We start from the raw sequence: 54,204 nt of genomic DNA, 5'->3' as shown, positions 1-54,204 counted from the left end.
ATTTTTTCCGCTTGTATGTATCGTGGGTGCAAATCTATTTATAAAAAACAATACATCTTGGTAAAATACTTTCCACTTATAACTCTGATTTCTAATTCTTTTAAATAATGATGTCAAGTTTATTAATGATATATTAGTCCCTAATGTTAAGTCATGAAAAAAAGCTTTGGTGTTATAGTAAATTTAAAGTTAAATTATTTTAGAGGTCTCATTTTTGTAATGAAATGTCAAGTAGGTTCTCATATCTTTATTTGACTCGATTGAGTTTCTATTTTGAAAAATTCGTTGCAATCAGTTTCTTTCCGTTTATTGTACAGGTGTTAATTATGTGTCACGTGTCAGCACGTGATTTTTTTTATTTTTTTAGATTTTTTTAATTTTTAATTTTTTTTATAATTTTTAAAAAAATTAAATAAAATTGCTACGTGTCAATCTAACATTATATTTTTTTATGTCAATTTTATATATTTTTTAAAAAATTATAAAAAAATTAAAAAATAAAAAATAATTAAAAAAATGGAAAAAATCACGTATTGTCACATGGCACATAATTAACACGTTACTGTATAACTAACGGAAAGGAACTGATTGCAACGAATTTTCCAAAATAGAGACTCAATTGAGTCAAATAAAAATAGGAGAACCTACTTGAGATTTCGCTACAAAAATGGGAACCTTTGGAATGATTTAACCTAAATTTAACAAAAAATTCTTGAGAAAAGAGAGAATAGAGAATGCAAAGTTACACAAAAAATCGTTAGGGTGAAAGAGTAAGGTAAAATTAAAAAATGAATATAAAAAGAATATATGAAGAAAAAAAAGGTAAAAGACAATTATGCTCCCTTAGGTCTTCCTATATCATTATGATGTCATATTAAACGTTGACATTTATTATAATATGTGACACTTTAATATGAGTGCATTTGATATGCATTCATTCTCATGACGATACATTTAATGTGTCTGACTAATTCAACAATGACTCAAGAAAGATTTCAGTATTAAATAGGATCATAACATCATATGATCAATTGGAATTTGAAAAATCAATCATATTTAAATAAAATTAAGAATCGTTTTTATGTATGTTGTCCTTTACATTTGATCCTTTCACAACATATAATGACTTTACTGCGTTTGATGTCCTTGTTGTGTCTGACTCTCTAACATATAGATTTATACAAAATAAAATCTTCTACATTTGATAATCTTTATTGGTTTGTCCCTCTGAAGGCTATTTTGCCTTTGTTGTTGCCTTACATCTTGCAAGAGAGATTGTGCGCCCATCTTTTATGGCATGTTTAGTGTTGTGAAAAAAAATAAGATTAAAAACTTTACAACTCCCAAGAATTTTGAGAAATCACTTTCACAATTGTTCATGTGGAGAACAAATAAGAGAGATTAGAGAGCACAAATAATTCCTTACCTCAATCCTTGACCTCTCGAGTCGGCTCCTTCTTGGCTTGTACATGTAATCTCCTAAAGTAGGCAGTCCAGACCCTTAAGGGGTTATCTGCGGAGAGGGCTCCGACGATCAAGTCAACAAAGGGATCTTCAGAAGTCAAATCTCATATTAGGGAATTAATGAAAATGTACCTCTTAATTGTTGGGGTCCACGCGTATTTATAGAATTATTAATTATGTCTGCCATCCTTATGGGCTGGGCCATCCCAGTTGTGCTCGACCAACGTTCGGAGCCTAGATGGGCCTGGGCCAAGCCCAAGTCCTGTGTTAGGGTTATTGATACTAGGGGCCCTATTTGTGATATTCTAAGTTTGGAGTTAGCAACTTGTTATTATGTACTATCCTTTATAGTAGGCGGCTTGGGCCGCTATGTGATCCTTCTTAACTGGTTACTCATGTACTGATTTTATTTGTAGGGCTATACCTAGGCGATCTTGGCCGTGCAGTTACCTTGGTCTGTCTAGGTATAGTACACCAATGTTTTACTTTTAAGATATATTATCTTCTCTACATTTTGTAATGTGAGTTTATTCTAAGCATGACATTTTTTCATTGATAACTAATTATCCTTGAGCTTTTCATTTTCAAATGTTAAAACTTCAAATATTTGTTTTCATTTCAAATATTGTTCAAATCTCAAAGATTCGGTTATAACTTTCTAGAAGATCTTCATAAGAAAGATCTTTCTTATCGTTTAATCATATGATGAATATGATGAGTAAGATGAAGTTTCAAAAGAAAGATTAAGGTTCAAAGTTACTTCATTCTTTGTGCTTGCCATGAGTCTTCTGACATAGCCATTAAACTTCTCTTTTTGAATCTTGGATTTCTCTTGAGCTTGAGGCACTTTGTCTTCATGTGGCCTGGTTTCATGCATTCATAACATATGACCTCTTGATTACCTTTCTTTCTTTTTATTGGAAAATTTTTCATTGTCTTAATCTTTTTGTTTAAACATTTGCTTAAACTTTCTTAACATCCTAGATATTTCCTCACCATTTGAGAGTTTTAACTCAACCTTGAAAGTATGATTCACCTCCTCTAGAGCTTTCAAAGCTTTAGTTTCCCTCTTTTTGAGTTGGATTTTCTTTTAGGCAAATCTTACATGCACCTCATGCGCTCTGAAGCTCATCCCATATGAGTTTTTTCAAGTCCCATGCCTTCTAGATGAAAATGGTTTTAGGTTCCCAAACATTTTACATGTTATCTAACAACTTCATGTTCATAAAAGCTTTAGAGAAGTTTTGCCCTAAAGTTTTTAACCCTTTTAGAAGAATACACATTCTTCCAAATATAGCCATTTACAGACCCATCATCTTCATGGTGAAAGACTTATATTGGCATACGAGGGTGGTAGTTTTCCTTAACTAAACATCCTCGTTTCTTTCATAGTTAATTTTCAAGTAGTCTTAGATTTCATTTGATTATGATTGTCCATAATTGAGAATGTGTGGACTTGATGTACGTCTTTATCTCATCGTTCTAGTAAGGGTAGCCTTTCACTAAAATTGTTGGTGGCTTTCTGAGGGATGCTCCATTTACAATGAGATGCCTTTCTATACCATCCATGTGTTGGATCTTTCCTCCAGTCAATGCAAGACATTTAACCCTTTAACGATCGAGCTTTGATACCGATTGTCAGAACATATTAAATACAATAGAAGGAAGAATCAAGTTGTATATTTAAGAATTTTGAACAATTTCTCAAATCAAGGTATAATAATAATGATTAGGCAAAGTTTTAACTTGACAAACATATTTTAAATTTTTTTTTCATAAAAGTAGTGTTTGATAAAGATCGTTAGTGCAACTTTGAGTTAACAAACACATGGTAAAAAACACTTTTAAAAAATCATCAACAAAACTCACACTCTTTGGTTGATTGCAAATTAATAATGTGCAATTTAAATAGATAAGGATACATAGAGATTTACACTAGATATTTTTATATTGATTCGTTTGAAAACTCGAACTAAGTCTAGTTATTGATACAAATAATCAAGTTCTGCTGGTAGACTAATATTGCAAGATATAAGATGAGTACTCTTTGGATTTAGTCACTTTTGACTAAACATTGAGTATTATTTGGACTGCAACCACTATTGATTAAGTCTAGGTATTATTTGGAGCACAATCACTCATATCTAAATATTAAGTATTCTTTTAACGTGTGGTCGTTTCAAGCTAAAAGCTTTGTTTATAATGTGATTTAAATGGTTATAGGTTTGCTAACTTAAAAAGGGCAACATCATAAGACATATAAGATTAAAAATAATGTTTTATTTGCTAGCAAAGACAATAACATTCATACTCACAAACTAAAACTTAAGGATTACTAAAGATTACAAGAGCTTTGTTATCCTTCTTATCATCATGATTGTTGACAACCTTTCTTCTTCAAATAAATCTTTTATATATACGTGATGAGAAGAAAAGAATCGTTGCAAATCTTTTTTGGAGTTTTTGTGACTTAAAATCTTCTTCAACTATTGTTTGTCTATGTTCAAGTTTGGACATGCATTAAAAATTATGCATATAACACTAAATGCAAATCTTCAAGTAAAAATCTCGTACATGATATGATTTATTAGGCATAGGTTATACAATTTTTTCTTAAACAAAGTAAGAAAAAGAGCACACAAGATTGATAGTCTTTTTGGTTTTGACATTCTTACGAGTCAGAGGAGTTGTTGGCGTGGAACAACTTTAAACATGTTCTCTAAAAGACCTTTGACATATTGATCTATTTGCAGGATTTTCTTATAAAAATAAAGAAGCCAACATTATTTTCACATATAAAATAAACATTTAAAATGTTCAACATTTACTCTAAATACTAAAAAATACATATCTTTATCGATTATTCAAACATTTTACTTATGAAAAAGTGTTATACAAACATAAGATATTGGATGTTTGTTTAACATATGAAATACTTGTGTCTAACTTGATCAAATACTTATAAATACACATTTAATACTTTATTATAAGTACTTAATCAAAACAACTTGAAATTTATTGAACTTTGGTATGACAAATATCATTTCTAATATCCATGAAAAAAAATCTTCATTTATTCAAAAATTAAATCAAATAATCGATACAAAAATTCAACCTCAACTTCAAGAGATACATAATCCTATAAATATCCTCCAATATGCTTCTACCTATGTAAACTCAATCCATTCTCATCAATATATACTCTCATCAAAATATACTCATTTCTCAATAACATCATTATTATACTCAATTAACAAAATAAATGAATATTACATTCCTCTAATAACAATTGTCTATCTTTGATACTAATCTTATTGACAGGTCTTATGAAAAAAATCAACGATAATCTACACTGACCAATATTCATTTTTTTAGCTTAAATCACACAAGGGACATAAAAAAATAATAATCAACTCCTAGAAAACAAAGAAAAAAAAAAACTAAGATACGAGGAAAGGAGAAAAACTTAATCAAAACCAAATTTTGAATCCATTATATTGCTATAAATTTTATCATCTCTTACATTGTATACTCTAATTAGATAAAAAAACAATTATAACATCTAGAGAGATAAAATATTTAAAAAATAAAATAAAATAATCTTATTTATATATTTTATTTATCATTAAAATATTTTTCCATTAAATTTATAAAATAAGTCTTTATACTCTGTCTAATAAAAAGTGTTCACAATAAAAAATTCGCTTTACAAACAAAATATAAAGATTTATTTTTTTCATATTATCTTAACTTATAATCATGTAAGTGTAATAAACAACAACTATTAACAAATTCGAAAATAAAAATTCTACTCCAAAAACAAAAGTTATTACATAAAAAACGCACCAATAATTTTTATATTGTATATATTTATATCAAAAACACTTATACGGTACTGGCCTCCACACATGTACGATATGTGTGTACGCATTTTTTAGATATAAATAATAGTATATTAATAGGTGATAATAATGTAATATTATTAAGTTAATATATAAAATAAATTTATATTTATTAAAAATAAAGTAAAATGAATAGAGAAATTAATTGTTGATGAATAAAAAAAAGAAAAAAAGAAAAACAGTTTTATAGAAAATAAGTAAAAATAATTATTAATTTTAAAAAATTTAATAAATAATTATACTATAAAGGATAAAATTATACTGTGAAATGTAGATACAAAAGAACGAATCCTCTTTTTTATATTGTTAGAGATAAAAAAAACAACTATTAATTAATTAATTGATTTAAAAAATAACGTGTAGTCAGGCGAGATTAAATTAAAAAATATAAACAAATCTAAATAATATATTATAAAATTAATGAGGAGATTTTACAAGAGCATCTAACAACCACTTATATTTACATCAAATGCATAGAACTATTTTTAAAGATTACTTTAATAACTATGAATATAATGATTGTGTTAAAATATAAAACAAAAAGCAAAACCAAAACGTGGGCTAAGGCTAAGCAAATGACAACAATATAAAACACCCCCGTGGCAAGTTTGGGAGTGTAACAAACGACGTCGTCTCTTTCCTGTGGGGCCTTCTCCTGTCTCTGGCAGTTCTTTTCTGTCCCACCAACAATGAAGAAATCAGATGCAACTTCGTTGGTTGCAATAATAAACTATTTTTCAAAGAAGATTTATGACATGCCAATCTCATAATTCCCCATTTAATCATCTTCACCATTATCCTTGATTCCTTTCTGGGTCTTCTTTTCTTTAATTATTGTTATTTTAAAATTTTCCTTTTTAAATTCTTTCTCTGAAAGTACCACTTTTGATCCCTTGTTACTTTTTTGGTTACCGCGAAGGCACCAACCCGCTATGCATTTTCCTCAAAATTTAGGAAGAAAAATAACCAAAGGGTTGAACTGCAATTGGGTTTGGATTATTGGTTTCTCCAAATCATGATTTTGAGTTTCTTGTGTGCTTTTGCCTTTTTCTTCAAGTTGTTCTACCACCTGCTTTGATCCGAACCCTTTGATCAACACACCTTTGTCGTCTCATGGATGCTTTAAATCTGGAATTTTGGGATAAGGGTCGGTGAGAATTTTGGATTTTGCTTGGTGGGTATTGTGTGTTACGTGTGTTGTTTCTTGTGTTACATGTGATGGTCTTTCTGAGCACTTTAGAGGAAGATGGCTTCGCGGGAGACTCACTATTGGACGTTGGGAGGGCTTATTGGTGCTTTTATTGACCTTGCTTTAGCTTATTTCTTGTTGTGTTGTTCAGCTTTTGTTTTCTTTGCGTCCAAATGGTTTAGAATTTGTGGTCTTCTTTTGCCTTGTCCCTGCAAAGGGATTTTTGGGTATAGGAATAGCCGTTTCTGTGTGCATAAACTGCTTGTTGAATGGCCTTCAAGGAAGATATGTTCCATTCAAGTTATGGCGATTAAAAGGTTCCCTTTTGATTTGGTTTGGGTTCACGGTCATTCATGCTGTGCCAATGATAAAGTGGTTGCTGAGAGAACAAATAATCATAGGGTTGTTGAGTTGGATGGTGAGGCTTCTTGCAGTTCATGTTCCAGTCCGCGTTTTCTTCCCTTAGTTGATAGGGAAAATGCGTGTAATGCCAAGGGGAAGAAGACCATGAGTATGAAACGAAGGTCTGGAATTCGTAGCCGGAGGAGGGGTAGTTCTGATCCTGGGAATGTCTCTTCAGCTGTTCCTTTAGATAATCTGCAATCTGATGTTGTCCTCACTCATTTGTCGCCTTTTGATGACAGTGTAGTTAGAGGTAAAACCAATACAACCACGAGTCCTACTTCAGGGAAAGGAGTTAGTATAGTTGGTAAGTCTGATGTTTCAGGCATAACTATTGTCCATTTGACGGTTTGAGATAAATTAACATGTTGGTGTGAATTTGTAGTCTCTAATATATGTTATAACACTTTCCATATTTTAACATACTGATGATTCTTGCAAACTATCAAGGTTAGCATCTTGTGCTTATAATCACGAATGCTTGTCCTAGGGAAGGGAGGGAGAGATTCTGGGTTCAACTTCTCTCTCTAACATTTGGGAGATAAATGATGGGTTTGGTGAGTTTGGAAGAGAGTATGGGAGAGATTGTGGGTTCAACTTTCCCACTAATAAAATGCTAACAACAAACATTTGCCGATAAAAAAAAAAAAACGAATGCTTGTCCTAGGATTACTATGAAGTAACAAGTTGAATCTTATACTGTTGTTGAAGACCTATTTATTACACACACACACACACATATATATATATATATATATATATATATATATATATATATATATATATATATATATATATATATATATATATATATATATATATATATATTCTATGATTCTATACATACTTGATATTGGTTTTTGACTTGTTCTGTTTTGCCATCCTTCTATTTAGGAGTCGAAGATGATCAAACTTACCATGATTTGGATACTCATAGTTATGAATTTAATGGATCGATGGTTGATAGTCCAGGCCAGGACAAACGTTTATTAACATTGGAACACTACATGGATAATGTGTGTGGCAATGTCCAGATTGATGGTAATGATGAAGACCGTTTCAAGATGTTAGAAAATGCACTTGAGGAAGAGAAAGCGGCCTACACTGCTCTTTACCTTGAGTTAGAGAAGGAGAGAGCTTCATCTGCTACTGCTGCGGATGAAACCATGGCTATGATATTGCGCCTGCAGGAGCAGAAGGCATCAATGGAAATGGAAATGAGGCAAAACCAGAGGATGATAGAAGAAAGAGTTGCTTATGATGAAGAGGAGATGGAGATTCTGCAAGAGATCCTTATAAGAAGGGAGAGAGAGAATCACTTTTTGGAAGAGGAACTTGAAGCTTATAGGCAGATGGAGGCAAAAGGAAGTGATCAATCATATGGTAAGGCACTGGTGCAACGTGATCAAGGTGGACAAAGGCCTCCAATTTCAGTTGAAACGAATGAAGATCAAAGCAACATATCATGCGGCAAGGAAATGGTGCAACGTGATCAATGTGGACAAATGGCTCCAATTTCAGTTGAAACATATGAAGAGAGGAGCACCGTATCATTTTTCAAGAAAGATGAAATAACAGATATTTCCTCAAGTTATATGGTTGCACAGGCTTCCGTCAGTTCAGAAGATGGAGAAGAAGTGGAGAAAAGCACAGAACAGAGGGCTCAAATGAATGACAAACTGCGTAGGTTCTTTTATGATACTGATCCGGATGTTCTTGGTGTCAATGTCATTGAAGACAACGCGGAACAAAGGGAAGAGGAAAATGAAAAGTTAAGTACCTCCTCATTGTGTAGTGTTACAAGTGAAATCACAAATAGGTATCTTGAATATGGAAGTCTAAAAGTACGGAACAGTGATGCATTCCGAAGTCGTCGAAGGATAAATAAGATTGAAAATGGTAATAGTGTTGATGGCCCCTCCTCCTCCAGTCAGCTGTCATATTCAAGATGCAATTCAACTTACGATTATGGAAGTGATTCTTCAAGTGCAGTTGAAAATGAGAAGATAAGGATTGGCAATGAGATTGAAATTCTTGGAGAAAGGTTGAGGAGGATCAAACATGGAAAGAAAAAACTATCTTCCTTCCAAGAAAATGGAGAAAGTTTAAAAGGGCAGTTGAAGCTTTTGGAGGATATTGCAAACAATCTCAAGAAGATTAAACATATGAGAAGCCCTTCCCGTGGGGCTTCCTTGCCCCCTTCCTCATCTAAGGTATAACTTATATGGTTGTTGTGTTCATCATTCTTGCTTTCTAGCTTACAATGGTTCAATATGCTTCTTTGCTATGAGACAAATGATAAAAGATTTGCTTGAATTTAACATGACTCTGCAAATACAAATTCAATATATGGACACAACAATGTAGTGGTCTATCATTTGTTAAGGTAGATCTGCTCTTGATTGTAGAGCTTTTCAATTTCAAGCTCAAATTCTCATATTTGATGATAAAGGGAATGATTGTACAGTATGTTTGGGTCAGGCTTGGTAACTTAGACAATTTTATCTAAAAATAGTTGTGGTAATCAAAAGAACTTTGGTTTTACTTTGTGTATTGTTGATGTTGTGTTAAATTTATCTTAATGTAATGAGTTCGTAAGAGATGACTAGAAATTTGCTGATTTTGGTGTGTTCCCAATGCAGTTAGCTTTATGGCTTAAGTTCTTTCTTTAGTTTCTGTTATCAAGTGTATCTGTTATTTCTTACCGAACACCTTTCTTCCAGTTCTCCTTAATCATTCACTCCTCCACACCCAATAGGATAGTCATGAAGAAGGTCTAACTCAAAAGCTGTAGTTACTCCACATTGAGGAAATTTTGTTTGCAATGTTACTTTCTTGTATTTCAATTCATATCCAAAATAGATTTTGGTAGGAGATAATCTATAAAGATTGATTCTTTGATTTATTTCATCATGTCCTAATCCAATACTAATACTGTTAAATTATGTTAAGAAATAAACTTTAAGCCTAACTCAATCTTACAAAATTGACTTGTAAGGTGAGATTTGCACCCACTTTTATACTTTAAATTGGTAGATGCTTCACCTATGCTTAAAAAGGTTATGAAAATCCAAAAACAGCTATGTGAGTCATACAAGCATGTATTATGCAGATAGATAGATAGAAGCATTGTCTATTGGTAAATCAAAAATGGAAATTGTCCTCTTTTGGATGATTTCGAAAACAGAATGTAATTGACAGTGCTAGTTCTATCAATAGACAACAAGACGTAATCTATTATGATGCATAATCTGTCTATTTTCAAAATGTCCAAGAAGTATGATCTTAATTTGGATTTGCATAATTACACTCCTTTTTACAAATATCTAAGTATCTTAAAGTATATAATCCTTTATATTTTAAGAATATTCCTTTCACATTTCTTGCATTTGTGATTGATGTTTTGTGACTGTTCATAATGCAAGCACTAGATATTTTGTGTTGCTTTGTGACCAATGCTGATTACACCCTTCATTTTAGGCGAGCTTGAGGAAAAGACGCAGCCAAAGTGTGAGTTTGGAGGCAGCTGAAAACAGCTAAGTCATGAAGGTGCATTGTTACTGAAACATCTCTGGTAGCTACTAGAATTTTGCTGCACTTCTTTTACCTTATCATAGTTCTTTTAGTTATATGCTCTTTTAGCATGTAAATAAACCATTTCATAGTCCTCTAGGCTAAATAATGTAGTTAAAATAAAGTACATTTTTTTGGAATCTATTGCTCCTTGAGTTCTGTTTTCTGCCTTAAACTTGGCTCAAGTGTTGGAATGTGAACTGTATATAACATTTTCTTTCTTTGTTCTTGTGCTTGAGGTATTCTTCATGTGTATGGAGGATACAGGGAAGCTTATGAATGAATTATTGATTTCATTTTTTAATGCATTGATATTGATTGTGTGGTGGTAATGATTATGTGCTTGTGTGTGGTAGATTTTGCTTTTTTTTTTTCTTTTTTATGAAAGTGATGTTAGGAGTATTTAAATGAAAGAACATTGCCATAAAAACTTTGGAGATTTTATTTATATACAGATGAAAGAGCTGAGAATGGAAAATGTGATTTTTCTTGGAAAAATAATAAAATAGAAGGCTATAGTTAATGAATGAAGATTTTATTCAAAACAAAAAGATAATACTTATTTTTTTACTTATTCTGTAAATTTTGAAAGAAAAAAAAAAGGTAATTTTTTCTTAATTTATTTAATAATGAAATATTAATTTGATAGTATAATATTTATTATATACATGAGTTGTTACTACATCTTATACAACAAGTTTTTTGATTTGTAGATAATGTTTTAAAATTTATTTAATAATGAAATATTAGTTTGATAGTATAATATTGATTACACAATACATGAGTTTTTACTAAATCTTATACAAGTTTTTTTATTTTTAGATAATGTTTTAAATATAAGCATTTGAATAGGTAAATTTTATCTTCTTTTTAAATTCTTACAATTAACTAATTTAAATGTTTTCATTTTTTTTTTAAATATATGTTTATAAATTTTTTGTAAGAACGTAATGAAAGTTCAACTGTTATATATTTTTTTAATAATTAAGTTGGAACTTATTTATTATATTTTTTGTTAATTATGTCTTAATTATACTTATCAGTTTACATTATAGTTTTGATTTAATTGATAAATTTAAAATTTTTAAAAAACCAATGATAATCTTCTAAAAGCGTTTTTAATTTTTATAATTATAGTTATATTAAAATATATTTCTGTTTTGTTATATAAGGTTTTTTCTTTAAGTGTATATATTTTCTTTTCATTTTATCTTTTGAATAATAACTTTTTTAAATTAAAATAATTATTTTACTATTTTGTTTTAGATTTAACTATTTTTTATTTAACTATTTTTTAAATTAAAATAATTGTCTATTATAAAGAATTACTTACAGAATAAATAAAATTTATTTTCAGTAAAATTATAAAAATTATATATATTTATTTTTATAATTTGGGTTAAATATGTTTTTGGTCCCTCAAGTTTGAGCGAAATTTGGGTTTAGTCCCTCATCAAAACTTTTGACCAATTTAGTCCTTCATCTTCCAAAATGCATGAATTTAGTCCTTTTAACCAAATTTTGTTAAGTTTATCTAACATTTCAAGCGCATTTCATGATAGTATTTAAATTATTTATACTGTTTGACACATTTTTGCTTCAATGTTAACTTAAATACTATCATGAAATACGCTTCAAACGTCATATAAACTTAACAAAATTTGGTTAAAAGGACTAAATTCACGCATTTTGAAAGATAAAGGACTAAATTGGTCAAAAGTTTTGATGAGGGACTAATTCCAAATTTCGCTGAAACTTGAGGGACCAAAAACATATTTAACCCTTATAATTTTAATAACAATAATTTTATTATTTTATCATAAAAATGAATTTCCAGTAATAAATGAGAATATATATATATATATATATATATATATATATATATATATATATTATGAATATCTTATTTTAATTCTTCAATTATTGATCCTGCTCTGTTCTGACTAGGTTCATTAATTAACAAATTCTGATTAGGTTCACTAATTAACAATAGTTTGTTAGAAGTCGATTCCGTGACGTGACCCTAGTGGTCTCGCACTGGTCAACATAAGATAGATTCTAATTTTGTCGCATTTTAATATGCACTTTGGTTCATGTAAAGATTGACGCGTTTTCCTCGTTTGTTGCTTACTGCTAGAATATCTCAAATTGCAAAATGGTACCGTTTTTTTATGTTATTTTTTTTTTGGTTGGGGTGCAATAATAATTATATTAGGGAAATTATAGTACGGATCTTCTATATTATATATTATCGCTTCTATCATATTCTGTAATAAAATTTAGGTTAAAATATTTTTTTTTTCAATTTTTGTCAAGTTTTTTTAAATAATTTTCGTCAAGTTTTTTTTAAATAAGTCCTAATTTTGGTTTTGTGTTCAAATAAGTCCTAATTTTCGTCAATTTTGTTCAATTGGGTCTTTTTTTGCTAATACCATTTAAATCATTAATGGTTATGAACAGTGATTGCCACGTGTCACTTCGTGGTTTTTTTGAATTTTTTGAATTTTTTTTGAATTTTTTTAAATTTTTTTTAAATGTACATGTGTCAACACAGTACTGTGCCACGTGTCACTTCGTGATTTTTTTTAAAAAAAATTTTATAAATGTCCACGTGTCAACCCAGTAGTGTGCCACGTGTCAAAATCAATGTTTTATATTCAATTTGGTCCCTATATTTGTTATTTTTGTTCAATTTAGTCCCAATTTTTGTTTAAAATTGACCAATTTTGTCCCTATCAAAGATGTGATCAAATTTAATTTTTATATTAAAGTTATAATGATGTGAGTTTTAATATATTATATAAAAATATTTAATAAAAAATTTGAATTTTAATATAAAAATTAAATTTGGTTTTAATTTGGAGAGGGACCAAATTGGTTAATGTTAACAAAAATTGAAACATAATTGAACAAAAATGACAAATATTGAGACCAAATTGAATATAGAACATTGACTTTGATACGTGCCACACTACTGGGTTGACACGTGGACAATTATAAAAATTTTAAAAAAATTCAAAAAAAAATAAAAAAAATTCAAAAAAATCACGAAGCGACACGTGGCATGCTATTGTGTTGACACGTGTACATTTAAAAAAATTAAAAAATAAATAAATAATTCAAAAAAACCACAAAGTGACATGTGACAGTTACTGTTCATGGTCGTTAATGATTTAAACGGTGTTAGCAGAAAAGGACTAAATTGAACAAAATTGACGAAAATTAGGATCTATTTGAACACAAAACCAAAATTAGGATTTATTTAAAAAAAACTTGACGAAAATTAAGACCAAAAAATATTTTAACCTAAAATTTATGACACCTATCTAATGCACTTTGAAAGCTCTTAGTTGGTGGGTTTTTAAATCTTTTTTTCTTCTTGGACTCTTTTTGTAGAAACCTTTATACGTTTTTTTTCATTTTTTTACTTGAAGGTTGGAGTTATAAGAAAATTGTAAAGTTAAAGAGGAAGAGTTATTTTCTTTAATCATTTTTTTTTATAATTTATCTTTCAAATCATCATTTTTAATGTCAAAATTATTCTTAAACTTAATCAAGTGAGTTGAGAAAAATTTACCTATTTTGATTTTATAACGCATCAAGTGAATATAAAGACTTTTGATATTAATCATACAAAATGTTCTTGTTTTCGTTAAAAAAAATCTCAATTGGGTCCTTTAGATTTAAGTCATCCCAATTGGGTCTTATTTTTGAAAATTTGTTCCAATTTTGTCATTTCTGTTAGGATATCTCAAATTGCAAAATGGTACTGTTTTTTTATGTTATTTTTTTTTGGTTGGGGTGCAATAATAATTATATTATTTTTATTTTGTGGTCAATTAGGTTCATTTTCATCAAATTTTGGTTAATTTGGTCATTTTTACTAACAATGATTAAATAGTTAACATTTTTGAACACTAAATGTCACGTTTTTTGAATTTATTTTAATTTCAAAAAATTGTCCACGTGTCAAGTCGCAGTTGTGTCACGTCCCAATATTAGTGTCAATTGTTAGTTTGTAATTGTATTATTTTTTTGTTCAATTTAGTCATAATATTCGTTATTTTGTTTAATTCAGTCTTTATATTCGTTATTTTTGTTTAATTTAGTCTTAATTTTTGTTAAAATGAAACAATTTTTTCCCTTTCAAATTGAGACCAAATTTAATTTTTATTAATATTATATATTTAGTTTTAAAATTGACATTATTATTAATCACTTCTGAAATTCAATTATAAATTATTATATTTATTTATTAATTGAATATAATTCTTAGATTCAATTGTTAAATAGAATATAATTATTTAAAATATTATTAAAATGTAATTATTAAATGTTTTAAAATATATATTAATATTTGTAAAATTGACATTTAAATCTAAAATATTTAATATTTTTATTGCTTTTTAATATTAAGGTCTAAAATGTTAATTTTATAAATATTTATTTACTTTTCTAAAATATTTTTAATATTTGTAATATTTTTAAATATCAATTTTAAAAGTATCGGTATTTTAGAATTTAAATATTAGAAGGAAACATTTAATAATTATATTTTAATAATATTTTAAATAATTTTTTTCTATTTAACAATTAAATCTAAGAATTATAATATATTTATAACTAAATTTAATAATTTATAATTGAATTTCAAAAATAATTAATAAAAATGTCAATTTTAGAAAAAAATACTTAATAGCAAATATAAGAACTAAATTGAACAAAAATAACGAATATAGACACTAAATTGAAAAACAAAGTAACACAACTATAAACTGACACGTGGTACTGACACTGACACATGACACAATTATGACTTGACACGTGGACAATTTCTTTAAAATAAAAAAATAAAAAAAACAAGAGCTGACACTAGGGATGGCAACGGGGCGGGACGAGGACGGGTTTCACTATCCCATACCCATCCTCATAACAAAAATTCATCTCCATCCTCATACCCAAAATCAACAGGCATCAAAGTTTTATCCTATCCCCATCCCCACCGGGTAACAGGTATAATCTCGTACAGTGGCGGATCTTTAACTAATATTTTGGGGTGCCAAAATTTTAGTTGAATTACTTTTTTTTGTCAATTTTTTCGTCCAAAAATGTCAAGTTAGTCTTCTAATTTTTTCTATTCTCGATTTGATCTCGATTTTTTAAAAATTGATGCAATTTGATCATTTCGTTAAATTTCTTGAAGCGCAGAGCACATATTTTTTTTATCAAAATTGACATTATCAGTATGTCAATTACACCAATAAAACAAACCATCCTTATTTACAACTTCAATTTTGATGAAAAAACCTTAATTTGATTCAAGAAATTTAACAAAAAATTACTAAATTGCATCATTTTTTAAAAAATCAGTATCAAATTGAGACTAACAATAACTGAAGGACCAACTTACTATTTTTGAGCGAAAAAATGAATCAAAAGAATAATTTCAAAATTTTTATACAAACTAATGAAAACATTACATTTACTTTTTTGTGATAATAAAAAATAATAAAATTATAATTATTGTTATTGTTATTATTATAATTATAAAATTAAATAAAAATAATTTTATAATTTTACTATAATTTGAGTGATTAAATTTAAAAAAAAAGTTAAATAATAAAATAATTAAATTAAATAAAATATTAGTTAAAAGATAATATAAATAAAATAATTATTTTTTTTAAAAATATATTTAAAAGGTAAAATGAAAAACAAGAAAAAAAATATCTTTTCCTTTGTATAGATATAGATATATAAAAAGTATTAAAATATTAAAAATATTAAATTTAAAAAAAATATTTAAAATAACATAAAAATTATATAGATATAAAAAAATTGGGGTGGGGGGGGGGGGGGGGGGGGGTGGGCATGGCCCCCTTAGTCACTTCATAGGTCCGCTACTGATCTCGTACCCATACCCGTATCGTTTCCTTACTACTTCAATATAAATTTTAATTAATTTTTAAAAAATAATAAAAAATTACGGTAAAGGAAGCATAATATTATCAAATTTTTAATATTAGGAGATGGTTGTTTATTCGATATCAAATACTTTGAAATAAATTATAATTGTTTACAATTTAGATTGGAATACCAAATAAAATTTCATGAGAACTAAAACATTTATTAAATTTGCAAACTACAAACATTAATGAAACATAGTTGATAAAATTTAAAAATATTTTAAAAAAAATTTAAAGGACAACAAATATTAAAATTAAAAAATATTTTAATGTTTGTATACTTAAATTTTTTAAATTATAATGAATCTCTTTTTTTATACACTAATAAAAATGATAATACATCACTTAATCAAAATGACGCAAATAGCAAATAATAAACATAATAAAAGAATTTAACATGGATATTGTATCTTTTGAACTCCAATATATGTTGGATGGTGATAAAAAAATATTCATGACAATTACATTAAATTTTGATATTGTAGTAAATAAAAGTTATTTATACAATTATAGTGAAAAATTATAGTATGATTGATATAATGAGTTAGAAAATAAAAAATAGATAGATAAAATATACTGAAATAGTATTCTACATGATGAAAATAAACAACAAATAAAAATATTAAAAATTAACAAATGTATGTCTTAGAAACTATTGAAAGAAATCGCACAAAGAAAAACGAATGTATAATTAAGGGTATGATAAGATGAAAAATACCTTAGACATCTAAGAACACTTTTCAAATATCAACATATATATTTAACGTTTGAGAAATAATTGTTTTAGCGAAACAAAAGAGTTATTCAAATGAAGCAAAAATTAATAAAAATAAGTAATTTTTTTTTATATTAGCTAGTAAATGGAAGGTTTATGCTATTAAATACTTAAATTGAGAGTATTAAACATACTCATGTGAAAGGAAAATATACAATAAATAAAAATATTAAAAGATAATAGAAATATTCAAATATGAGACATAAAAAAAATTCTAATTGACATACATCATTTTAACATAATCACATAAATGTTATGATAAGATGAAAAATATATTGGAGATACGAATGCGTTTCATGACAAACCAAATAATTAGAAGAAATAAAAAATTGAAAAAAAAAAAATATATATATATATATAGGGTTACTTAATTATTGTAAATATTTTAATAATTTAAATGATGACGGAGATATGGCGGGGATATGTACATCCTCATACCCATACCCATACCCAATCAATGTGAGGATTCCTCGTCAAAATGGGGACGAGTTCGGGCAATACCCGCGGGGACGGGTTTATTTGCCATCTCTAGCTGACACGTGACATGTACTGATGAAAAACATTAACTATTTAAACACCCTCAGTCAAAAAGACCAAATTGACCAAAATTTGACGAAAACTATGATCTAATTGAAAACAAAAGGAAAATGAGGACACAATTGAACAAAAACAACAAAAATATGGACCAAATCTAATACTATATACAATTGGGAACTAACAAAAGGTAAGTTTTTCAATTGAATAATATATCTGACCTACTTCTAAATTCAAATTTTTATCTACAAAAGGTAAAAACGCTGATGTGTCAATCTCTCAGCATTTTGAAGTTAGAAAAAAAAATGGAAAAGAAATTCAAATCCGAAACTTTTAATTAAAATTTCTTTCTCTCTCTTCCTCGGTCTTCTCACCTTCCACTGTCTCAATTCTTTCTCTCTCTTTCTCATTCTCTCTGCGACTGCCTTCTTTCTTCTTTCTCTCTCTTTCTCATTCTCTCTGGCACCGCCTTCTCATCTTCTGTTCATCTTCTTCTTTTGATCCAGTTCATCTTCTTTTTTTCCGAGCTTTGTTCTGTTCATCATTTTTTTTGTTTACAGGCTTCAATTAACGCTTACAAAGACATGCATCTGAGATTTGCCGTTCATCTGTCCATTTTTTTGTGGATATCTTTTTTTTTTTTGCTTTCTCAAGCGAACTGTTATTGTTCTTTATGTTTTTTACCGAGATCTAATGGTTTCTTTGCTTGATCTTATGTTTACAGTGAAGAACACAAAAAAAGGTATGTGAAGTTCATATTTTATCCAGATTTCATTTTTTTTTCAGCTTTCTCAACCAAACAGTTCATCTTTTTACCCAGATCTCGGTTTTTTTCAGCTTTCTCAAGCAAACAGTTCATCTTTCTCAAGCAAACAGTTCATCTTCTTACCCAGATCTCGGTTTTGTTCAACTTTCTCGATGTTTTTCACTAACATCTTCACATCTCTACTTATTTTTGTTTTCATTTTTTTTTTTCAGATGAATGAAATGAGTAGAAGATGGATCACGACCAAGATTTGATTTATTTGGTTTCAGAATGAAAGTGGTATGTGAAGTTCATATTTTATCCAAATTTTTTTTTCAGCTTTCTCAACCAAACAGTTCATCTTTTTACCCAGATCTCGGTTTTTTTCAAATTTTTCAAGCAAACAGTTCATCTTCTTATTACCCTTTTACCTATATCTTGGTTTTTTTAAGCTTTCTCAAGCAAACCATTCATCTTCTTACTCAGATCTCAGTTTTGTTCAACTTTCTCGATGTTTTTCACTAACATTTCATATCTCGACTTATTTTTGTTTTATTTTTGTTTTCATTTTTTTTTCCAGATGAATGAAATGAGTAGAAGATCGGTCACGACCAAGATTTGATTTATTTGGTTTCAGAATGAAAGTGGTATGTAAAGTTCATATTTTATTCAAATTTCGTTTTTTTCAGCTTTCTCAACCAAACAGTTCATCTTTTTACCCAGATCTCGGTTTTTTTCAGCTTTCTCAAGCAAACAGTTCATCTTCTTACCCAGATCTCGGTTTTGTTAAGCCTTTTCGATGTTTTTCACTAACATTTTCACATCTCTACTTATTTTTGTTTTCATTTTTGTTTCAGATGAGTGAAATGAGTAGAAGATGGGTCATGACCAAGATTTGATTTATTTGGTTTCAGAATGAAAGTGGTATGTAAAGTTCATATTTTATCCAGATTTCAATTTTTTCAGCTTTCTCAACCAAACAATTTATCTTTTTACCCAGATCTCGGTTTTTTTCAGCTTTTTCGATGTTTTTTACTAACATCTTCACATCTCTACTTACTTTTATTTTATTTTTTTTCATTTTTTTTCAGATGAATGAAATGAGTAGAAGATGGGTCACGACCAAGATTTGATTTATTTGGTTTCAGAATGAAAGTGGTATGTGAAGTTCATCTTATTTTTACTCAGCTTTCGGTTATTTTCATCTTATGTTTCCATCTAATTCCATTATTCTTCAAACAGATTTTAGTACTTTTGTATGACTCTTTATTTTTGTGATCGATGAAAGTTTTCTTTCATATGAATGACATACAAGTTATTAGATAGATGAAGTGTTTGAAGAATACAACAAAGGTAGAAACTTTTGTTCTTCTGTCTGCCAGATCAAAGTTTTTTGTATTTTTTTCTTGGTATGTTGAATGAAGGTTTTATTTCAGATGAATCAACTATTTCAAGAATACAACAAAGGTTGGCTTTTTTTCTGTCATGAAGGAAGATTGATGATTTATTTCAAGAATACAACCAAGGTAGAAGCTTTTCTTCTTCTCTGGAATCTTTTCTTCTTCAAACAGATTTTAGTACTTATGTATGGCTTTTTTTTGTGATCAATGAAGGTTATCTTTCAGATGAATGATGTACAAGTTTCTAGATGGATGAAGTGTTTGAAGAATATAGCAAAGGTAGAAACTTTTGTTCTTTTGTCTATCAGATCAAAGTATTTTTGTATTTGTTTCTTGGTTTATTGAATGAAGGTTTTATTTTAGATGAATCAATTGTTTGAAGAATACAACAAATGTTGATTTTTTTTTTTCTGTCATGAAGGATGGTTTTGCTAAATCGATGATCTGTTTCAAGAATACAACCAAGATAGAAGTTTTTCTTCTTCTCTAGAGTATTTTCTTCTTCAAATAGATTTTAGTACTTATGTATGGCTTTTTTTGTGTGATCAATGTAGGTTTTCTTTCAGATGAATGATGTACAAGTTTCTAGATGGATGAAGTGTTTGAAGAATATAACAAAGGTAGAAACTTTTGTTCTTTTGTTTGCCGGATCAAAGTAAGAATTTTTGTATTTCTTTTTTGGTATGTTGAATGAAGGTTTTATTTTAGATGAATCAACTATTTGAAAAAAGACAAGAAAGTTATTCTCTGCAAGTTTTACCTCTTCTAAAACACAACATCACAATATGTATGTATTACGTTTGTTTGAAATGTTTCATTTAAAAAATGTTATATAATGATTGTATCTAAAGTTATTTTTTTCTATTCAAAAGGTTTCATTTGACAAAATTTATTTAATTTAATCATTTATTACGCAATCAATTTTAATAAATTGTGTGTAAGTGCAGGAATTCTCTTTAATTGCCAAAGATATGCAATCAATGTGAACCATCAGGTTGGTTGTACATTTGTGATTGTTGGAAAAGTCATAATGAGCATTTATATTTGAGTGTATTTATATGTGCGAGTCTATAACTTTTTATTAAAAATAATTTTTTTTAACATTTATTGATTTAACCATAATCGTTGTTATTAAATAACTCGTGTAACTGCACGATATGCAATAAAAAATGAGATATTTTCGCAACAGTGGACTTTCAACTATTATGCGCCATGGATCACTAGGCGAAGTCCAACGTAATTTGGTGATAACAACAACGTCTATGAAGATAGGTCGTGGCTAGAAAAAATGTTGTGTCTGTCATTCACTAAAGGAGAACAGTTCTGTTATTTTTAAAGTTGAGAGTGGAAAAGCAAGCATGCATGTAAAAGTTCTTTATAATCTACCATTGCATTGTTTTAATATATGTAGTTTATTATCTTCTCAAAAATATCAAGTAACCTGTCATTTTTTGTTATTTTATATTTTATATACTTTTGGAAAAGTCATTAATTAGTTAAGAACTTTAATAAAACTAATGGAAAAAAATAAATAATAAGAACTTTTTAAAATATTGTTCAACTTTTAAAGATATCATATAATATGAATTTTTTGTATCACATTATATTCTTTAATAATATGAACTAAAAATCTATGAATGAAATTAATGGGTAAAATTAATTATTATAAATTTAATTAATTAATTTAAATTGAATTGAATAAATATTACAAATTAAATAAATTAAATTAAATTAGATTAATATTAGAAATTAAATGTTTTATCGTCATTAATGTTTTTCATATTTCAAAATTACAATTACACTACAAAATTGATTCGTATTATGAAATCCTTTCCAATTCCAACTCATGAAATCTCTTTGTATTTAAAATTTGAAAAGTAATTACTTTTGAAATGGCACTTAATAATATTTTTAATTTCACTGATGCAGTTAATGACACATAAAACTGTCGTATCATTGACACTAGGTTTTTTTTGTAATTCAAAATTTTTTAAATATAATTTGGAAAATGATGAAGAAATTTAATTTGCAACAATGATAAACCTTTTTTGTATTCCAACATATATGATGGTTTACACACAAAAAATTTCTTTAGAATTTGTAATTTTGATAATAAATAATGAACTTTAAAATTTAAGTTTAGTTATTTTTATTATATAAAGTATTTATCACACAAAAAAAAAATCTATTACATAAAATACCAACCTAACATAAGATTTTTTTTTTTAAGTTTAAGGTAGCTTCTTTAAGAAGCTTTTTCTTCTTCCAAGAAAGTAATTAATATTAACAACAATCAAAATTAACTTTTCATTCTTCCAATGTTACTCCAGTTATCTATCATTACTTATTAAAGAAATAGTGTTTATTGGATTCCATGCATTGGCAACTCATGCTTCTCAAAATTTAAGAAAGTTTTCCCTCTTCTGATATGTCTTTCTCACTAATTATGGCATATTAAGAAAGTAAATATTTTATGTGTTTCAATGTGATACTCTCCATAATTAAATCCTTCTGACAGTAATCTTTTGTATTATCATTTATAATTTATAATTATAATTTTCTATCTTATAATTATAACTTATCAACATTCCTGCAAAAAGCATATTATGTTTTTATTTTGTAAAACTTTACGTAGCTTCTTGAAGAAGCTTTGTACAATGTTGAAAAGTTTTCACATTTTTCAAAGTTAATCTTCCAGGAAACAATCTCTTATTACTCTGAAATAAAGAAACTTGTGTTCCTCCAAGTTATTAATTATAAATAAAGCAATTACTTTTGGTGTCTCAATGCACTATCATATATAGTTGTGCATTACGTCATTTTTAACTTAGCTTCCTAAAGAAGTTTTTACAACTTGGAATACCTACTTTCAACACATTTTTGTTTTTTTTGATTCTGACAACATTAACTATGAATAACTTTTTACTTTGCATGTTCCCACAAAATGAATTGATGTTAGAAAGAATATCAAGAATTTCTCTAAATATGAATAATAGTTATACCAATAACCGCAAATAAAAAACTTCTCACTTTCTCAAGAATTAATTTACCTATTCCAAGACGTTGGCATTAATAATTATTACAACATTAAATATCAACACTAAGAATGATGGTTTGTGGCATTCAATGCACATCCAAACATTGCAATGTTATCTACATGTTCAAATTCAACACATCTACCAAATTCATCCAGATACACTGCACTTTAAATATTTTTACAACCTAATTGATTTAATGTATTATAACTTATAATTAATATTAATTTAATTTTTTTTAATTCAATCTCTTTGTGAACATTTCAAAATCTCTCAATTAGCCATACTTACTTCTCATCTTTCACCATCGCCTAATGTGCATTTAATTATTAAATTAGTAGTCTATATTGTCCATGGTTGGAATTTGAAGTTTAAATAACTGAATTTGAATTTGAAACTTACTGTTTTTATATTTTTTATGTACAATAGATGAGTAGATGAAAGCGTTATTATATATCATAATTTATTTTTCGGATATACGATATTTTTAATTCATGATTTTCTAATTTAAATTGGACTTTCTGAATTTAAATTGTTTAAAAAATTTAAAATTATTTGAAAATTTTATTTTTAATATTAGTATTAATATTAATATCGAATGACATGTAACCCTATATTTTATTAACTTCTCCGTACGTAATTATATATTGGAAATTCACTTCATTACATCTTGACCTAATAAATTATCCAAGAATATATATTTACTCAATAAGCTTTTTATACTTTTCATCTTCCAAAAATAAAAAAAATGTTAACAAGAATAAAAACAACTTTTCATCTTCTAGCATTTACATTGTCAAATGCCAATAACTTTTCATCTTCCAAGAATCTTGCAAATTTATCTCTTCCAACACGTCGTCTTATCTTCTCTATTATTTGTAAGATGCTCTGGTGTACAATAAGTACAACTCAAATGGCCTTTACCATCGTAATGATAATATATACCTTCATCTTTTTGTCAATATTTTCACATTTTTCTTTTCCTTTTTTTTTCACATTATTGTGCCACTTCTGGTGACAGAATGTGTCTTTGAAATTTTCTTTATAACCATGTCCATAATCAATATCATGATCATGATCAAGAAAATATAGATCAATGTTGCTGCATTCACTTCTGGGAATGGAGCAGAACCAATTTGGACAGGTTTCATGATTTTCTATCAAAAGCTCATTGCTTTGTTCAGCCATACAAAGGCATGAAATAAATTCATAATATTGATTGCTGCATTCACTTCTGGGAATGGAGCAAATTAGGCGGATCTCATGATTTTTCATCAAAGCTTTATTGCTTTGTCCAGCCAACCATACATAGGCATGAAATAAATTCATAATATTTGTGAATCCTTTTTCACAATATTTTTGTCGCATGAGCAAATTAATTGCTTAGATGCTTTATTTCTTTATTTAATGGTATCCCAATATCCATTGCGTCTAAATGTATTTCAACATTTAAAATCCAATATAAGGAATTCTTCTTTGCAATATCAAGGGTCACAAATCCAAATTTTGCAACGTTCCGCGTGTTTAGAACTATCACATAAAATAATAATATTAATAATAATAATAATAATCATCATCAAAATAATCATAATAATCACCTTCATAATAAAAATAAAAATAATAAGACGGAGATGAAGATTGATAAAGTTAAACAATTCTTATCGCAAAAGGAAGAATATAAGTTAAAATTATAATTTGAGAAAGGATTAGAAAGAGCCTGGATTGAGACACGCAGAGCACTGTCGTTATAGAGAAAAAGCTTCCACGAGTCCTCAATTGGTTGAAGCATCGTGCTGATAACGTGTTATGAAATAAAGCGAATAACATAGAGAATGAAGTCAAATAATAGAGAAGAGAAGAACAAGAGAGAATAGAGAATGAGAAAATAGGGAGCAACTCATCTGTGTATTATTATTGGAAGAGTCCTATTTATAGATACAATATGTAATCCATAAAGGAAACAAATCAACTCAGTTAATACAAATATTTACCATAAAGAGTAATGAATCATATGGGTAAATGTATCAAATCAATGGACAATCATTAATTCATAACAATAATTAGGATTTAAGACATTCCAAAAAGTATTATTTATCAATTTTAAGTATATATAAAATATAAATTTTTTATATCCTAATGTTTTTTTTAGATGTTATCGGTTGTTTCTTTATCATTAATCATTAATATTGGAAATCAAAATCTTCTTCCATTAATGTGTTTAGAAGATGATTGATCTAATATTACTTATTATGTTTATATTCTTAACTTTATACCAATTTATGATTAAATTCAAATATTAATTTAAAAATAAATCTATGTTTATGCAGAATTAATGTAATATTATCATTTTATATTTTTGTATAATATTACATTACATTAAATTTACATTGGAAACTTTTTTTTTTTTTTCATTTAATGTCTTTGAAAACCAAACTTTTCATCTTATAGTTGATTTTTTCAAACATCAAACAGTAGATAATATTAAGTAATATATTCCTCCCGTGTTTTTTAAAATAAATTTCAAACTAAATTTCAAAATTAATTGATTGGAAATCAAATCTTTATCTGATTTTAAATTGTGAAAAATTTCTCATAATATATAAATAAATTTTAGATTCAAATTTGAAATCGTGTGACAACAAAATTTAAATTTAAAATTTAAAATAAAAAATATATACATTTTTTTTAATAAATACTTTAATATTTCTGATAAAAAGATATAAATTCAAATATTCAAAAAATTTGATGACTCATAACTGTATAATAATATATTATATAATATAATAATATTTAATAACAATGTAAATTTAAAATATCTTAATAAAGTTTGAATTTGAAATTCAAATTCAAAAAAAAAGTGTAGGTTTTTTTCTGAATTTTTTTAATGTATCTAAATAATTTTCAGATATTTTTAATTTATAAGAAAAATTTAAGATATTATGAAATTCTAAAAATATAAATTGAAAAAAATTAACAAAAATACATTAGTAATTACAATTAACAACAATAAAATTAAAAATATGATATAAAAGAATAAATAAATAATATAATATTTAGGAATAAAAGTTTTGTGGTTCTTAATAATATAATAATATATTAACATATTAAAATATAGTAATAAAAGTAATAATAATTAAAATATGGTGTAAAACAATAAATAAATAAATAAATAATTGTAAAATCTAAAATTTGGTTACTGATATGTATGTTTCCAGATTTGTTTTTGGTTTTTCAAATATTTTTTTTAATTGGTTCAAATTTATTTTGTTTGCAATTTTTTTCGCTCATTTTTTCTTTTTCAGATATTTTTAACCGGGTTTAAGTTCATGTTTTCCATTTTTAAATTTTTGTGTTCATTAATTTCTAGATTTTTTTTTTCTCATTCCATTTTTGTTAGACATATTTGCTTTTCCAGATTTTTGTTTTCAATTGGTTCAAGTTTGTGTTATTCAATTTCAAATGGTTGTATCCAATTTGTACATTTTCTACATTTTTTCCTTTTCAGATTGTTTTTATATATATTTGCTTCCACATTAGTATAATTTCTATGATTTCATGATTTCTTTTGACTATCGCTATCTCTCTTTATATTCCTCTTCTTGGTTTCCATGATTGCAAATGGATATTCTAAATAAGATCAGAATGCATGTTGAAATCACTAATTTCTTGACTTTCAAGGTGTTGAGAATAGGCTTTGAAGGCTTTGAAATCACTAATTTATAATTTTAACAATAATATTAATATTAAAATTTTATTGTTGTAAATTTAATTTAAAATAGAAATGATTTAATATTAAAATTTTGAATATATTAATAATATGTGGTTCAATATTTGCACTTGAAATAAACTTATGTAAATATCACATAAAATATATTAATATCAATAATAATTTTTAAAATATAATTTGTACTTATTATATTAATATTCAAATTGGAGTTGACAGATACCTCTTTTTCAATTTTGAATAACTTCTCTCACACTTAAATCAATTCCAAAACAATTTCCCTTTTCTTATGTATTAATTGGACAAATACGCATTTTTTTTATTTCCCTACTATTATAGTTTTCTACATTTTTTACTCAATATTTCATTTAAAATTTAATTTAATTTCATAATTTTAATTAACTAATCTTAATATATTATTTAAAATAATTATATACAATACATTTTATTAAAAATATATATAAATATACACTTTTATTATAAAATTAAGTAAATAATTATTATTCAATTTTATAAAATAAAATATTCATATTAAATTTAATTATACTTTTATAATTTTAAATTAATTGAATAAATATACGTTCCGAAAATTCAGTACCCGTGCGTTGCACGGGCAGAAATACTAGTGTATATTAAAGTCTATAATAAAAATATCATTATAATATTTATATAAAAATTAAATTTGGTCTTAATTTGAAATGAATGAAATTACTCTAGATCACAAATAAATTATGACTAAATTGAGACAAAATAACAAATATAGCGACCAAATTGATATTTTTCACATCAACAATTGACATGTGGAAAAACCATAATTTGACACGTGACAATTTTAAAAAATTAAAAAAAAAACACAAGGTGACACATGGTAAAACCCTAATTTGACACATGTCAGTTTTTTTAAAGTAAAAAAAAATTAAAAATTTAAAAAAATCATGAGGTGACATGTGACACGTAATTAACGTTGTCAATGATACCCTGACGAAAAAGACCAAATTAGAACAAATTTTCAAAAGTAAAACCAATTGGGACGACTTAAAGCTGGAGGACTTAATTGAGATTTTTTAATGAAAACAGGAGACCTTTTGTGTGATTAAACTTAAAATTTAATGTTATTTGACATCTTAAACTTTTATTCGTAGATACTTAACAAAGTATTTTATCATCAACGAAATTGGAAACTCTATCAAGACATTTAATTATCCATGTTTCCAATATAACTAAGAATATATTAAGTTATAGTGAAAACATTCAAATCAAATCCTTATTCTTATAAAACTTCTATATTTTTTCCGTTTCATATTGCTCAATATAGAATTTTGATGAACACAACCCCACTTGAGCACAATACAACTCTTATCCTCACATAATTTCTAAATCTAAAGTTGTGAAAATTTCATCTTCATCATTTGCTTTTACCCAATCTCAAATCCTATACTATTCTTCTTCTTCCTTTTTCCTTGTGAACGTGAACTTTAAGTCTAATTCAATCCCACAAAACGGCGGGTAAAAGGTGAGATTTGCACCCATTGATAATGGGTGGAACAATACGTCCAAGAAACAACAAATCTCGTTAGGATAAGATTTAAACTATGACTCTAATGCTATATTAAGAAGTAGACTTTAAGCCTAACTTAACATCACAAGCCCAATTTGTAAGGTGAGATTTGCACCCACTTATATATTATAAATTTACCTTATCTCTAATTGACGTGTGACTTTCAACATAGTCTTTTATGTTTTATTTTACTTAGGATTCCTCTTAGATTGCATCTCACGAATTTTTAGAATTACACATAAGGATTATGCTCTGATAAATTTTTTCTTAATCTCATGTTTTAACAATAATGTTTAATTCTTTGATATGGTGATATGTTTTAATGCTCTAGTACGTTATTTTGTTACATAATGCATTTAAAATTATTAGACTTAGGGGAGTTCTAAGCATAAAAAAATATGAAAAGACTTTATTGATACTATACACAGGCGCAATAGCGCCTGTGTGTACACATTTTTTGAATATGTATGATATTATGATATTATATTAGTAGTTGATAACATTGTAATGTTATTAAGTTAATAAAAAAATAAAATTATATTTATCAAAAATAAATTTAAATGTATGGAGAAAATATGAGAAAATAATTGTTGATGAATAGGAGAAAAAAGAAGAAGGACATAAGTAAATAGTTTTATAAAAACTTGTAAAAGTAATCGTTAAATTTTAAAAATTTAACAAACAATTACATTGTAAAGAGTAAAGTTGGAATTATGAAATGTGGACACAAAATAGGGAATCCTCTTTATATATGGTTATAGATTTTCTAATCTATATGTTTTTATTATATGACTAAATTGTATCAACATTAATATACAATTTATCATTAAAAAGGGAAAAATTGTTGTTATTGCAGGAAAATTCAATACTATTTCACAACATATTTATATGGTACACTTTGATCACTCTTATGATTTTATTTTTAACTAAATGATAAATTATTCATACACTAATGATTTGATTTTTGAGTGAAATATACATGGATATTACTAATAGTTTGTATTCACACATCTACATTATTCATAAAATCATTCAATTCAAATAAGATATCACGTTTTATTCAATATCCAAGCTTTCTTAAACAAAAAGGGTCTAACATGGTTTTAAAAATCAATGTTAAAACAACATAGATTTTATTAACGAGTCTAGTATATATATGACTATGATTTATTTCATTAAATTTTGTTAACTCTTGTAAAAGGATATATATATATATATATATATATATATATATATATATATATATATATATATATATATATATATATATATATATATATATATATATATATATATATATATATATATATATATATATATTCTACATAGGCAGAATATATTGTTGTTATAAAAATTACTAAGGAGCTTTTATGGATGTATAAATTTCTACATAAGAGTTGAGATTATCACAAGAAAAAAAATATTTTATACTGTGATAGTCAAAGTACAGTCCATCACAGTAAGAACTCAACTTTTCATTCAAGGTCGAAGCATTTTGAAGTTCAATATTATTGGATACATGATGCATTAAAGATGAATCAATTATCATTGGAGAAAACCCATACTTATGAGAACGAGTCAGATATGATGACAAAGATCTTACCTGTAGGAGAATATGCAATCTGCAAGGAGAAAGCCAATTTGATTGACAATGGCTCTAATTAATTGGTCATGGGGGGATTTGTCATGTGGGTCACCAATTTATTGGGTCCACTAATTTAATCAAGAAAAATAAAAATGTGGTATTTTTTTTATGGGCTCCCAGTCCATTATGCAATTTAAAATATGCAACCTTTGTATCAGATTTGTCATCAGAGAAAATAGTGAATGGATAGAGAGACAAAAGTTGTGAGTGTCCATGGTGAGAAAAGAGAAGAACCATCAAAGAGAGGAGAGTGAAGAAGAAGAAAAGAGCAACCAATTTATCATATGCAAGTCTGTGTATAAAAGCTATCTTGCATATGCAAGTCTGTGTATAAAAGCTATCTTGCATAAAAGGTTTATTCCTTGTCTCATATATTGGGGTTCCTCTATTGTTTATTTAAAGTACTTATTGGAGTTTGTTATCCCACCTTGTTGGTAAAGAGAATAGTGTTCTTTTGATCCTTGGAATCTCTAAGAGGACTTTTGGTATACCCATTAATAATTATTAGTGGAAGATTTTTCTGAACTAGGTCATGTGGGTTTCTCCTCCATATTGAGATTTTTTCATGTTAAAAGTTTTGGTGTTTGGTTCCTCTCTTATTTGTTTTATGCATATTATTTATTTAAAGAAGATTTGATATGAGTTTTGTTTCTACTTGTTTATATGTTAATTTTTGAGATCTTTCCGGCAAGTACACATGTGATTTTGAAATTTCTTTTGTGATTTTTTATGTTTACATGAATTATGAAATGGTGATAAAATTCCTTAAAATAACTATGGTAAGATATTTTTATTGGTGAAATTTGAGTCAACGCGTCAATTCTAGAGATTATACCTTTAGTTTGAATTGATTTAGTTTTCTTAGGTCAGCTATGGTTACACTTAAATTTTGTTCCAACTTGATATATTTCATGTACTTAACTTAATTACCCAAGTAATTGTTTGAGGACAAACAAACTTTAAGTTGAGTTATTTGTGAGTTGACTTTTAGATCTTCTATACATGATGAAACATAAATAAGGATTGATGTCATTATAGGAGTTGTAAGAAAAAAAAGCTTTGTTTAGTGATTTAGAATGAAAGGTATTTTGATTGTAAGTTCTCTTTACATTGATTTGATGACTTTTGACTTTTGAAGGCTTATTAAAGTGATATAGAGTCATATGTGCTTGGAGGATGCGTTTTAATTGATTAAAATGTTTTTGGTTTGTTAGAAAAACTACAAGAAATATTTTAATATATTAAAGTATTAAATTAACCAATTAAAATCATTTAAAATTCAAAATTATCTTATCGCAGTGTTTTACTCAATTAAAATGAGTTTTTAATCAATTAAAATTACTTAAGTCACATGATTGTTTTGAATCATCTTATTTTAATATATTACAATTATAAATTAATTGTTTAAAATAATTTAATGTGTTAAAACTCTAAAAACTTCCTTCAAATTGTGCTCCATATCTTCCTAGGTAATTTGTTTTTGTAATTGTTTTATTTTACGGAAAGGATACATATTTATAAATGTCTCTTAGTTTCTTTTGTGAGAGGATATTACAAAAGGAAGTTAAAGAATAAGGTTGTGTTCTTTTGGAAGAAATGATTTAAGGAAGAGAGTGAATTGATTTGGATGGATTTAAGAGTTTGAATTTATGTTGTTCTTTTTAATTAAGAAATTTAGAGGTGATGATGGAATGAATTTGGGAGTAAAGTTTGTGAAAATTTTTAAAGTATTTGACTCACATAACTAATTAAAAATAAAATTTAATAGATGAAAAAGTAAGATTACCAAGTATTAAAAGTAATATAAAACAATTTTTTGATGAGTTGTAATTAATATTAAATTTTTTATGATGAAGAAAATTATTAAAAATAATTATTAATTGAAAAAAATAAAATTTATAATATATTTGATATAAAAAATTAAACATTTTAATTTTCAATATTAAAGCAAAAAAGAAGTAAAGATTTGTTATCACACAATTAATAAAGTCAACTTAAAATATCACATAATATCTAAACAAGTACGTACATGAGAACATACGATGTAATTTATGATCAATTAAAGTGAAGCCCCTCCATTTATATAATTTTGCAACGTATTCCAACGATATTTTGTCGGCACCCCTGTAATATGTCTAGTATGGGATGGGTGTGAACAAAGAAAGTCGTAACACTATCTGAATAAGTTGTCATTTGAAACGTTCATGCTTTTTAATAACTCAGAAATTTGCTCTCTTGTATCTGTCATTGAGGATGGCGTTGTGACGTTCAACAACTACAACTTGGCAGTTAATAATTGTATTCATTCGTCTTTGAAGAGCATTTGCATGATTCTGGTTATCAAAATACTGTATGGAAGAGGTGCTTCACTACTTTTTAGCATAATTTGCATGATATGATGTGGTCAGTCAATAGAAATGTTATTTTTCAAGGCTCATATCATAAAAATGTATTCTTTCATGACTTTTGCAAAATTAGTTAGACGAGGGGTCAACCAATGGACCACCACATAATGGAGGAGTCATTCATTTATGTCTAGTGACCCCACATTTTTTACACTTTCACCTTACAAATCTAGTCTAACATAGTAGCCAATGGCGTGTGATAGTCATAAGGGAGGTCTTCTGTATGTTTGGATATGATAATTTTCGACCTTGATACATGAGATGTGCGATATTAAACCAATAATCAGGTTTAAATTTAATTTTCGTCCTATTAACCTCACTTAATAAGTATCCATTGATATCTTCAGGTTTGAATAGAAGACTTTGATGAGATCAACATAGTATGGATAGTTCAAACAAACGAAGTTCGAGAGTCCTTGGAAACTAAGGTGGTGATGAAAATAAAGAACTAATGTTGCAAAAGATTGGAAATTCATAATTTTAGGTTCCACAATTAGGTTATTATTGATCGACGACCTAAACATAATAAAAAAAAACTAACCTTTGGGTATGACCAACGAATTATCTTTAACAAGAACATCTTTCAATATTCTTGAATTAGATGTTGTCCCCTCTTATCCAGCCAACACATAAGTGAATTTCATATCAAAATCACATGCAACAAAGACATTTTGAGTTGGTCAGTCCTTCTTACCTCGATACTTGGGAGCTTCAGATCTTGGAATCCTTGCTCGAACATGAGTTCCATTTATGGCCTTACATAATCCTATTTGAGCCAAATTAAAAGTGTAAATGAAGATCGTTTAATCTGTGTAAGTAGCTAAAAGAAAAAAAAAAGTATTATAGCCACTATTACCTTGAAGTACGAGTATAATCGGCTATGGTTGAGGGCATGATCTTGTACCTCTGTCCCTGACGGTTGAATTAAATTTCTTACTCCGAAGTTAAGATTGCATCCCATACATTATGAAAATGTATACTAACAGTCGAACTAGAACAATAGAATAAAAATAACACACTACGATTCTTGATATTATGCCTAATTATGTGTAGAAACTTAGCAACTTGTTCCTCCAATGTGCACCATACAACATCTTTCACTAATCTAGGTTCCCTTAACCGCTAACATAGGTTAATAAATGTCATCCCATCCAAATAATGTCACGACATCGATTTGTATGTACTAAGTAAGACATCAACTACTCTATGTGATAGTCTCTATCCGAGAAAAAAATCCCTAATACTATTTCTTGAACTAGAATACATATGCAATATATTCAACGAATGTGCAATAATGCATAACATTGTCAATACCTCCTTCAAGGATATCACCTACAACAACAAACACCCACAACAAGGATATCACCTAAAACACCAAACATCATCAACGTGGTATCACCAAAAACACCAAACAACAACAATGTTGGGTTTAAGCACATTCAAATCATAACAATATGATGTATTTTCCTAAATTAAAATATCAAGTTCATCACCTCCACGACGAGCTCATGGTACCAACTGGCCTCGCCTAACCACACACTAGCCATAACAATGAACCAATGCACCATGTCGACAACAACAACACCTATAGAACAACCAACAACCATAACACCTCCACCACCTCGTTCCAGGAAATCACCTACAACACCAAACACAACAACCTGGGTTTAAATGAGCTTGAGATCAAAAGCAATGTGAAGCGTTGCACCACCATAGACCACCCAAAAGAACAACCACTACATCACTTCACTAGTTCACTCCGAAGACACGAACAACCACAACCACCATCGTCCAGTAGAGGCAGACGCGTCCTCTATCAACCTTATATTGAAATCCTTCAACGAGCTCACCATTTCCTACCACACAAATGGACTTTCAAAAATTTGGAATAGGTTCCACGAAAAGGAACCGGTTAAAACCAAGCATGCATGAAGTTTTGAATCGGATCCAAACAAGAATGGAACCTGTTCCATTTAATTCTTCAAAGCGCATATTCGGTTCCAATAAACCAGATTCAATTCCGGCGCCATGGTCTTCATCTTCGTGAGCCTACATCTCCCTCGACGAACAACAATGGTGGAAATAAGAAGGAAGGATATGAAGGACATGGCCAAAATGAGAGTGGTAGGGAACATAAAGAAAGAAGGAACAATAATATGGTGGCACAACCATGGACATAAAATTCACCTGAGTTACACCTCAAACATACAAGAGTGTCTCTGGCCTAACCATGGACAAGCTTCCTTCTTCCTAGCTTAACTAATAAAATACACTAACTAACTACTTAATGACTCATTGAATGGTTCATTGAAGAGGCGCAACTATACATAGTCAAACAAGTAAGGAATATCTCCTGTTGATGCCTTAGGAATCTACAAACCTCGAACTATGAGAGTGAAATACTGTTGTATTGGTATATTGTAATAAAATAATGAGTATTTTAGTAAAATGGCTCAAATCACTTGCAAGTCTTATACTCGAAGTAAGATGACGTAATGAGACATCTCGCAAATCATCGCTTTGCCTCACTTTTCATTAAATAGAAAAAAATACGAAAAATGGTTCAAATCAACATTTCTTATTACTTATAAATAGTAATTAATTATAAAAGAACACTGTATAAAGACTTGAGATTCTGAATTGTTTTTTTTCTATGGGTTAGTTATGTTTTTCGTCCCTCTACTATTATCATTTTTTGGAATTGGTCCCTCTTCCAAACGTTAAACCATTTTGGTCCTCGTGATTTTGGAACTACTAATTTTAGTCCCTAATTTGTGAACGGCGTTAAGTCTGTGACTGCGTGGCAAACGGCGTTCCACCTAGGCTGGTCATCTAACGAAACGTGTTCATTCAAATGCAGACACGTGTTAAATGATTTTTTTTCTTTATTTATTTAATTCATTTAATTAATATTATGTAATATAGTTTTTAAATGAAATTTTAACACGTGCAATTTTCATTTTGAATTAGCACCAGCGACATCCTCGTTCCTAAGTTAGGGAGAAAGATTTTCTCCACAAAAGGTGCTTTTGGTCTGCTGGTGAAAGTGGAATACCAAACGTGTGTGAGTCGTTCTTGGCGAGCTTGTTTGAAGTTGTTGGTGTAGTGCGTGAGTGGCTTTCTCGACAAGGTTGCAAGAGCAGAGCAACATTGGCTGGAAATAGAGGTAAGTTTTTTCTTTCCTTTGTCATTCTGATTTAGGGTTTCAGTGCTTTTGATTTGGGGGGAAATTTATTGGGTGTTTCCAGTTCCAATTTCCAGTGGGTGTGTTAGTGTGGTTTTGACTTCTGGTTGGGTTTGATGGGTTTAGGGTTCTGTTTTGGTTGTTATATAGATGGTTTTTTCAATGGTGTTCCATCACATGGGGATGTTTGAAAGATTTAGGGGAAGGATGCTGCATTACGAAGGTGGAGAGGAGCATGTAGTGTGTGGACTAGATCCAGATATATGGTCCTACTTCGAAGCATTGGGTATTCTGAAGAAGGATTTTAAGTATGATGGAGAACTGTATATGTGGTGAAAGCCGAAGAAGGGGAGAATGGATAAAGATCTAAGGCCATTATGTGAAGATAGGCATGCTTTGGAGTTGGCCGATTATGCAGAAAATAAAAACGAGGAGGTTGAGATTTATGTGGATCATTTGGTTAGTTATGCTCAAGTCGTTGAACTTGTTGAAGGAGTGAATGGTGGTGGGGTAAATGAAGAAGATTCCAATGTTGGTGTAAATGATGTTGGTGTAAATGATGTTGGGGCAAATGAAGAGGCTGGTGCTGGGGCAAATGAAGAGGCTAGTGCTGCTATTAATGATGTTGGGGCAAATGAAGAAGAAGCAACTGTTGTTGTTAATGGTGATGTGATAAATGAAGAAGAGCCAAATGTGGCTGTTAATGGTGATGTGGTAAATGAAGAAGAGGCAAACGTGGATGTTAATGGTGGTGAGGTAAATGAAGAAGAGGCAAACCTGGTTGTTAATGATGGTGATGTAAATGAAGAAGAGGCAAACGCTGGTGCTAAATCTGGTGATGAATCTGGTGTTCTTTCAAGTGATGATAAACCTGATGAATTGGATGAGAGTGAGGATGAAAGACATAGAGATGATGATGATGATTGTTTTGGGATGCAAGATCCTCCACGCAAGAATGTTTCTCAAGTTTTAGACAGGTGGAAAAAATTCAAACAAGACTAGAAAAATAGGAAGAGGTCAAGAACAACTAGTATGGGTACTGCTGAGGGAAACCAAAGTGAAGGTCTGGGTACTTCTAGCACACAACAAAGTACTGATAATCATGAAATAGATGCCAACTACAGTACTAATGAGCTAGATAGTGATGTGGATATTGCTGATGGGGAGGGTGGGAGGAAATACCCAATATTCAGGGGCGAAGGCATGTGCAAGGAATTCAAATTCAAACTTGGGATGGAGTTTTCTTCCTTGAAACAGTTCAAGCAAGCTTTGATGGAGCATTCTGTGTTGAATGGCAGAGAGGTTAAATTTGTCAAGAATGATGATGTCCGAGTGAGGGCAATTTGTAAAAGGAAGTGTGGATTTTTAATTTTATGCAGCAAAGTTGGAGGAAGTCAAACTTTTAGGGTGAAGACCTTGATTGATACCAATAATTGTGGCAGAGTTTTTGTTAACAAGAATGCAAACAAGGAATGGGTTTCCAAAATTGTAGTTGATAAGTTTAGGAATGTTGGGAGAATGACAGCCAATAAAATTATTGATGATGTCCGAAGATCATACAATGTTGCAATAACCCCCTAGAGGGCTTGTTGAGCAAAAGAGATTGCAATGGACATTCTTGAAGGAGATGGGCAAAAGCAATACAGTTTGTTATATGATTATGCTGCAGAGCTAAGGAGAATGTCTATTGAAACAACAGTGAAGATTAAAATTAATCAACCTCAACCCACATTGCAGCCAAGGTTTGGGTCCTTCTATTTGTGTCTGGATGGGTGCAAGAAAGGGTTCGTCAATGGCTGTAGACCATTCATAGGTGTAGATGGATGTCATCTGAAGACTAGCTATGGAGGCCAACTATTAGTTGCTGTGGCAAGGGATCCAAATGACCAGTACTTTCCATTGGCATTCGTTGTTGTAGAGAATGAGTGCAAAGAGACTTGGAGGTGGTTCCTAACATTATTGTTAGAGGACATTGGAGATATTCAAAGCAATCGATGGGTATTTATTTCAGATCAGCAAAAGGTAAATTCAGATTCGTGTACTTAATTGTGAACAATTAAATTATATGTATTATTGAGTTATTGTATATGTACATTTTACAAGGCCTGATGCAAGTATTTGATGAACTATTGCATGGATTCGAGCACCGTTTTTGTCTAAGGCATTTGTATAACAACTACAAGAAGAGATTTGGTGGTGTATAGTCATTAGGAATCTCATGATGGCAGCTGCTAAAGCCACATACTACCAAGGTTGGGAGACAAATATGGAAGAGCTAAAGAAGGTCAATCAAGAAGCTGCTGAATGGTTACATGCAATTCCACGTAATTCTTGGTGTAAACATGCATTTAGTGAATATTCTAGGTGTGATGTCCTCATGAACAACTTATCAGAGTCATTTAATAGCACTATATTGTTAGCTAGGGATAAACCAATTATAACAATGATGGAGTGAATTAGGACTTACTTGATTAGTAGGTTTGCACATTTGCGAGAAAAATTAAGTGCATATACGGGTGTTGTAATGCCTAAACCAAACAAAAGGCTAGATAAGGAAATAGAGAAAAGTGGAAATTGGTTTGTTGTTTGGACTGGAGATGGTAAGTTTGAAGTTACACAAGGATTCATAATGGATAAATTCATAGTTGACCTCACAAACCACATTTGCACCTATTACTTTTGGGACTTAGTTGGCATACCATGTAGACATGTCGTGGCTGCAATCAATTATAGAGTAGAACAACCCTTTGATTATGTGCACGTATATTACAAAAGGGAGGCTTATGAAGCTTGTTATGGGTCACAAATTTCACCCATTAATGGCCAACAACTCTGGCCTAAAAGTAATGCACCAGAAATCCTACCCCCAATATTTAAGACTCCTCCTGGAAGGCCACAAAAATTAAGAAGGAGAGAACCTGATGAGGATGTCAGTCACTCTAGGTTGGGGAAGAAGCATCTTAGAATGAAGTGCAATAATTGTGAACAATTTGATCACAACATCAGAAGCTGCAAGCAGGGAAAAACCAACAAGGTAAATCTATTTATCATAATGAAATCATATCTGATATAATTAAGAAGTTGGAACTAATGAGTGTATGTTCTTTACAGGGAAAACAGAAAAAGAAGTCTGCAACAACTGCCACTGCCAATGCATCCGGGAGGAAGACCAACTTAAGATCTGCTACCACCACAAGAAGGACATCTAATAAGAAGGGAGGAAGGTCATCCAAGCCCCCAAGCGGAGCACCTACTTTAGGTTCACAAGCAAGTTCAAGCAACCCACCAAGTGGACAACCCATGTGAAAAATATTGAGAGTTGTGTTATGTAGTGGTGGTCATATGGATATTTTGATTTAAATGTATTTTTTGTTAGATGTGATGCAGAGTTCCAGTTGTTGTTGTTTTAGCTTTAGCAGACCACTTGGACCACTTGGATCACTGTTTTCAATATTATATGTCATTCTACTTATTTCATGCACTGTTAAGATGTATTTTTTGCTTCGTGATGCTTCATTACACTTGGGATGGAATACAACTTTATCATTCATGGGCAGGTTATAAATTGATGCTCCATTTTGTTTAACTACTGTAATTAGAATATCTAATTTGTGGCTATGATTCAAAGTATTACTACAAAATTTTGTTTAACCACTGTTATTAGAATATGTAACTTGTGCGTAAATGAATATCACAAATCAAGTGGGAGCAACCTCATATAAAACAACACCAAGCTATTTCTCTGTAAGACAGAACCATTTGATTTTCATGGTAACTGATTCAAAATATTAGTAATTACTTTTGTTCAAAATATGATACCAACCATTCATTTGATTATTGCTTTCGATATCAATCCAAATCAAGCAAATTCATTACTACCAATTCACAATGCCATCAATTATACTTACTTAAACTTCAACTTAAAAAGGGGGCAAGGAAGAAACTTAAACTTGCTTTAAGAAACTTAAATTCAACATTCCATTCTAGAATCTGCAGTTCATAGCATTGAAATGAAAAATTGCTAACAACCTTATTCCTTACAATTCGTCTTTAACAGAAACAGAACACAAAGTATGACAGTAAAACCCCAAGACAAAATGAAAAAAGAAACAGCTTTATTTCTCCCATTTTTCTCTCCGCCGATAACTTCTTCTTTAGTTTGGCATTCTTCTGCACCAACTGAAGTATCATTGTCTCACTGCCACTTAAATTTTCATTCTCTCCTTCTTCCATTTCAGGCTTTCGTTCCACTTCACCTTCCACTGCATCAACCCATCGGAAGTAGTTACAATGTGATTCAGTCTACAATACAAAGTAAGAAATTTTACAAAATTGAGACATCCCCACAAACAAATTAACGAATCCAAACACCATAACAAAATATACATACAGCCCAATTTCGACACCTGAAGAAAAATCTGTCATTATTCTTTATAGTAGTTGCTTTAAGAAGCAGTAATTGGTTGCCACAACCACAAACTTTTCTTCCAAATTGAGAAGATCCCACTTGCGCAGAAGAAGACGAAGACGATGGACCACCCTTCGACCCAACACTCCTCTTCATTTAGAAACCCTAAAACACAAAAATTTCCCAAATAATCAAATGAACCTACCTTATGTTGATGAACAAAATTTTAGCACTTCAATATTCTATGATGGCGTGGTAATGGCTTTCTATTTCCGTTCCTTCAAATTTCAACCTCCTGATCTCTCTTCCAAACTCTTTCTTTTTTATGGATTCACAAAGCTTCACAAACCTTCCGTCTCCACACTTTAAAACGAAAAGCACATGTTAAAATTGAGGCTCTTTTAAATATATTATATAATATTAATTAAACGAATTAAATAAATAAAGAAAAAAAATCATTTAACACGTGTCTGCATCTGAATGCACATGTGTTGTTAGATGACCAGCCTAGGTGGAACGCCGTTTGTCATGCAGTCACAAACTTAACACCGTTCACAAATTAGGGACTAAAATCAGTAGTTCCAAACTCACGAGGAGCAAAATGGTTTAACATTTGGGAGAGGGACCAATTTCAAAAAATGATAATAGTAGAAGAACGAAAAACATAATTAACTTTTTTTTATTATTTAATGAGTATCTTGAAGGACATATTACATAAACTTAATAGATTGTCTAATCAATTATATATAATTTTTGTCATAAAATGAACTAATATAAATATAAACTGCCATCGCTTTTTCTACATTTAAGATTGATATATTGTTTCTTGTCTTGAATTGTTTATTTTTATTTTTATATTTGAATATCTTTTACATATCATATTAATATCTTATAAGTCAAAGATTAAGTGAATAACATATTCCTTATGATTACTTAAAGTCAATCTCTCGAACTCAAGCCTATAATTATAATACTTCCTAATATTATCGTTCTTCTTCTCATTCTATTGGATAATCTACGTAGTTCATATGATACAATTTGTAGTCTCTCTTTACATACACTAGGAAATAATCTCCTATCAAAAAGTACTTTTTTAAGTGTACAAATTTTGATTAATAGTAGGATTACTGTCTAGTATACTTTGTAACCAAATCTCTCCCTAAGAAATATATGTGAGATGCAAAATCAGCCAAATTAATTAACATGAACTAAACACAGTTGTAAAATTTAAATCACACATATTAGTAAAATATTTAAATTTAAACCATAAAAAATGTAAGAGTAGGGTGTAGCAACTTATAGCACAGCAGCATGTGTGGATGGTGAAGAATATGATGGATGGTATGACTATCCACCGTGAGCACCCCACCACACCCTTCCACTCCAACCGCCGCCACCAAATGTCAACCAAACCCATCACCAACACCTTTTCGTACACCCACCACTCCAATTTCTCACACCCACTCCAATAATAATAACAACCTTTATAAACCAAAACACCCACCACACACACCTCACATACTTTCATAATGGCCACCCCAAACGACGCCGCTTCGCCCACCAAGAAGCCCCAACCCATCCCCTGGACCCACCAAGAAACTGTCCACCTCATCCGCGCCTACCAGGAGAAGTGGTACGCGCTCAAGCGCGGCCCGCTCCGCCACAACCAGTGGGAGGAGGTCGCCGTCGTCGTCGCCGCGCGCTGCGGCTACGACCTCGCGTACCCCGCCAAGTCCGCCCTCCAGTGCCGCCACAAGATGGAGAAGCTCCGCCAGCGCCACCGCGCCGAGAAGAAACACGTCGCCGCCACGCTCCGTCCCGCCGCCTGGCAGTACAACGCTCTTATGGAGGACCTCGAATGCGGCCCCCTCCCCATCTCCGCCCTCGCCCCGTTCCAAAACGACACCGATTCAGAACCCGACGACGAAGGCGCTTATCAGAACGGCAACGATGGCGATAGCTTTGTGAAGTCGAAGAGTATTAACTGTATTCTCGGCGAGAGGCCCGTGAGAATGAGAAGCGGTGAAAGAGGGTTTTTGAGGGAGCATGTTAGGGAAGAACGGGACGAGGTGGACGATGGCGATCGCGACGACGATGACGACGTTTTGGCGTTGCCGGCGGAGATTAGGGCTTTCGCTGAGAGGTTTGTTGGAATGGAGAGTTTGAAGATGGAGATGATGAAGGAAACTGAAAGGTGTAGGTTGGAGATGGAGAAGAAGCGGATCCAGATGATTCTGGACTCGCAGCGGAGGATCGTTGATTCCATTGGGAGGGCGTTTGGGTCAAACAAGAGGATCAAGATTACTCAACAAATCTGAAAAGGTTTCATTTCATTTCACTTTCCAATTTTAATTCAGTTTAATTTCTATGTTTGGATATTCATTAGTTCACACACTATTGCTTACTCATTTTAGTTTAAGGTTTAACATGCTTTTGGGGAAAATATTTACCTTTGGTCTTTTGTATATGAAAATGGAAATGTGTTGGGAGTCCAAGAGGAGAAAGTTGAGCACTGAATGAGGACAAACACCAATAAACTTATTCTCTTAAAAGTTTTGGTTTGAGTTTGAGCTGGTGTATGTAGTGTGGTTTCTATGACTAAGTGAGATGGAAGAAGAGATAAAAATATGGTTTTCATAGATATTAAAAAAATGAAAACGAGTTTAACAGGCATGTACTCTCAATTAAAAATGTACTTTGTTAATGAATCAGTGATCATTCTTTATGTAGAAGTGAGCAAACTCACAATTTATGGCAGTTTGGGATTGCTTGACATGTAAAGGACTATTACTCTATTCGTATATGTATTCTTTATTCTTCATTCCTAAAGTCATGTTTAACCTTTTTAATTGTATTTTCTTGTCTATTGATTTTGCTCACCTGGTTTATGGATTCATGGTTACGTGTTTGATCTGCCTGCAGATTGTGAAATATATAATGATCGAGATAAGCTCTGAATGGTTTCTACCATGGAAGAGTCTACAGAACTAGTTGCATAGCGTGCTGCTAGTTGTTTATTCTATTTATTGTTGCATTTGAAGTCTGTACTTCTCACATTAATGAGGGTAAGTTAATTTTTTGGCATCAGCTGATTATAATGCAATTGATATCTTTACAATAATTATTTCTTCTTTTTTTTTGCGTCATATGAAAAAGTTGTTTACTTATTATAGCTACTTATCTATGTTAACTGGAAAGTATTGTGATAGGTCAGAATAAAAAAAATGTTTTTCTTCCATTTCTGACCCAGTTTCTATCTGTTGCACCTGCATTTCTCTTGTTACATACTGATCTGCCTAATGTGCATGTCGGTTGTGTTTGTTTTTATACTATAACTTTGTTGTGAAAAAATCCATTCGGATGAATGTTAAACTAGAAAGAAACATACCAGAAAACTATCATTCTAAAGGAAGAGTTACATCGAATAACATTTTTATCTTCTCTGTCAAATATTATACGTCTTTATTTCTCCACAATTGTCCCAATAGAGGTCAATATGTCTGTCTGGAACCAATTCATGTCAAAAGTACGCGGGACTGCTGTGTGATTTATATCTCTTAACAATTATTTTACTGGAAGTCAAGGTAATTAGCAGTTGATTTTATGTGGTACATTTACGTTGTGTTTATTATGCTGGAAAGGGTTATTTTAGAGCCAAAGATTATGCTTGACTAGCTTGATGGCTTCTGCCCGAGTTTCTTAAGACTAGGGTGTAATGATTCTGTTACTGGTTGAAGCCTCCATTATGATTCTGTTTCTGGTTCAAGCCTCCACTAACCAACGTGTTTTCTTTACCATCGTAATGGCTACTGCTTTCACTTCTCTAAGAACCCCAGCGAAAAGTAGTTATTGTGCATTTGTCTATATATCCACTTATTAATGAGGAATGATGAAAATTTCCTTACTAAGATTTTTTCAGTATCACACATGCATAATGCTGGCCATTTGTATGTAGTTACAAGACAATAGTGGCACGACAAAACTGGTGTTCTCTCTAACTAGTTGTGATATGGCACCAACTATACTTTCCATATACCAAAGAAGTCTTAACATTTTCATCTTGCTAATTTGAAAGATCTGCTTCTCTTAAGGTCTTCGGATTACCCTTCTGGCTGTTTCTTCTTGTAGATTATTCCATAATATGCAGCAGTGGCCATCTAACATTAATCTATTTTATGTTTTTCACTTTTTATGATCTGTCTGGGGATGACTTTTTTGACAACATTTCAGTGAGTAGGTGACAATCATGCTTTATCCTATATGTAACAGTACTTTTGTTGTATGGTTTTCCGTATATCATCATGAAGTTGTCTCGAATCATCTTGATTAAAGTTGAATGATGCTTGCTTAGCACCCATATGTTACTTTTGGATTATTGACTTTCAAAGCAGATAAAATCTTGTTAAAATTTATGCATTAAAGTGTTTTCCCGGCTTCTAAAAGTTATAACCAAGCTAAATATTTGTAAGGACTTTCTCAAGCAGATCGGCGTAAAGATGCATTTTTGCTTCCCTATTATTTATTTGGCTTCTGAACAGACTTCATTTAAGGCAGAACATTCTAAGGCCATATTTGTTTAGTCAAGTCTATATGAATTGCATAAATCTTGAAACTTCTTAGCCATCTGATCCATCTCACCCATTGAGATTAAAATGTGCTTTTAAAAATAGTTGAACTAGTATGAAAATTTTAAAGAGGTTTCTGTAGCTGGTTTAACCAATTTTCGACAATTCATTGTTTCAACATATTAAATTTGAGTTGTTAGACGTAGATCTGTCTCCTAGTAGGAATCCTTTTCTGAAGTCTAGGTTCATTGCATGAACCGGTGAAGGAGCAAAGAATTGCAATTTCACTTGATGAAAAGTGAACATGAAGAAATATTTGAAAAATCTAGTTTGTGTTGAAATCATTGTGGCTTTCCAAAATGTTCTTTTATGTTGATGTGCACAACTTCTATGATTGCTTTGTAGGACACCAATGTCTTTACTATCAAGATTGGATTTTTTATTTTTCAAAAATAAACCCAATTTTTTAAAAAAAATCCCAAATAGATCCCACATTTTATTTTCTAAATTAAACCTATTTACTTGGCAAGTTTAGTTTAGTTTTCAGTCTTGAAAAACATGTTGATATTTGTAAGTAGGAATGACAATGAGTTTGACACAAATAGTGTTTATCCGTGACTCAACCTGCAACAAAAGAATTTATTTAATACCTGTTTATTCACTTGTTGAGTATCCATTTAGACCTAAATTTTTGAAAAAAATATTTTATAAATTTTTAAAAGAAAATTTAAATAAAATACAAAAATTTATAAAATATAAGTTAAATTTAATCAAATAAATTATAAATTAAATTTTAATTATAATTAAATTTAACTTAATAAAACATAAATTAAGTTAAAAACGAGTAATTATTCACTTAAAGGTGTTACAAATTGAAGTTCTCAATATTTAGAGAATAAAAACGAGTAGATAAGTTGGTTTTGAGAATTAGAGTTGTCAAAAATGAGATTTGTTATGTGAAACACTTTTATAGAAAGTGGAAATAAATAGGATAAAAGATAAACTACATTTTTACCTCAAAAAGGACGTGTTGGAAGCACAAGAAAGAGTGAAAAAAAAAAACTATAATGGGACAAAAGCAAAAGGGAGAGAAATCAGGGTAGAATACTAAGCCTTTAAGAGGTAAGGGACTAACAAAATTTTTTGTAAGACAATTTTTTAGCAGTTTTTACTACAAAGCGAAAGATTTGGACGTTACATTTTGGTATTAGAACAATAGTTTTGTATCTTAGGGTATATGGAGAGTGAACTCACTGTGCATCTATTGTGCATTGTCTAGACTGTGCATTGTCTAGAGTTAAAATTATAGTTAAAAACTGAATCCCTCAATATTTAGTTAATAAAAATAAGTAGATAAGTTAGTTTTGAAAATCAAAATATTATGAAATGAGATTTGTTATGTGAATCTCTCCTAGGTTGTGATTGTTAGGGAGGGTGGAGCTCTGTAAATAAGATAAGAGGCAAGCCACATTTTTATCTTAAAAACAAAGTGTTGGAGTCAAAATTATAAACAGAGACAAAAACAAAAGGAAAAGAAACTAAGTAGAAGACGAAGTATTGAAGAGATAAGGGGAGCTACCTAAAATTTTTGCTTACTAATAAAAACTATTAAAAAAAATATGAAAAATTTAGTTAGCTCCCATTATCTATTAACAACTTTATCTTCTACTTGATTTTTGTCTCTTTTGTACTCGACCTCACCATGTGTTTTTTTTTTCCTCTCTTTCTTATGTTTCCAATGTCTTTTTTAGGGTCAAAAGGTGTGTTATCTTTTATTCTATTTATAGAGCTTCACTCTCTTTAAATCTCACAACCTTCATGTAACAAATCTCATTTCATAATTACTCCTATCTTCGTAAAAAATCAATTTATATACTTATTTTTATTCACTAAATATAGTGAAAATTCAATTTGTAATCACTTTAATCGAATAATTATTCATCAAACCTTATTTTTTATAAAATCTTTTAAATTACATAAATCTTATAAATTAAATAATTACTAAACCTTTTTCATCTTTTAGAAAACTTTGAATAAAATAACTCTTAAATTATATAATTAATATATCATTTTATCTTTTACATAAATATATATTTAACATCATTTATTTATTTTCCTAAAAATTATAATTTTTTAAGGTATTATATTTGGTTATGTCGATCCAAATTTTGGTATGATTTCTCTATTTTTTATTTTTATTTTTGTAAAGGAGAAGAAAAAATTTTGAAAATAGAAAATAAAAAATTAAAGATTTATAAAAGAAATATATTTTGGACTTATGAAAAATAAAATAAATATAGTAGTTTATCTTAAAAAAATAATATTTTGAGTTGCGTAAATTAATATAAAATATCAATTGTTGTTAATTTAATATTTTTTTAATTATCTATGATGATAATTGTTTTTTTCCATGTTGAAAAAGATTTGAAACGAAGGCCCCTTTTAAAGATTTTTTTAAAGATTCCATTGGGAAGGTAAAATATCTGAAATTATTATTAAAACGTTATTTTATTATCAATTTGGTTATAAAAGTTAGAAATGATCAATAATAATTATAGGAGTAACATTAAAATTTAAAGTTCTAAAAATAATAAATTATTTATAATTTCTATGAAATAATTATTTAACATAAAATTTATTTTATGTATTTATGTAATAATATTTTAAAAAAATTATGTAAACAAATATATATATATATATATATATAATAAAGAAAATTTTAATTTTTAGAGATGATTAATTGAAATTTATTTATATTAAGAGTTAAAGGCACATGAAGAGAATGTATATGAAATTGATATAAAATAATTATTATTGAAGCAATTTCATTCTTTTTGTTAGTTAATATAAGTAGGGTCTTGAAAGTTAGGAATCATTTATTAGTTATACCGTGTAAATATTTAGTTTGGAAAAACAATTTAATGTTGGTTCATGATTCTTTATGTTATATACTTGGGTGAAGAAGTTGAGATGGTCATTTGTGCCACATTGACATAATTTTTTGTTTATAGTGAGTAATGAATAAGTTTTTGAATAATAATTCCAACTAGACTTTGATAGTTGATTTTTGTAACTTGTTAACAAATTTTGTATTGTAGTACTTCCACTATGAAATGAAATAGTTGCTGAAAGATCAACTATATGTGATTTTCTTTTTTGGAGGGTTTCAACATAGGTTAGATTATAAACATTTTAACTTTTCATTTTGGCAACTTAATAGATAAATCCTTTAAAGTATGTTATTACTTTGGTGGAAGTGATGAAATTTAGATTTGTGGAAGAGTTTGTTATGAGTGAGTTTAAAAGCTTCATTATTTCTTTCGTAGATTTTGCTAACTTAGCATAGAGTCCAATCATGTTATTAAATGGAAACTTAAATTTACAAACTAACATTTGAAATACACGAACATTAAGTTAATATCTCAACATTACCCTCAATTAGACCATTATTTGTGAACTAAGGTTGGCAGTACTCTGCAACTTGTTCAATGTCGTCTAATATAGGTGTACCAAATTAGTGCATATATAGGTGTACCAAATTAGTGCTTATTTTTCCCTTCAAATGATTGTATAATGTATGGAATTCAAAACAATTTAAAAGACATACACTAAAAAATGACACCTACCTTTTGTTTTGTGATTCGACCATTTACAAACATAATAGTGAGATAAGGATTAAAAAAAATAAAATTATATGATGTAAAATGGCCTATTTCAAGATGAATTTTGATGTTGTGGAGAGGAAGAAGATTTTGTATGTTTAGTATAAATGTTATTTTTTGACTTAATGGTTTTAATTTGGTATATGATTGAATTTATAGGCGAAGAGTAATTGAGTAACAAATTAGCATGATCTTTGTGAGTTGATAAATGAACAATATATATTATATCTATTATATTGGACACACAAGATTGTAGGAACACAAAACGGTAAACTAATATGAAAACATTGGTATAGTGAGATTCTTGACATGAGGTATATATATTGTTGATCAATGTGCCTTAACGAAAAATGATGTATGGGAATTATGCAATGATACAATTTGTTTGTTAGTGGGCCCCTAATGGAAAGCAATGTAAAGGATTATGCAATGGAAATTTTTTTTGATGAATGTACAATGATGAAAAATGTTGTATGGAGGATTGTACAACAATACACTTTGTTGATCATTGTTCACTAATGAAAAATAATGCATAGAGGATTGTGCAACAATGTAGTATGTTGATAAAAGTACCTTGATGAAAAATAATGTATGAAGCTTTGTGTAGTTTGCAGAGTATTACTATTATTATGAACAATTTTGGAGCACTATTAAGACCTCATGCTAATAAGATGAACATAGTTTTCATTTATACATTCAAATTTATTATTAAAATGTTATTTGCAATAAACAAAAAATAATTGTATTTGTTATATCAAAAGTAGTTAAATAATGAAATATAACTTGAATTGAAAGGTAGATAAAATTTTCATTCATTAGATAGTTAAGAACATAATAAATGGATTGTTATTTGTTTAAAAAACAAAATTAATGGTGTGAAGTTGATTCCTGAGCAATGTTCGAACATGTTTTTCTGGTGTGTTCAAGTTTGTGACAATAAGATCATTTTTTGCCATGACTATCTTGTTTCCTTTGTCCATCACCATTATCCAAATTGACGTAGGTGTGTCCAAGTTTGTGACAATAAGAGCATTTTTTGCATGACTATGTTGTTTCCTATTGTCCATAACCCTTATCCAACTTAATGTAGGTCTGTTGTTTGAAGTTCTTTTTATTTCATGATTTAGGGATAATATTAGTCCAATGTAAGGAGGACAATAGTTTTTAATCCTAAATTGTTGTACGAATCCTTCATACACATGATAAACTTTTTCAAATGTGTGCACAAGAGCGATATACATAGAAAATTCGTGGTGTGTGTGTGTGTGTATGTGTGTTTGCATGAAACAAAAGCATGTAGACATGATTAGTGAAACTTTGAGACTTTGCCAATAGTTGCCACAATTTGTTTAACCAAATTATAAATCGCTTTAATAGTCAAACTTCAATTGAATTTATTGTTTCCTCCATGTGAAATCTTGTGAGTCTCCTATCAAAGGTAAACACTTTATATGTTTGCCTTTGATTGTGCATTTTCAAGGTCTTTGTTGCACTTCAAAGTAGACATGGTAAGTTGCTATCATGGTTTCCACCTCATTATCTCTATTTGTGAAGAATTTGTTTAAGTGAGTATATGTTGTCATCTCCAAAGAAGAGATTGGAAGGTTCCTTGTCATAGTAGAAAAATAATCTTGGTTTTGTCATCCTATATGCTACAAATGTGATACAAATCCATTAATAATCCATTAATAATATGAATAGAGATAATATCATTACCTATGTTTACAAAGTGGTGTATTTGTGAAATGCCTCATGTAGTTCCATGTTGTGTGTCAAATAAGGTACACATATACATAATTATTTTCATTCCAACCATTACTGTCTTTGAAATATGCACTCCTTTGCTAGTAAAAAATGAGGCACATGTCACGTTGTGGAGTGACGTACCTCCTTAAGTCCCTCAAGAAAAAATAAACAAACACCTATCATTTCATCCTCCACGATAGAAAAAATGATTAGTAATATTTGTTGTGACCATCATGTGAAATTGCCACCAAGGTCCTTTAGTATTTTTGGTATAAAAATCTTTCATCGACATGGATTACTGACTATTTGAATTAGAATTCATTAATACATGTTTTGAATGTTTGAAAGACCCTCTAAAAGAAAATGCAGTCCTCACCCAACTACTTGTTGCTATATGTTGATTGGGTATTCATCTTTCAAATAAAATTTGAAATGTAAAGTTTTGTCACATTCAATAGAGATGGAATTTCTTGCTAGATCCTCTAAATTTTCATATATCTTTTTATGGTTATTTTCTTCTCAACCATGCCTTTTTCCAGCTCACCATGTACCCCATGATTGAATTGCCATAAGCTATGATTGTTGAGACTCATGCTAAAGGATTGACGTAAATAATTTCATGGATGATTTTTGAAATCATATGAGATTAGAACTTGTTATGGTCTTATGAAAATCAGTGGAAAAACACAAGTGTGGATACCTTCCAACTTCATTATTTTCTAGTATTGACCATTTGGTTGTAAGATTGATTTACATCTCTAGGCATACTTAGCATGGACATATCACAACATAGGCCTTGTTTGACTTGACATTTTCACCTTATACATGAAATTGTCATAGATGTGGAAGCAGTTGATGGCATCATGTACTTACTCCTTGGTGTTGAATGACTACTCAATAAATAATATCCCAGGTGGATAAAATACATATAGTTTAAGGTTGACCAAATTGTAGGTCATATATAATTGTATGATGTGGGAATTTCCAAAAGTGTTTAGAGGAGTTATACAGTGAGTTGTGTTGTGATGGGGGAATGTTTGTTAGTTGTCCTATTTCATTGTTGTCTTCATAATCTGGAGATTCAACCACGATGTCATCTTCATCCTCAGTAAAAGAATTAAAGGATTTAATAAAAAAAAATCAACAATTACATGTTGTGGTGCTTCTTGATCAATTTGTCTAGATCGTTCTTCGTCTACATTGTCATATATGACCATTTAGTAATTGGATACAGATGGAAAAAGATCCATTAATAATTATTAATGGATACTAAATGGATATGCTTAATGGATAACCGCGAATACTGAATACGAGTATAAAATTATTCGTTTATTGATGGGGTGGGTACAATAATCATGGTATCCAACTAACGGATACTACTAATCGTTAATAATTATTACTAAATTTTATTTGAGTTTTTTTTTAAATCAAGTGATCAAAATAAAGTTATTATTAAAAAAAATATGAATCATTGAAGAATTATTTAGAATATGACTTCATATATTTCTATTTTATTTTAAACTATGAAATTGAAGTTATTTTTATGTATGTTTATATTTTAAAGACATGTTTTCAAATAATTTTTTTAAATTAAAATATTATAAAAATATGCACAATTATCAGTTGGCAAGCAACAATACAAGGTTTTTCAAACGAGAAGTATAACATATAGGCATTACCCATACCAAGCCCGACATATTGTCATCCTACAACTATATGTGCTTTTCCTACTCCAAGATTTGGGTGTGGGTATCTTTAGGTCAAATGTGGGATGATGAGAGTTATATACCTATCTTATCATAGATCGTGTTTAGGAGGATTTTGACAAACTCATTACTTAACCCATTAAAATTATTTGGTTCGGTTGGGTTGAGTTTGGTTTATGCATTTTATGTTAAACTCAATCAAATCCAACTCACTCTTGGGCAAATTGGATTAATTGGATCAATTTAAGATTTTTAAGAACTTTATTAACTTATAACTCTTGATTTGTTCATACTTTTATAGACTAACTACTTCACTTGGGTATTGCTTTTGTTCTTAGGCTTTCTTTTTTAGCACAGAAAAAAGAAAAAAGTTTAGCTTAAATGTTTCTTTTGTATTTTGGTGTAATTAGCATTTCCTAGGATAGAGTCATTTCATAGCTTAGATATGTAATGTGGACCGATCATAAAATTTTCCATAAAGGAGCAAAATGGAACAACTGGACATTGCCACCTCCTACATTTTTCAGGGTTGAGCAACAACACAACATTACACACACCCAAAAGCCGCTCTCTGGCAAGACTTTTCAGAACTTTTTCAGTAACTTTTCATAATTCAGTTGAGAATATTCTTTCTTTGTTTTTAGTGCTATAAACATCTCAACAAGAAGGACAAAAGGAAGAGGCAATAGAGCCACTAGGGTAGCAGAGTAGAATTGGTTTTCTTAGGACTAGCATTTAAAGTCTTTCAAGTTTTCTTTGTAATACAATCTAGTTGTTCCCTTGACTTCTTTAATGTTCATTTCAACATTTGTTTCATTATGCTTTGCGTTTTCTAAATTCTCTTTTACGTTTTTACACAACTTTTGCTTTCAACTTTAGTTTTCAATACTTATTTTAAATTTCACATTTGCTTTTACCATTTCACATTATTTCCTTCTTTAATGTTTTCAGTTTTAATTCCATGTTTGAGTAGTTGTTTCAAAATATGAATTTATGAAAATTCTACTTTGTCTTGAAATTTTTATAGTTTTCAACTTCTTGATTAAGAATTGTTAACTATGGATGTATATCTGATTGGTTTGATTGGTTTGATTGGTTTATACATTCTTCACTAACAAGATGACAATTTTGAATTCCTTACAATCAAGAATGAATAAGGATTGATCATGATTCATTTTTGGCACTTTTATGTTTGTTTAGCTTACTGTTCAAGTCATCAACTGCTTTATTTTTCATTCCCCTAGTGTCTTTCTATTTTGTTTCGGCTAGTGACTTTATTTTTTGCTTTGTCTACTCTTCTTTTCCCTATCATTTGATGCTTTGTCTTATGTATCATCTAGTGTGTGTTGTTATATATCATGTTTTACTCTAATTTTCTCAATCGTTTATGCCTTATTTTCATATCATCTACTACTTTAGTTCTCTTTCCACCAATGTGTTAGTTTAAATCGTTTAGTCATTTACAATTGCATTGTCTAGAACCTTGTTCCTTTTGCATCGTCTAATGGTTTCATTTTTCAACTTCCATTTACAACTTTTCTTCATAGTTTTTCTTTACTTATTGTGTGTATTGTTTTCTCTTTTTAATTATATTTTAAAGCTTTCAAACTCTCCAAAACCTTTAATCAATGGATTCATTAGGCCTATGTTCCTTGGATTGACCTAAGTTGACCTCTATATTGCATTAGTAAAGGGAAAATACTTATTTTTTGTTTGATAAAGCCTATGCGACAAAAGGCTTCTATCATTAGCCTAATTAAAAAAATAATACAATGTTTACCAAAATTAATTCAAGGCTTTAAGTAAGCTAATAACTCATGCAAAAATTAGTTGTGGTGGATTCAACTTCTTACATAAACTTCTAAAGCCTTCATTTTCAATGAATCCCAAAGAAAGTTCATCAATTATTATCAATATATAAAGTACGTGAGTTTTCTCTTGGTTAAATTTAGCATTTCAAATTCATGACCTTAGTGGCACACTCACATCTTTTTCTCATACCTAATATCCTTATTACGATCAGGATTCATATAAACCTTTTGAGTGTTTAATCATGCTAGTGGTTCTATACTATTTACTATAAGCCTTGTTAGAGAAAAACTTAGCTACCTATAATTTTGATTAAATGCTTAATACAACAAAGCATAGAACATGAAGATGTATATTATAGAGTATGAGCAAACTATACAAAAAAGAAAATTGCAAGTACCTCATATGAAAACAATAAAGCACCAAGCATATTTTCAATTTCTTTTGAAAACTGATTGGCGATGATATACAAACAACCATTAAGCTAACATAAACTTAAGAATATTCTTGAAGCTTAATTTTGTGTTCTAAAGAATGTCTTTACCATTTGTTGCCCAGATTTGCACCAAATACAAGTTTTATTCCAATATCTCTTATCAATCAAGTTAAAGTTTCTTTATCTACCAACTGTCCTAATAGAAGTATATTTCAACTCTAGTCCAACTGTTTGTCTAGTATGGTTGCACTGTTACCTTGATTTGGAATAAAAGAACCATACAACGGAGGAAAATAAGTACTACTAGCTGTAAATTAGGGTGTGTGAAGAAGAGAAGAATAATTAATGTGTTACACATAGTGCATTTAATG

At 29.4% G+C, this 54,204-nt stretch overlaps 2 protein-coding genes and 1 long non-coding RNA gene across 7 annotated transcripts; all 3 read left to right on the top strand.

Annotated features, from left to right (window-relative positions):
* The first annotated feature begins 6,027 nt into the window (after positions 1–6,027).
* On the top strand, positions 6,028–10,834 carry LOC114166820 (uncharacterized). Of its 2 annotated transcripts, none has more exons than XM_028051660.2 (3): positions 6,028–7,264; positions 7,852–9,170; positions 10,438–10,834. In XM_028051660.2, exons 1-3 carry the CDS (start codon positions 6,613–6,615, stop codon positions 10,495–10,497), a joined length of 2,031 nt encoding a protein of 676 aa, XP_027907461.1. In that variant the 5' UTR covers positions 6,028–6,612; the 3' UTR covers positions 10,498–10,834. The 2 variants fall into 2 exon arrangements, with proteins under 2 accessions (XP_027907461.1, XP_027907462.1); XM_028051661.2 differs by having other exon boundaries at positions 6,031–6,658.
* A 7,140-nt stretch (positions 10,835–17,974) lies between these two features.
* LOC146882075 (uncharacterized) lies at positions 17,975–21,355 on the top strand. Of its 4 annotated transcripts, none has more exons than XR_014984965.1 (8): positions 17,975–18,850; positions 19,131–19,197; positions 19,408–19,474; positions 19,642–19,708; positions 19,839–19,903; positions 19,987–20,076; positions 20,164–20,229; positions 20,505–21,355. It is a non-coding gene; the product is annotated as an uncharacterized LOC146882075 (long non-coding RNA). The 4 variants fall into 4 exon arrangements; XR_014984963.1 differs by having other exon boundaries at positions 19,793–19,903; XR_014984962.1 differs by having other exon boundaries at positions 19,642–19,903.
* A 19,901-nt stretch (positions 21,356–41,256) lies between these two features.
* Positions 41,257–43,030, top strand: LOC114167659 (uncharacterized). The gene is made up of 2 exons (XM_028052775.2): positions 41,257–42,231; positions 42,832–43,030. The coding sequence occupies exon 1, from the start codon at positions 41,439–41,441 to the stop codon at positions 42,225–42,227; it is 789 nt and encodes a 262-aa protein (XP_027908576.1). The 5' UTR covers positions 41,257–41,438; the 3' UTR covers positions 42,228–42,231; positions 42,832–43,030.
* The last annotated feature ends 11,174 nt before the right edge of the window (positions 43,031–54,204 follow it).

This window comes from Vigna unguiculata, chromosome 10 (assembly GCF_037176805.1).
Source record: "Vigna unguiculata cultivar grain cowpea cultivar isolate G323 ecotype 2 chromosome 10, ASM3717680v1, whole genome shotgun sequence".
In the NCBI taxonomy this organism is placed as follows: domain Eukaryota; kingdom Viridiplantae; phylum Streptophyta; class Magnoliopsida; order Fabales; family Fabaceae; genus Vigna; species Vigna unguiculata.
This window is presented reverse-complemented; position numbering and strand designations above follow the sequence as displayed.

Excerpts from the sequence above, each read along its gene's own strand:
- LOC114166820 (XM_028051660.2), top strand. The coding sequence starts at position 6,613 with ATGGCTTCGCGGGAGACTCACTATTGGACGTTGGGAGGGCTTATTGGT. Across the intron at positions 7,265-7,851 it reads GAAAGGAGTTAGTATAGTTG|GAGTCGAAGATGATCAAACT; the intron begins GTAAGTCTGATG and ends CCTTCTATTTAG. Across the intron at positions 9,171-10,437 it reads TGCCCCCTTCCTCATCTAAG|GCGAGCTTGAGGAAAAGACG; the intron begins GTATAACTTATA and ends CCTTCATTTTAG.
- LOC114167659 (XM_028052775.2), top strand. The coding sequence starts at position 41,439 with ATGGCCACCCCAAACGACGCCGCTTCGCCCACCAAGAAGCCCCAACCC.